The following is a 72089-nucleotide window of genomic DNA, read 5'->3' as shown; positions in this document are numbered from 1 at the left end:
CAGTTTTTTCGATCCTTCTTCTCTATGGATATGAGTTTACTAGAATTGTGACACCGATGTCCAGTTTCTTCATATATAATGGCGGCTACCCCTGCAGTCTATTCACTACGTATAGCCAGCTTCTGTGATCACTCAGTCTACTTTTGTTGCTGCATCTGTACATTCATTGAACGGTTTGCATTGTCTTCAGTCCGTCACATATACACATGCAATCTTCTTTTCTGCACAGGAACGTTCACTCGATTCCTTATTTTGTCATCAGGTTCTATATGGTCCATAGATCTTCTTTTTGGAGTGTCACTCTTACTTCGTGTGACGTCACCAGCTTCTCTTTCACTCGTTTTCATATTCCTTCTGGGACCTTTTCCAATAGATTATTCTTAACCAAAACCTTTTTCTCAAACATTTGTCACGGTATGGTCACAATTACTGGTGTCAAGCATGGTGCAGGTTCATGTTTCCAACATACAGGCTGTAAGGGGCGGGACTTCCTCTAGAGGCATTTGGCTGCTCCTCTACAATGTGCCAGGTATTGCACTCTAATGGGCTTTAAGTCTGGGCAAAGCATCACACTCAAAATGCACCTTAGAATATTCAGGCACATCAGTTCCCTCCCTCAGACTTGGCACAGTATGTAACTCGAAAGCAAAAGAAGGTGGGCCATGCCACTGCAAATAAACATGAAAGGGGGACTTGGTCGCACCAGAAGGAACTAGGGAGAGCAGGTTATCTCTCCAAGATCCTCTCAGAGGGTTAGCATTATGTATTGATGTAACACTTAGATTGTCTGTGAATCCTAGCACTGCTACTTGTGCATAGATGGAATGCAGCATGTTGTTTGTACAGCTAACACATTTTCTCCTTTTGCACATCACACCTTCGCAACCTGGTGGAAGGCAAAAGCTGATTCCAAGCACCATGCAGACACATGTAACACAGACACTATTGCACCACACCTCTGCTATAAGTATGAAGCTACCTTTAATTATCAAAATTCGAACTGTTGCTTCCCACATAACTCTATCTCCTTAAATACAATCCACCCCTTTAGCTCATAGTATACCTCTGCTGCGCCCCTTCACATGACATTCAGGCATGGGTGTCTATCAGGGTCTTGGCTTCCTTCTCATAATGTTAATGGCTGCAAAGCACAGAAGCCTCATAGCACTACCATTTCTTCCAAATTTTGGACACCGGTCCCTCCGAGGGCATTCAACCAACTGCGCGTTAGGACCATAATTATTGTGAAAGGTGCTATACAAATGTCAAAATGAATGAATGAATGAATGAATGAATGAATGGAGGAATAGCCGTGGACCTTCATGCTATCATCATTGACTGCGATTACAGAGGTAGACATCTCCTAAAGTGCTGAAAGGTGGTCCACCCAAGCCTTATTGGGGACATTGGTCATGACCTCTGTAACCTTACACATATGCTTCAGGCCATGATTCACCAGTAACCAAAATAGTCTTGAGTTAGCTTGTGTCGCCACCACAGTACGGTCATCCCAACTCTCTTCTTCTAATGTATTTTTCCTGGCTTGCATAGCTTTTGTATTGTCTAGGCCATCTCGCATTATTCACCTCCTATCACGATCAGCAGAATGTAAAGCTTCCACCAGACGTACCTTGGCTCTATTACAATCTTTGTTGAACCAAGTGGTCTTACCTATTTGTGGTTCCCTGAGAAAGACATAAGTGATATTTAAACATAAATGTCCATACGGGGTGAGTGTCTCACCTGCAGAAGAGCCCAGATTCAAAATAGACATTAAATATTCAAAATAATGGCTAATAATATGTTGTTGGACCTACTGAGTGATCTTCGCACCATATCTAAGAATCTTCCTATTAGCAATTATACCTGTACCATGCACCTGCTGATTATTTTGCCCCTCAAAGGTCTCAGAAGAAATGTCCGATGTTAAGGCAAATGCATGACGGTCTGTCAACATGTCCACAAGGACTTTAAATTCCCTAACACTTTTCCAGCTCATGACCGATATACATATGTGATACATGCTAGTTTTATTCTTGGAATTAATAAAAGTGTGTGTTACCTGGAATGTCATCACCATTCCACCCTTTTAATGGAGTGTAGGCCATATTCCTATAACCAGTTGTAAAAAAATAACTCATTTGAACATGAACACAGGTACAATAAAAGAAGTGATGGTATATCAAGGCACTGTTCCTCCACTTCGTTGAAAATACTTTCCCCACATTTGAAGTAGTCCTATGTATATTGGTGAGCCTTCTTTCTCCATTTGTAAGGATATTAATTGAATGTAAAACTACATAAACTTCCTAATATACTTAAACCAACATTTCTAAACCCCATAGGGGCACCCTCTAGATGTGTTATCTGCTTTACTCAGGAAGGTAACATAGCCACCCAGAGAAAAATCCATAGCCCATGTTTCCTGCTGTCAAATTACACGGAAGTACTGTTATTTGCAAATGTCCTTCATATTTGTTAACCTATCGTGCTGGCTTCCAAAATTCCATGACGAAAACCTAAAGGTACCACCCTTCTTCACCATTGTGGCAGGAACCTCGGTTAGATTGGAGAGGATTGTTTGCATGTAAGATGCTGTAATCAATCTATTTCTTCTGATTAGGTTAATGCCTGATAATGATTTTCTGAAATAAAGACACCCTTATGTTCTAGATTCATGTGAAGGTAATGGGGGTTATTGTGTTGATTCGCATTTCTTGGATCCTTACACTGAGTGATTATGAATTGCAATAAATGAGGCGGGCATGGCTTATACCTATGTGATGCTAAATTATCAATCTTTCTTCCCACAGAATGAAGGGTATCCTTTCTTCTTATAAGGATGGTATTCCTGTAGAAATAGCAAACTGGTACGAGAGTGGTTTTCATATAGGAATCAACCAAATTAGAATTCAGAACCCAGCCAGCCACACTGGGGTCAGAGAAAGTCAAAGAAAGTTATAGCAACACATTTCCCATTTAATGTATTTTATCCTGTTACATACCCAGTTCACAGCGTCTTGCCATTATGATATTAGGCAGTTTTGCCTTTGGGTCAGTGATATTAATGTTAATCCAGTGAGATACTATATTCATTAGGGATTCAGGATCGTCTGCCATCCACTGGGTAGAGGGTCCAGCCCCACCAACACCCCAGTGGGGCTGCTTCGGTGTGGAGATGTAGCACAATAGGATGACGTGGATCATTAGGTCTATTTGGCCTAGGGCTGTCTCCCCTTATAGGATAGTGAATAATATGCAGTTTAACCTCCTGTGCAATCACCAGAGCAGCAACCCTCTTTTAGGTAGTTGGATTAACCATTTTTGCAAGCCTCAAGTTTCCCTGGGTACAAGGGTATCCTGTTAAAAACCTGTGGACTTCAGTGAAAAATACATTATTAAATAGACGCTATGGTTAAGTTGCGCTACTAAAACCCTATCCCCTTTGCTAAAAAAACTATGCTAAAGGAACATTATGGTTAAAGTGCCCTACTAAAAGCCTATGGAATTCACTGACAAAAAACATTGTTAGAGGGGCGTTATAGTTAAGTTGCACTAATAAAACCCTATCCCCTTTACTAAAAAAAACTATGCTAAAGGAACATTATGGTTAAAGTGCCTATGAAATTCACTTACAAAAAACATTGTTAAAGGGATCTTATGGTTAAGTTGCGCTAATAAAAACCTATCCCCTTTACTAAAAAAACTATGGTGAAGGAACATTATGGTTAAAGTGCCCTACTAAAACCTATAAAATCCACTGACAAAAAACGTTGTTAAAGGGATGTTATGGTTCAGTTGCCCTAAGAAAAACCTACCAAATTCAATGCAACAACTATTTCAAAGGGACATTACAGTTACTTTGCGCTGATAACAACCTATCCATATTATGGTTGCAAGTAAAACCAAAGAAAACCCAGAAATTCACCAGTTATGGTAAGCTAAGCAACCATAACTCGCGCCACCACAGTGCAATGCTAAGATTAATACCCAGGACATCAAAGATGACATCACAAATGCCATTGATGACATCACCGATGACATCACAAGATTATAAATAGTGTACTTCTATGGTGCATGCTGCAGTCATTGCCTATGTTTATATATGATTAGGTTTCTGTATTAACGACAACACTCCAATACAATGATATTAGATGAGTACATTCTTTAATAGATGAAGTAGTTCATGATAGGTCTCCCGATCACCCCTGACATCTTGTTACCAACAATATAAACACAACTCCTTGTAGGGACTTTTCATCAAAATTTATTTCACATGTGATGTCATCAGTGATGTCATCAATGACATTTGTGATGTCATCTTTGATGTCCTGGGTGTTAGTCTTAGCAGTGCACGGTGGTGGCGCGAGTTATGGTTGTTTAGCTAACCATATTTGGCAAATTTCTGTTTTTTTTTTATTTTACTTAACCATAAACCATAACGTCCCTTTAACAAAGTTTTTGCTTTGAATTTCATAGGTTTTTATTAGTGCAACTTAACCATAACGTCCCTTTAACAAAGTTTTTCATTGAATTTCATAGGTTTTTATTAGTTCAACTGAACCATAACACCTCTTTAACAAAGTTTTTTCAGTGAATGTCATTGTTTTTTACCAGTGCATGCGATTTTCCTACAACTTACTAATATCATACTTACACAATATAGCAATGTTTGTGTCCAATTTACTAAGTGTCACCATAAAACTCTGCCACTTCCCACCTTCTAGAATAATTTTTAACACTTCCATACACTTTTTGCAACTATTTCAACTAGTTTTTCATCCGTAGACGTCTATGAACATTTGACTTCATAGCAGACCTTCTGGACAGTGCCACATGACCATACACTGGTGCGCGGCCTGATGACTTGTCCGAGAACCCGTCCGCACTTCACAATAAGATCTCTGCTGGCGAATTTCTGTGGGGTTTCGGTTTTACTTGAAACCATAACGTCCCTTTAACAAAGTTTATTCATTGAATTTTATAGGTTTTTATTAGTGCAACTTAACCATAACGTCCCCTTAAGAACGTTTTTTCATTGAATTTCATAGGTTTTTATTAGTGCAACTTAACCATAATGCCCCTTTAACAAAGTTTTTTGAGTGAATTTCAGAGGTTTTTACCAGTGCATGCTATTTTCCTACAACTTACTAATATCATACTTACCCAATATAGCAATATTTGTGTCCCATTTACAAAGTGTCACCTTAAAACTTTGCCAATTCCCACCTTCTGGAATCATTTTTAAAACTTCTATACACTTTTTGCAACTAACTCAACTAGTTTTGCATCCGTAGACGTCTATGAACATTTGACTTCATAGCGGACCTTCCGGACAGTGCCACATGACCATACACTGGTGCGCGGTATGATGACGTGTCCGAGAACCCGTCCACAATTCACAATAAGATCTCTGCTGGCGAATTTCTGGGGGGTTTCGGTTTTACTTGAAACCATAACGTCCCTTTGAAGAAGTTTTTTCATTGAATTTTATAGGTTTTTATTAGTGCAACTTAACCATAACGTCCCTTTAAGAAAGTTTTTTCATTGAATTTCATAGGTTTTTGTTAGTGCACCTTAACCATAATGCCCCTCTAACAAAGATTTTTCAGTGAATTTCATGGGTTTTTACCAGTGCATGCTATTTTCCTACAACTTACTAATATCATACTTACCCAATATAGCATTATTTGTTTCCCATTCACAAAGTGTCACCTTAAAACCCTGTCTTTTCCCACCTTCTGGAATCATTTTTAAAACTTCTATACACTTTTTGCAACTAACTCAACTAGTTTTGCATCCGTAGACGTCTATGAACATTTGACTTCAGAGCGGACTTTCCGGACAGTGCCACATGACCATACGCTGGGGTGCGGCATGATGACGTGTCCGAGAACCCGTCCGCACTTCACAATAAGATCTCTGCTTAGTGGACAGTTCAGAACTGCATTTTCTGCTGATCTAGGAACTTTCAAATTCAAAATTTCCCTTGCACAGCTCCAACACGTATTCCTACTCATTATCCATTAACAATCTAGTACACAGTACATACTTTTAGCAAAACTGCTATTCATCTTAAAATGGCATCAGCTAATTGCATCCCTCCTCCCCAAGAGCCACCACCACTGCTGTAATCAAGGAGCATGAAAAACACTACTCCCTACCTTAGAAATAACACCCCGCAACATTTTTCCTTGCCCACTTACCCCTCCATATTAGTGTTTGGTTCCTCTTCCCTCATTTCCCTCCTCACCTTTAGTTCTCAGCTCTCCTGCCAAAACAAATACATCCAAAAACAACTAAAACATAGGGCCTCATTACACGTTGTGCGGTAGGGATTTAATGTTACCTGTAAGGGAATACCGATATCGTTAAATCCCCATGCCAATTACAACCCGGCTCACTGCTATTTGCGGCACCGCTAAGTACGGTGCCACTAATAGCGGATAGTGCGCGGGTGCGCGACCCTTGATCCCATAAATAACACCATGCCGCTAATAGCACAGCATCACAAGCCAGGCAGATGTGCTAATAGCGGCATGGAAAAGCCCCCAAAACCCCTTACCGGCATGGCGCAAATACCAGCATCGCGAACCACCCGTTATCAGAACCTAGCAGTGTTCCCACCTGCCACAGGTGGACAAAATCAGAACAGGTGTCTGTCTGCTTCCCTGGACGGTGTCTTGATCTTGTCAATACTCCAGGTTGACAGCGGAGCTGGGAAGCAGAGGTGAGAAGCAGTCTGCAGCAGTCCAGCACGAGAGTCTCTCTACTGTCCTAACTGTGTGAGGTGGAGCCTATAACTACCCACACCTACCGCGGAGCGGTGAGCGGAGCTGGGAAGCAGAGGTGAGAAGCAGTCTGCAGCAGTCCAGCACGAGAGTCTCTCTACTGTCCTAACTGTGTGAGGTGGAGCCTATAACTACCCACACCTACCGCGGAGCGGTGAGCGGAGCTGGGAAGCAGAGGCGAGAAGCAGTCTGCAGCAGTCCGCTGCAGACGCGGAGTCAGAGTCGCATGGAACCAGACGTAAGACCACAGAAGTCTGCAAAAACCACATGGTTAATGGCGACCGGATTAAAGGAGAGGAGTAAGTCCGAATCCGCAGTGAGACAGACAGTGAGCCCTGTTGAGGAAGTGGTCTCTGGCCGTCCGGCCCTAAAGTCGGGGGCCAAAACTACAGCCCTGACCTCTGAGGAGATAGGAGCTCCAAAAACCAAGCAAACACCTATGGGGGGGGTCGTCCGAGTTTCTAACACTATCAAGACCCCCAGGGGCAGTAGTGGGGCTGATGTGAGGAAACAAACAAAGAATAACGAGAGTGTTCTTGGAAAACGGATCACGTCAGAAGTGGAAGCACGAGTACCCCGGTGTCTGAGGCCGATCCTACGGCTGGCTTCTCGCAGTCTCCGCTGGAGACGAGTGACGTCTGTGCAAGCGCGGTCGGAGGACGGCGCCCGCCTGACGCCAGGCGGAAGTTCAGGAGCGAAGGGCTAGGCTGGAGCCCTAACGACGAAGAAGGAAGGAGAGAGGAGGACGAAGAGGGGAAAGCGGAGGACGTGGAGGCCGCGGTCGCAGAGGCGGGGGTCTCGTCTCGGAACGAAAGGGCCCCCGTCAACAAAAGCCTCCCAGGAAACAACGATGGGCCCGTGAAGGGACCAGGAGAGTCAGAGGCAGAGGCAGAGGCACTGAGGATCACTCAGTGTCCAGTGCAAAACCAACTAAACAGCCCAGGTGGGAGCTGCGGAAAACCGTGGAGCCAGCAGACCTCTACTCTGGAGTACGAACCCAGGGGATTGGTAGCCCAGAAGACGAGTAAAATAGAAATAAAAGCTATGATACACCAAAGGAGCAGTGAGAAAGAGAGCTGTACTAAAAAAAAGTAAGACTGACTAAAAGAAGATCACATGAAAATAATACCACTAAGGAGGCCATTGCCAGCGAAACTGACTCCGAAGATGAATCGGATGTGGCGAGTCGCATAGACTCGGAAGAGGGGCTGAGTGCAGCAGATTCAGACCTAGAGATCATCGTACCTGATGGCTCAGGTGATATAATAAATGGATCAACGGAATTGGAAGCAAACCAGAAAACCCCGGCTAAGGGGCAAAAAGGGGAGAAAAGGGGGGAAAACCATCAACTATGTTTGAAAATAAGGAAAAAAGGAACAAACCCAGGGACAAAAAAGGTAAGAACTGAAAGGAAAACGGGCAGAAAGGGAGGGATCGAACAGACAAGAACGAAAGAGACGAAAAGAAGAGGTTCCCAAAGGAAAGGTTTACCGGCTCCTATCATATCGCACCCATTAAAGAACTTCTTCATACAACATCATAAAAGAAAGTTACTAATTGATGATGAAGTTTCCAATGCTGAATTGTTGGAAGCGGTCGGGGAAACGCCATCTGCGCCAAAGCAGCGAAGAACCGAAAGTGGTCCGTAAGTGTCCATCAGCCAAGACCAGGCGAAAGAGGCAATCTCGGAAAAGACGCCAACTCAGAGTATAGTCCCTCCTAGGATCAGTGAGATGAGTGGTCAGGAGGCAGGTACGGAAAGAGAACAGCTACGTGTCCTCCCCCCTGGACCGCTAATGAAAACCCCAAAAAATGGGACTAAAGAGACGGAACAGAAAAGAACTGAGCAGGAGGGGGAGAACAACAAGGAGCAGGTTTCTGCAAACCCGCAACTTGGGAACACAACACAAAGAGGGGTACCGCCATCGGACAGAGAACAGTCTACGGCATGGAATAAACCACATCTGATGACAGGCTCCCCCATGAAAGCAGCCATCGAAACAAGGGATGCGTCGAAAGCAATCTGGGACCAAGTACTGTCGATCAAAGGGTCGGGTGGGCCAAATCAAAGAAAGGACAAAGTATATAGTCCTTTGGTGGACATAACACAGTCAGACCCTCACAAGGCGACACGAAGACAAGAGAAAATTCAAGAATCTCCAAAAAAGAGAAGACTAAGTGACATCGCAGCCTCAATGCAGAAAGAGACGCCTAACAACAAACCAGACATGATCGCAATTATGTCAGTTATGTCAATCGTGCTGGCACCATTCTGCAAGCTATACGAGGCAATAAAGGAAGATGTAAAGGATAACACTGCAATTCTGGCAAATATGATAAGTAAACTAAGCCATGTAGAAAGTTATATCATCGTGGGTGAAAATCGGGCAACGCAGGAAGCATGCAAGTGGGAAACCAAAATCAAAACGCTTGAAAAGAAGATCGAAATAATGGAAGCCCTAAATAAGGATCAAATGGAAAAATGGAGCTGTACAAAAGCTAAGATCCAGGAAATGGCAGCGCAGTCGAAGACAAAGGGAAATCCGCCCTCATCTCGCAGAGAGAAGAAAAAAGTACTGACTGGGGAGCAAATCGTTAAAAGAACAACCCAAGTATCACATCACACCCCGGAGGAAAAGAGAGGCGTGACATTATCAGTGAGGCAAACGACTGAGCCGTCAGAAATAATCGACCTTGTGGCAGGGTGCGTAGGAGAGGAGAAAAACAACAAACCAACGGAAAGACGAACGAAGGAACCGGACGCTAGATCACCGAAAACCATAGAGGAGTTTATGGTGACGTCCGACTTAATGAACATCTCAACCCACGAACACAAGGAAGAAACCAAACAACAAAGTAAAGAAACAAGAGAGGGTGAGATAAAAAGAAAAGGTGCAAGCCAAATAACGGACAAGGTGGATGGGAACGGAGTGGCGGAGAACGAGCAGGCGCCTAAAGTAGCCTCCGATCGACAGTTGGCAAATTTAGACGACCCACAACAGAAAAAAGGCCCCCTGGGTATTCTGGAAAATACAAGGGAAAACCCAAACAATAATAGCAGAACAGAAACGCTTTTGAACGAGAAAGAGGAAAGTCATTAAAAGGCCAGGCACAACAAAAAGAAAGAAGAGACAAGAGTGTTTAAACTGGAACAGAGTGTCAAAGACGGAAGATTCTTGATCTTGAATAGACCTACAGTGCTGAATATAATGAAAAAAATGAAAACCCTGAGAAAAATCAGAACAGAAGACCTGAAACTTGTGGAGCCTTATCATAGAGAAAAGAGGGCCAAGGCCTACCTCCATCTCAAGTCCGCAAGAATCAAACATATTGACCAACAAGTCTATGAAGAAATCGAACATTTGGGTTTCCACCTCACGGAGTTAACCAAGAAAAATGATAAAAACACCCTCGTAATGGAAAAGGCAGAAACCCAAAGAGCACAAACGCACTACAAATCAAGGACGGAAGAGCTCTACCATCAAAACCGTTGGAAAGAACCACATAAGAGAGTGGAAGCACGCAGAGAGCATCGTAACATCAGATGGGAAGATGCACGAAAGAGTGAGAGAAACAAGAAAGAGACAGAAATCCAAGCATCAAGCCGGTCCCGCCTGTCTAGGGAGAACCAGGAGAGACCGAAGGAAGTCTCAGAAGATTCCCCGGCAAAGGACAAAGACAGGGATTTACAGAGGGTAAGAGGGGACGAGCAAAGGAGACATGAGGATAAGAATAGAGCAACATCTAAAACAGAGAGGAAAGTGGTGGAGGAACAGAAAGTAGGCCCATGGAAATGGCTAACACAAAGCTGGAACAAAAACTCAAAAAAATAGCAACGACCTGGGTCCCCCGGCGTCCACGAGATAAATCAAAGCAGTGACACGGTGAGGCCCGAAAAAGATAATTTTACTTTAGGGTATTGGAACACAAGAGGCCACGCACATCTGACCACAGCTGGAGAGGTGGAACTGGGCATTTACGATATAATATGCCTTCATGAAACATGGTTGCTCGATAGGCCAGTGCTCGATGGCTACACCGTCGAAATCTCGCCGGCAGTAAAAGGTCTGCTAGGTAGACCTTCATCAGGTCTTCTAATAGCGATCAAAACAGGACAGGGGCTATCGGAACCAAAAAAATGGAAAGAAGCTTATGAACTATTGGTGGTTTTGACGTCATGGATGATGGTAAGAAGCAAAAATCTCAGATAAAGCCACCAGCGATAGTCAACTGCTATTGGAACCCGCAATGGACGTCCACCAAATCGTTCTGTTCAAACATGAGAGACACAATCGATAAGCTATACGAGGAGTTCGAGAGGATCGAAATCGTAGTATGTGGAGACTTCAACGCAAAATGTTCCAAGATAGAGTCGGTAGACTTGGGGGGCAAACAAGCAAGTGGAACATACGACCCAGCTGGAGAAAGAGAGAAAGCGTGCAATGAGGTCATCAGAGTCAGGAACATCCAAAACACAGCCGACCTCTTTCCCTCCCAACAAAACCTTCCAACGTGGGAACGCAATGCATCAAAAGCGACCCTGGACTACATCTTTATCTCAGATGGGTTGACAAGTGTCATGAGGAATTTTGAAGTTATAAAAACCCAACAAAGCGATCACAATCTGCTAATGTGCTCATGGCAAGGACACATACCAAATAAGGAAGTATATGCTTCAGCAGTTGAAGTAAATGCCCAGAGAACCCGTCTAAGAATAACCAAAACCGACATAGCGAAAATAAACATAGCGTGGTCCCAAAAGACAACCAAATCTCAAATGACATCGGATGAGGAGAGACCGAACTACCTACCATTTTTATTGGCATTGCGAAGAAAGTTGAATAAAAACAGCGAAAACCCAATAGCACCAAAACATGCTTTTGATAAAGAGTTGGTAGACAAAAGGAAAATTGTCCGCAGACTGAAAAGAGTGGCAAAAAAGACCAACGCGCTGGAAGACTGGAAGAAATGGAAGCAGGCAAAGAACGAGTATACAAACTGGAGAAAAGAGCACAGAGCTGCCCAAATCCAAAAAGACGCTGAAGAAATCATGTCAAAATTACAATCAAAAAAGGCAAGGGATTTCTGGGGCTTGATAAACGCACCAAATAATACACTCAAGAGCGTGCAGAGCAACGCAGTCCCGGAAGCAAGTTGGATAGTCCACTTTACAACAGAATTCAAGTCCCCGGAACAAGATGAGGGCGCAATGAATAAAAGGAACAACACACCCTGGGTCGACGTATCAGATAAAGCTGACATCGAAAAAACAATCAACAAACTAAAAACATCCCGCACACCAGGTCCGGATGGTCTATCAAATACGGACCTTAAAATGTGCCCGAAGGAATGGTCCAATCTAATCAGCAAGATATTTGAGGAGTGCGGCAGGAAAAAAATGATTCCGAAAACATGGCTAAATGTGGTCATAATACCGATCTACAAGAAAGGAGCACGACATGAGCCTGAAAGCTATAGACCCATCGCCCTATTAGATATAATAGGAAAGATCTTTGCGACTCACCTGCTCACTCACTTTCGAACAAACGGCCCTTCAAGAGACGTCCTGCAAACAGGGTTCCAAAAAAACGGAAGTACGGGGATCAACATCTTTCTACTGAATATTCTGAAGGCAAAAGTAAAGGAGGGGGCCCCAAGGATCTTCCTGGCCTTTGTGGACCTATCAAAAGCGTTCGACAGGATACATCGAAGAATGCTATGGGACAAACTACAATCCTGGAAGTGCCCAGAGGAGGTGATGGACCCCATAAAAGCCCTACATACAAAGACGAAAATCAGAGTGAAATGAAACCTACAAGGCACCCTCTCTGAAGAGATCGAAGTAAACAGAGGTGTAAAACAGGGCTGTCCATTGGCCCCAGCACTATTCATAGCCTTCCTGGGAGATTACCAACACTCTGAAGAGAAAATAAGAGTGTTCCCTCCCAAAATTGGTAAAACAGAAATCCCACGCCTGCTATATGCCGACGATGTAATCTTGATCGATCAAACAAAAATAGGCCTCCAACGGAAACTAACAAATCTGGCAAGATATATCAGCGAAAACAACCTCGAAATAAACAAATCAAAAACGAAGGTCTTGATATTAGAAAAAGGTCAAAACCCATGAAAGAAAAAGCAGACTTTGTTTATCGAGAACATGGAAATAGAAAACATAAAAAGTATCAAATACTTGGGGGTAATGATGGACATCTCCGGAACAGACAGCGCTTGGCAAAGTCAACTATGGGAGAAAACAAAGCGCCTGACAGCACAGGCAAGAGCAGTGGAAAAAAAATACGGAACATTCTCGCTATCTCCAGCTATCATATTCTACAAATCTAAGGTAGTGCCGACCTTAGTGTACGGAGCCGAAACTTCTTTCAATATACCACGCCAGCTGTGGACAAAATTGGAGGGCTATATATGGAAAACGCTGTTAGGGGTCCCAAAATCGACAGCAATGCCGGCAATTAGGAGAGAACTGGGCCTGGTATCCTTGGCAGCCATGGTGGACCAAAGTGCGATGAGTCTATTCAGAAAGATAATCATGTCGGACACGCTACCTACCTATGAGTTCATGAGAGATGACATTGAAGCGGGAAAGTGCAGAGCCCTAAACAATTGGGCGATGGCTAGAAAAGAAGATCTGAAAAAAATTGCCTGCTCTGAAAAAGATCTAATGGAAAATCCTGAGAGAATCAAACGAAAAATGAAAGAGTGGGATTGGATGACCACAGTGGAGAAAGCGGCTGGCAATAAACTTCTAACGCATCTACCACCCACTTTCAATTGTTTGAACAAACCTCAAAATTACTGCCATAAATTCCCCGACAAAAAACTGAGAAACCTTTTTCTAAAAGCCAGATTAAATCTACTACCAACCCGAGAAATCATAGCCATTCGGGATTCGAATAGGATAAAGACATGCCGCCTATGTGACAATCAAACGGAAATAGAACCACTGAAACATCTAGTGTTGAAATGCCCAGAAACTATGGAAATCCGAAAAATGTATCTCCAACCCCTGGCAAAAAATGCATGGCACCTCGAACCCGATGACTGGTGGAACCGATTAATATCAGGTGAAAAAACAAAATGGACGGTTGCAATGGCAAAACTAATAGATATAGTGATGAAAAAGATAAACACACTTTTGAATGGACCACAACCTGCATCAAGACTGGAACCAACATAGGGAAGCGGACAAAGACGCAAAGCCCAGTGGGACAGAGACACCATCTTTGTGAGACGCGGAGAGGAAGGGGACTTGCGCGAAGTGCTTCCCTAATGAAGAGAAAGAAACTGTGAAGAAGTTTTTGATAAAACTCTTTGTTTTACCACTTTGAGTAAATTTCAATAAAAAAAAAAATAAAAAAAAAAAGAACAGGTGGAGGCAATGGAGACTCTGGCAGCACAAAAGGAGCACACCACACCCCTTCACACACCCATTCCCACACCAAGATGGATCCAATACTAGCAGCATTACATGGGCTGGAGGACATGATTGCAGTGCAGCAGCAACAACAACAGGCAGCACAAAGGAGACGCAGGAGGAGAAGGAGGAGGATGGCAAGACAGGCGCAGCAAGCACAACCAGGGCACCTAGTTATACCACAGAGGCAGCTACCAATCCCCATGATCCGAGCCAGTCCATTTAACCTAAACCCTGAGCAGATACACACCCTGTACCATCTGGACCGGGATACCATCACCAGCATCGTGTACATGACACATGACGACATTGTCAGCCTCATAGACATCAGAACTGCCATTCCTCCCCTCTACTGAAGGTGGTGACTGTGCTCCACTTCCTGTCCACAGGCACCTACCAGCATACAGTGAGGAAGATGCATGGCATCTCACAACCATTATCCTCACGCACGCTGAACCAGGTACTCGATGCCCTCCTGAAGCATGCACGGGAACACATATTCCTGCCACGGACTGCCCAGGAGATCGCAAACACCAAAGTTGGTTTCTATTCACTGGCAGGCATCCCAAGTTGCATCATGGCATCTACTCTACCCAAGTGGAATTGGTGGTCCCACATCACAATGAAGTAGTATACCAAAACACAAAAGAATTCCACTCCATCAATGTGCATATGGTATCTGACGCTAAGAAGATAATCACCGATTTCCCGGATCAACCCATGATTCCATGGTCCTGCGTAACTCAAACATGCCACGCTACATGGAGTGACAAGCCGGACAACGTTCCTGGCTACTTGGTGAGTAGAAGGGGAAGCACATGGCAGTGTGATGTGGTGAGGAGAGATACATACTCCTACTGGGTGTTGACTGTCGTCTGTAGGACAAATGGACATACAGATGTAGGCCAATGTCCATCAGGGAAGGCCGCAATGTCCTTGAGGAGAACCCACATGCAATTATGAGCTGCACAACATAGAGTACAATCCAGGTTCCCGAATATTGCACATCCATCCACATCCACATTGCACATCATGCCACACCACATACCACACAAATCAGCAACATGGCTTCAAGATGGTACTACAGAATCAGTGCAGCACAACATCAAGACAGCAATGTGCCCTTGAATGCATGCAAAGGTAACACCCCGAGCCATACCATTGAACCACACACCTATAGCACCACTGAAGTGATGCCACACAGCATGGCAACATCGATGTCAGAATGGCAGTACACTAGCAGTGTGGTACCAGATTTGCCTGGGCCCAGGGACACCTAAGACCTGGCCTCACCCAGGACATGTCATTTGCTGTCAGAGGCATGATTCGGGCATGTCCACTTGCAGGGTCAAGCTCACCTTTGCACATTGCAGTCACGCAGATCGTCTGCATGCATGCTGGTAGTCGTGATTTTGAATCACAATGCAAAGTCGATTTGTGTGACATGTACAGGCCGCACCTGAGGTGAACGGTAACAGGTACCCATTCTTCACCCCATACAGGCGACGCCGGCTATCCCCTGAAGAGGTGGCTCCTAATCCCTGTACGGAACCCACAGAACCGGCAGGAAGAGGACTACAAGCGTGCACATACCCGTACCCGCATCGTGATAGAGCAGGCATTTGGCCTTTTAAAGACACAGCTCTGGTGCCTAAGCGGGCCGGGTGAGGCTCTCCTGCATGGCCATGACAAAGTGCCGAAGATAACCATGGCATGTGTAATGCAGCACAAAATGTGCATCAGACGGAATGTGCCTATGCCACCTGACATTGACATGCAACCACCAGATGAGGTTGATGTTGATGGGGATGAGGATGGGTGAAATGGTCCGCCAGGACATGCAAGAGGCGATGGCCAGGAGGGACACGATGTGCGTCAGCATCTGATGTATCAAATGTTGTGAGATACAAGGGAGAACTATTATGGATGGAGATGGGTATTGTTTCCCTGATGTATGTGGTGAGGCCCACAAAGGACGGTGTCCCCAATAAAGTACACATACACAATGATGAAGACCAAGCCTGTGTTTCAAATTTTCGACAGTGTATTGTGATCAAAATGTGCTCAAAAAGTGCATGGCCCCAACTGTGCAAACACCCTTTCCCCCCTAACCCCACAACACTCCCAAAAACACCCTTTCCCCCTCCCCTCCACAACACTCCCAAAAACACCCTTTCTGCCCTCCCCCCACAACACTCCCAAAAACACCCTTTCTGCCCTCCCCCCACAACACTCCCAGAAACACCCTTTCTGCCCTCCCCCCACAACACTCCCAAAAACACACTTTCCCCCCTCCCCCACAACACTCCCAAAAACACCCTTTTCCCCCTCCCCTCACGACATCCCCATGTGAGGCTTATAGTGTGTAGATGTCCTGCTCCACATGTGCCAGCAAGTTCTTTCTGGCCCTAATTCTCATGGCCTCCTCTGCCATTGGGTGGTTGGGATGGCGTGCGCCTCATGGTGCGCAGAGAGCGGCGCTGGGGGCTTGTTTGACGGGAACTCGCAGAGGAAGAGGTGCCCGGTTGATCCTGTGGTGGGGGGGTATTGTCGCTCCATGGCGTCCGCAATACGTGTGAGGGCTTGCCTAAGTTGGGCCATTTCCTCACAAATCATGTTTGTGCAGGCCTCCATGCACTCCCTTGTCTGGCTTGCATACGACCTAAGGTCATCCCTCAGACCGGTTGCCTCTGCCACATGCTGGCCAACCAGCGCAGTGATTTCAACCTGCCTCTGGCTGATGGTTGCAAGGTCATGTTGACTGGGTCCAGCTGTTGGGGAGGCTGCTGCGCCATGGTCCATGCCTCTGGCATCAGGTGAGGACACCTGAGGGCTCCATTGCCCTTCCACAGTTTTGTTGCCTGATTCTACATGGCTACCTGATCGTGATAATGGCCTTGGGCTTGGCTCAATGGACCGTGGTGGGCTGGGGGTCTGGCTTTGATTCTGAACGTCAATTGCCTCCTCCGCGTCCGAAAGCGGTGCGGAACTGCTGCCTCACCAGTGGAACTGGTGGCAGCAGAGTGCGAGCCCTCCGTGCTGGTTTCCAATGTCATGGGGTACACTGCCGTGGGTGGAACAATTGCAGCAGCCGTGGCCTCAGGCTGTGTAGAACTGGTGCTCTTGCTGCCTTTGCCCCTCTGCTGCTGATCACTCCTCCCGGTTCCCCTTGAGGTGGTGGTGGTGTCCCCTAGCTCATGTGTCCTGGGCTTTTTCTTTGCTGGTGGAGCAGGTGTCACAGTGCCCGGTTCATCAGTGTCTGTCTGTGACCCTGTGGGGGACAAAAATAGGGAATATCATTGTTTTTGGTTCTACGTGCCTTATGCAGAATGTTTACGTCATGCCGCTCTATGCATTGGGGCCTCTTTATTTTGGATTCCGGTAATGGGGATGTCGGGTGGGTCATGCATGAATGGGTCTGTGTTGCACGTGTATGTGGTGATGTGTGCATGTAGGTTTGTGGCTGGATCGATGGCCTGATTATGGACTCATATTTGGGGGGCCCATCAACCTTCACTGTGCATTGTTTGATGTATACACCATACTTGCCAACCCTACAGATTTAGGCAATAGGCTACTGCTTCTTAAGCAGTCCTACTGCCTACAGATTTGTGTGACAGGTCCTATTGCTTTTTACAGTGGCAGGTAATTTATGTGACTCTAAGGCAGGCTGCAGGACAAAGCATGCAACACATTAATTTGTCTGTGCAGTGGGCTAGTAGGTGATTACTTTGATTGAGCTCAGACCAATCCACTGACCTGACAGCTAGGTGACTCTGTCCTGCTCTTTTGCCCGGACAACCCCTAGGTGAACCACCATTGAAGGCAAGTGGCAGAGTTTAACACCATCACACAGCATCTGCCTATCAGACTGAGTGGGTATCGGTCTCCATGTCATTCAGTGTTCAACTAGCATTGCAGGAATACATATGTTTTGTCCAGGCTGCTGCTACAAAGCAGTGGCAAACGTTGCCTACCAGCTCTGTGTGATTACCTTCTGTGTAATTGAATTTGGTGTTAACTTACCGTTCTGAATTATACATTGTTAACATGTGAACAGCTTTCCTTGTTGTGCTGTTTGATGGGTTGTGTGTTTTAGAATGTTTCAATGCTGCCAACAATGCATGCTTTGTATTCCTGTGATGTAATTTTTATGCAAATTATTATTTTTGAAATTTGAAAAAGCCTACATCTTTTTGGTCACAGAATGTTGGCAAGTATGATACACTCACCTCCATCTGATGAAGTGGGCGCACCATGCTCCATGTCTCCGACACCCTCTATCGATTCCACACCAATTGTGGTGACGCAGGTCTCCTCCGACTCCCGGAGTTTTATAGGGGAATCAGCGCCACCTCCTGTGGCCATTGCCAGCTTGCGATTCACAGACAGAATGTTTCGTACATGGACCCGTAGGTCGTCGCACCACTTTCGGCAGTCCTTGATAGTGCGGGTGGTGGTGCCCAACGAACTGACTTTGTGGGCAACCTCTGCCCAGATGGCCTTTTTCTTGACGAGGGTCTCCCGCCGCATGTCATTTGTAAATACTACATTGGCATTTTCCGCAAGTGTCTCAGTAAGCATGATCAGCTCCTCGTCGCTGAATTTTTCTTTTCGCTGGTGATCAGTACCTTTCTTGATGGCCTTGGGCATCTTCACGCTATCCGGGATGATTTTGTGTTGGAGTCTTGTGGAAAGAGGTCCTGGATGCAGAGGATGTCAATGGATTGTGTTTTTAAAGATGGCCAGCGTGCTCCTTCCCGTTCCTGTGCGATGACACTATTTCTGGTTCCGCAATTTAACGGTCACCGCTAATAGCGGTGACTGCTATTTGCATGTAGAGTGAGGGCGGAGGTGCTATCAGCACTTTCGTCGAAGCTGGTAAGGAACGTTTTGGGGTCTTTAGCGGCATGGCGGTAGGGTCATTACCGGCATGGGGCTATGCTCGTGTCCGCGTACTCGTAATGGTACGATATTAGTGCCCTCTTGCCAAGGCGGACACGTTAATAGCGACATGCCGCTAAATGTTGACTTTTACCGCACAACGTGTAATGAGGCCCATATTCCTTTAGGAACCACCTTTCAAAGTTAAAAAATAGAACTAAAAAAAAACATGTATAGACTGCATCTACTTTATATTTCTCAGTAAAGTACATAGACTCAATAAGATTTTCCAACATTTCCATTTGCATTTTGTGTTATGCTAATGGGAATATTGTGGCGTTCATCCTCCTTTCCAGGGACTGGAACGGTGGCTAGCCGCACAACAGCCCAAGTTAGCCCAAGCGAAGCAAGGGTGGATAACAAGGTCTCTGGACCATTATCCCCCCATTCCAGCTCCTGAAATGGGTGATGAAGGCCATTAGCACCCTAGGTTTCCCAAGCGGGAAACCGGGGTGCTAAAAAAGAGTATTTTTCTTCCTACACAGGGATGCCTGCGGCGTCCCTGTGTAGGAAGGAAAATCCTTTTCCAAGATGGCCACCATGGAAAGGGAAGGCGAGGGTTCCATACAGGGCCCCTCTTTGCTTTCCATGGCAGCCTGCAGAAGGCAAAAAGAGAACCATATGACCATATTACCACAAGCAAATTTGTATTCCCTTTCAGATCTATCCGAATCTCGAATAACTTTTCAACAAAGCCAGTCCCAGATGGACATCGACACTTTAATCCTATGTTTTGTCCCTTGTGGTCATGGCCAGTAGCCAGATTGTCGGGATCATTACCTTATTCTATTACCCGGAAAATCTGGCCACTGCCCATGGTCACAGGCTACCCCTCAGTCACTAAAGGTATACCGCTATTTTTTGTAGCTACATTATGACACTTGTCAAATAATAAAACACTGGCACATTTTCCAAAACTATGCTTGTAGGTACTTGCCAGTGCTCCTTACGCAAGTTTTCTGGAAATCCACCCATGTTTTATTTTTTCTAAAGTGTCAAATGTATGCATATACAATCATGATATAACGTAGCCCCCACTTGACAAAATCCTTTCAGACTTTACGAAAACATCTATATCTAGATGTATAATCTTTTTGCAAACCTTTGTGTAGATTTGTCAAATGGCACCAAATTTATAAGCCTTTACAATATTTTGGGATCCCCCCCTTTAATTTAGCTCCCTCTTAACAGAATCCCACCAAACTTTGCAAAAACATGTATATCTTCATCTATTATCAGTTTGCCAAATGAAGTGTAGATTCGTCAAATGGCACCTCATTCATAAGCCTTTACATTATTTTGGGACCCCCCTCGAATTTTGCCCCCTCTTCACAAAATCCCACCAAACTTTGCAAAAACATTCATATCTGAATGTATTTTCAGTTTCCCAAATTAAGTGTAGATTTGTCAAATAGCACCTCATTTATAAGCCTTTACATTATTTTGGGAGCACCCCCTCTAATTTTGCCCCCTTATGAGAGAATCCCACCAAACTTTGCATAATCACTCAGAATCAGGTCAGAAATATACATGCAGTTCCATTAAGTGACACTAAAGTTATAAGCCAACCAAGAACTGCATTTCACCAACCCTGTAATGCTGAGGTGTTCGAGAACTTTTCAGAACTGTTCGCGGACTTCTGCAGCAAAAAACACCCATTTTTTTTGCTTCTTGCAGCCATATTCCATCCCATCCTCATCACCCCTCACCTCTCAGAGATTATTTGATAAGTTTGACAAGTGCAATGCAGTGTTTTTTAATATGTTTTTACCGCGATGTCCGCGGACACTGGCTGCTGTCTGCGAATCCAAGATGGCGGGTGTTTCCAAAAATCGGACGCACTTCACGCTCTTCACCATCCAATCAGCGAACACGTTGCATGTCTGTGGACATGACGCAAGCCGATTAACCAATCTGTGTCCTGTCCGTGGAGCGAACAGGGAAGTGTGTCCGCAGAACGGACATAGATATCACTCATTTGTTGTGACCTACTTTTTGGACAGATTTTCACCAAATTTACAAAAGCACACTTTCGGGACCAAGCCGCTGTTCCTTCCACAAATTTGGTGAAAATCCGTCCAGCCATTTGGGCTGTAGGCCCCCTATAACTTTGCCCCCCCCGGACCAAGCCTCACCAAACTTTGCAAAATAAAATCAGAGTGGGCCATACAGTTATTTTGCAAAGTTTGGTGTGGATTCGTCCAGGGGGAGGGAAGTTATAAGCCGCCCAAAAAGTGCTCTTCCCGTGGGTTTAGCAACTTAACCATAACTACACGGCCACTACTGTGGGCCAAGTAATATATATAAAATATATTACACTGCCACAGAGCAGCGGCTTGGCAGCGGTCACGGAGCAGCGGCTTGGTCTCAAAAGCGTGCTTTTGTAAATTTGGTGAAAATCCATCCAGTAGTTTTCTAAAAAAGGACCAAAAAGTAGGTCACAAAAAATGTGTGATATCTATGTCCGGTCCGCGGACACACTTCCCTGTTTGCTCCTCGGACAGTGTCTTGATTGGCTAATCGGCTTGCGTCATGTCCGCGGACATGCGACGTGTTCGCTGATTGGATGGTGTGGAGCGTGAAGTGCGTCAGATGTTTGGAAACGCCCGCCATCTTGGATTCGCGGACAGCGGCCGATGTCCACGGACATCGCGGTAAAAACATATGAAAAAACACAGCATTCCACTTGTCAAACTTATCAAATAATCTCTGGAGAGGTGAGGGGTGATGAGGATGGGAAGGGATATGGCTGCAAGAAGCAAAAAAAGAGTGTTTTTTGCCACGGAAGTCCGCAAACAGCCCTGATGTTGGCAAACAGTCCTGTGAAAGTTTGCGAACACCTTAGCATTACAGGGTTGGTGAAATGCAGTTTTTGGATAGCTTATAACTTTGGTGTCACTTAATGGAACTGCATTAAATTTAGCATGTATATTCCTGGGCTGATTCGGAGTGAGTATGCAAAGTTTGGTGGGATTCTGTCATGAGGAGGCAAAATTACATGGGGGTCCCAAAATAATGTAAAGCCTTATAAATTAGGTGCCATTTGATGAATCCTCACTTAATTTGGGAAACTGATCAAATATTTAGATATGTATGTTTTTCTGATGTTTGGTGGGATTCTGTCGAGAGGGAGCAAAATTAGAGTAGGGGTCTCAAAATATTGTAAAGGCTTATAAATGTGGTGCCATTTGACAAATCTACACAAAGGTTTGTGTTAGGCAGAAACCTGTGCAGTTTCCTTAGGGACCACTGCAAAAGATTTAGGACTACAGGTGGTTGGCAGTAAACCCAATTGGTAGCAGTCTGTACCACCCAGATTTACCTGGTAGCTGTGACTGAGCAGTCAGACTTCTCTCAAGATGAGTTAGGCAGTATATAGAGTATACACAATAGGTACAGAGGTACAGTAGCACAAGCAAACACTGACCAGAGCTTTGGTGTAAAAGTATATAATTATTTATTTAAAGACACACTTGTAAATACAATAGCACAAAAAGAGGTAAGTAAATTCAACACACAGTCATTATTATATATATACAACCCTAATTACTTATTAGACAAGTCTTAGTGAGAAACACCACTTATTTTCAGACAGAGGTGAGCGCTTAACATAAGATGGCACTCTAATAAGTTATAGAAAAAGGGAGGGAAAAGGCAAAGTTATGGAAGCACACAATTTCAATACCTTTCAAAGAACCACAGTGAGGCAGGTTAGGCAAAGTCTACTGGAGATCAAGGAAGTTCAAATGCCAGGCCCACTCTTAGAGAGAGCAAGCAAAATGTGTCCAGGATCACACAGTGGGGTTATGCCCAAAGAGTCTTTGTAGATAGTTCATAAAAGATTGAGATCAAGTCAGGAAAGGTTTGTTAACAGGCCCCAGGCTAACCCAGGTTAGAAAGTCGAGGATTTACTGTCACCCCGAACGATCTGTCGCAAGGGAAGCCAGGCGGGACACAGTACCTGAAAATGGGAAGAACGCTGCAGCAGGGGCAGTTGTTCCTGGCAGCGGGTGCAAGTTGGTGTTACGTCCCGAGGAAGAGGAGGTCTCGACGTGGAGGAAAGCTGAAGGTCGTTGCACTGCCAGGGAAGAAACCAGCCGCGGAGTTTCCCGGTTACAAGGTACTACCCTTTTCTTTGCGGTAGTGGTAAACCATGGTATTCCGGTTGCCAGGGTGTTTGGCAAGGGCAAGACGGCCACGAGATGGTCCAGGACGGCGAAAAGACAGTTAAACTGGTTATCCCCACCAGTCAAAGGAAGAAGACTCTCCGGCTGGAGATCTCCTCTGTCGTCGGGAAAAGTGGTGAGACGGTTCAGCAGGGCTCCACCGGTGGTATTGTCGTTGCAGGTCAGCTCGGCTTCTCCCTCCTCGGATTCTTTAGGTCCTGTGGCGACGTCTGAAGTTCCAGTCCCCAAAGCCCTGCTTTTATGCAGAAAACCCACATTCATTCAGCCTAGCTGTCACTCAAACATGCTAAGTGGTGAGCCGGGCGGCTCACCACTTGGGCCAATCACACAAGAGTGCGACTTGAGTTGCTGAGGCAACTCAGTCCAGGGTGCCTAAATCCCCTCCCACACCCCCTGTGGTACCCAGACGGAGTGGCACCACTTTTGGAGGCTTCTGTGGAGAAGCCCGCCAAAAAGTGGAACAAAGGGCTCGACTTGGGTTGGAGTCACAGAAGCGAACACAAACGCCATTTTGGAACCAAGTTTCGGCAAAAAATACCAACCGGTGAATTTATATTAATTTAATAAACCAGCGGTATGTTCGAGGCTATTTTAAAAAGTGGTAGCCTCGAACAATGGGAAAATCCCATAGGAATATATTAGCGGTCGAATATAAAAAGTAGTATCCACTGCCACCAGCCAAAACTCGGTCGGGGGGACTGGACAGTTCCCCCTTGAACAACAGACCCTGGGGCAATCGAATTGCCCCGACCAGTACGTCCACAATATGCTGGTTTGTACTGGTTCTGTTCACAATTTGAGACTAGTAAAGCCAATGGTGACTTTACATGCCCTTGGAGACAGTAGTCAGTCCCAGGGTATGGGGTCTATGTTTGGGGGTCGCTACGACACCCCTGGGTTACTGCACGGAGGGTGATGTGTAACCCACATATCAAAAACACATGAAGCCCTATGGGGTAAAGGACCCCATAGCCCATAGAACAGATACAAAGTCAAAGGAACACCTCAAATCATGTCTAAGAGTGGGAGAAAAAGAGTCTCACACTTAGCAGGAGAAAAAATAAACCCCAAAAATCCAGCAAAGCTGCTGGGGGACTCACTAGGTTTGGGAAATTAGCCTTTTCAGAGAATTCTCCCCAACACTTTGCAAAAAGATTATAGATCTAGATTTAGATGTTTTCGTAAAGTCTGAATGGATTTTGTCAAGTGGGGGCTAGGTTATATGACAATTGTATGTGCATACATTTGAAACTTTTGAAAAAATAAAACATGGGTGGATTTCCAGCAAACTTGCGTAGGCAGCATTGGCAAGGACCTACAAGCATGCTTTTGCAAATGTGCCAGTGTTTTATTATTTGACAAGTGTCATAATGTATCTACAAAAAATAGCGGTATACCTTTAGTGACAGGGGTAGCCTGTGGCCATGGGCAGTGGCCAGATTGTCCGGGTCATGGAATAAGGTCACTATCCGGACAATCTAGTTACTGGCCATGACCACAAGGGACAAAACATAGGATTAAAGTGGCCCTGTCCACCTGGGACTGGCTTTGTGGTAAAGTTATTCGAAATTAGGATAGATTTGAAAGGGAAGAAAAATGTGCTCATGGTAATATGGTCATAGGGTTCTCGTTTTGCCTTCTGCAGGCTGCTATGGAAAGCAAAGGGGGCCCTGTATGGAACCCTCACCTTCCCTTTCCATGGTGGCCATCCTGGTAAAGGATTTTACTTCCTACACCGGGATGCCGCAGGCGTCCTGGTGTTGGAAGAAAAAAAACGATTTTTTAGCACCCCGGTTTGTGATGTCATCTTTGATGTCCTGAGTGTTAGTCTTAGCAGTGCACGGTAGTGGTGCGAGTTATGGTTGCTTCCCTTACCATAACTGGCGAATTTCAGGGGGTTTTCGGTTTTACTTGGAACCATAACGTCGTTTAACAAAGTTTTTTTCTTTGAATTTCATAGGTTTTTATTAGTGCAACTTAACCACATCGTCATTTTAACAAAGTTTTTTCATTGAATTTCATAGGTTTTTATTAGTGCAACTTAACCATAACGTCCCTCTAACAAAGTTTTTTCATTGAATATATATTACCTTATAGTCTTAGTAAAACATATTTTCACAAAATCTATCTGACTTTCGACTCATAGGACGTACATGGATGAAATGCAATGCCTGGGCCCCTGCAAACTGGAAACTTTGGTGAACATTCAGTAAAGGTTAAACACGTATGAATATAACATAACCATGCTGTTTTCCGCCTACTCCCACTGAAAGGCAGTAGTGTGAAAACTGCCAGATGGATTTGCACCCAATAAAAAACAAGTTGGGTACAGAAACATTACAGATGAGTCTTTTGTTTGGAGTAAATCCATCCAGTAGTTTCTAAAATATTTGACATACAAGGGGTTCAGAAACAAAATGCTGTCATTTTTTTGCTAAGTTCAAGCGTTTCCCGTGGCAATAGTGAAGTCAAATAAAAAAGGGTCTCAAAATGATATTTTGAGGGGGAAAAGAGTGGATTCATGTCAGGCTACAGGTGAAAGGCAGAGGGTGAAAGAGAACCACTTGGGAAATGGGGGAGTCAGGTGTGTGTTGGGGAGCACGTTTGGGATTGAATGTTTGTATATTATTGAGAGATTCCCAGAGGAATCTTGTGAGATTTCCTTGTTAAAGTCAAATGAAAAATGTGTTATGCGAACCATAGAATGAAAGAGGGTAAAGGAAGAGGGCCAGGGAGTAAATACACATGGGAGGGAAGTGGGTAGAAACCAAGGAAAGAGGAGGGCAACACATGATGAGTGCCAGTTTGGACAGGCAAGACTTTTACATTGTCAAGCATTTTCTTGTTAACCCGGAAATCAGCTAACATAGCGGTACCGCGGGATTCATCATACCGTGCATTATCGCTTGAATGATTATTGGGAATGATTTTCGCTGGCTAGAGGACATCTTTGCGATTGAGCCATGCATTGTTAGTGTAATAAATTATCCCCGGAATCAAAAGAGGGGGGAAAGGAGGGAGGTAACCAATGGCCTGTGGACCAGTGGGGCTTGCCCATAGTCTCTCTAACCTGTACAGATGTTGGATTTGATTTGCTAGGCATGGGAATATGGATCTTTCTTTAAATAATTGATGCAGCACGTACACATGGCTGAAACCCATGGTCAGTGTAACCTGAGGCTTCTGGACATGGTCATGGGCCATGGCTGGTGGAGTCTGTTTAGGTTCTAGGGAGAGGGACATGGGCCTCGGTTGAAAGGCCATTGTTTTTATATCATTGTTGCAGCATGTACAGTGGTCATAGCCAAAGGCTATGGCCTGTGGACCCAGAAGAGAATATAGCATAACAAAACCCTTGAATTTCTGTGAAAATCTTTAGTTAAGAAAGAGTTAAAGTGATCGGATATATCACCAAAAAAAACTTGAAATTCAGAGGGTGTAGGATGTGATGACCAACTTAAAACAGCACCCCCCCATGCAAAGTCCATGAGCACATACATGATATTGCAGAAGTGATTCACAATGAGCATACAATTAAATCATGAGGGTCATCTCTTTGGGGGGCACTTTGTTAAGAAGGTCATCACTTTCCATACCCCCTGCCTTTCGAGGGTTTTGTTGAAATAATATCACCTTAACTCTCCCTCAACTAAAGTTTTTTCAGGGAATATATTATATTTGAGCCTTGTGGAAAATCACATATCCTACCAGGTTACATACAAATGCCCCTGAATTTAAAGTATGTGCCAACCTATTTGAGATATAAAGACACAACATATGCCATAAAGTTGCATGCGATATGACAGAAATGAAACACACCCGTAAGGTCAATGGCAACTTTCGGAGTCGCAATGAATTCCAGAGCACAGGCGAGCTATGTTATGCATTTTACCAGTGAAATCAGAGATAAACTTAACAAGTGTCAGATTCCTTACATGTAGAAAAAACAAACTGCATGTGCACTCCAGAATGTTTTCTTTTAACGCATGTTCCAAAAAACAAACAGGTTTCTTATATGGAAAATGCATGTGTTGTTGGGCGCTGTGAGTTTCTGCCGTCGGCTCCTCGTTGCATGTGTGAAGATGGATCACATCTGGCCAATCAAAAGGAACGATTGGTTTCCCTCCTTCGCAGCATTAGAGGTGTAATACATCGGAGGCCGAAGGGGATTGCAGAGTCTCTTCTTATATAATTTATCGTCGCCCGGATCCAGATTTAGATGGAGATCCCACCGAGGTGGCGTTCTGTGTGCTCTGAGGTCCCGTGCAGGCCGTGTGATGGATTTGGCGCCGTCTCTGGCTTCCAGCTAAGAGCGGGTTTTGTAAAGATTGCACTCACGCGGCCGTGCCCGCGCATAAATACCCCCCCCCCCACCCCCCTACGCATGAAGTTCACCTCCTCTCCTACCGCAGTGCTATGGGTCAGGCTCACAAAGGTGCTGTCCCCTGATTGCAGCAAACACCGCCATGTGTTGTATGTTTGATGAATTAAAAGGATGCTGCCAACTTAATTACACTGTAACCCTTCAATAAAGGAAGGGCAGAGCTGATTAACTAGTGAATAATTGGGGCCTGATTGATGGCTTTCTCGCTCACTGCTAAAGGCTGTATATATAATTATTTTGCCTTGGGGCCTAATTTTGCCACTGTTAGCTCCTACTTTTGTCATCAGTTGTAATTTATGGATGAGGCCCGAAGCTTGGAAAAAAAGGGACTGGAAAATGAAAGAGCCCGGGCTCCCTATAGACGCATCACCTGCAAATGGCCATCGGGCAAGCTCCGGCATCAACATTCGAAGCCATTTAGCAGTATTAACACTTCACTCTTGCTTCCAAAATAATCTTCTCATTTGTCAACCATTACGCTCAAAGTGCTGTCGCCCAGGCATAGCTTGATTCTGTACTGCGGCGCTGAGTTCGACATAGGTGACGCCAATTTCCGACACGTTTCAAGTGTCGGGCGAATGTGGCTGTTGAGAATAGTGTGCATCTAGTGTGTTTTAAACATGGAGCAGAGACAAAAATGACACTTACTTGGTTTGGAATATCAAAGCATGTTTTTGTATTTTACAAATGATACCAGATGACATGATAAGTGACATTTGAGAAGTAAAATGCAAATGTTCCATTCGATTACACAGACATTGAACACACACACATATTTATTGATTATTTATTTACTGATTACTATACAGCAACGTGATGTTTCCAGGCCCCAGGCAGCTAGCACAAATGCACACGCTGTGTACCTCGAAACAGCGCTCTCAACTCCCATGAGCAGGAACTGAACACGGAAATCGAAAACAACATTCTCAGAAATCGGCATTCCAAATAAGGTTGTTAGAAAATCTGCTTATCGAACATTAAAGCAGATGTTAAAAACGAGGCTGCAAAAACGCGCGCATTTGAAATTCGATCTTTTCTTCCTGCAGTTCCTAAAACGAACAGGACGCGGCGGTTTGAAAGGTAATGTTATGCATGACTGAGCGCCGTATGCTTATCATAACCCCTGCGACCAGATTTCGTGAAAAATAATATTTTCCACAGGCAATTCAAAGGCGGTTCAGTGAGCGCGGTGAAAAGCGAGGACTCTGAGCCAGCTACTAGGAGTCCCTGTTTAAACAAGTCCGAGGCAAGGTTTCTAATTTATAAGCCAAGATAAACAAATCCTATCTCTGAATTTTCCTTTGTTGTTTTGTCCTCCCAGAGAACCCCCCCCCCCCCCGCCCCCCTATGAATCAGAGGACGACTCGAAGAACCTTTCAGTCAGAGCTCAGCGGCGTGCCAGTGGGCGCTGCCTAGGAACAAAAGATTGATATGTGCCCTCTCTTCTTATCTGCACTTGATTTATACGTCAGTAAGAGCATGCACGAGGAAAAAAAAGCAGAGGCCTTGATGCCTCCCTGCGGAGAAGAGGCACCATTTGGATGGAAGGCATGAAGGAGGGGAAATTAATGGTAAGCTGTTCATCTGTCTCTGCTGCCAGGCTGTGCAGAGAGGCAGAGGACTAAATGACATGCCCTCCAGTCAAGGGCATGGCTGCCCGCTGTTCTCATGTCGGAAGCACTGCGCTTTCGCTTTCCAGGGGATTGGAATTTAAATGATACTATACTTTGGGTAGATGCATATTTACACTGTGTTTATTGCCTCCTTCCCTTGCAGCATGGGCATGCAGATATATACTACTTGGTGGGCAAGAAGTGACATCAAGGTTTCAGAGAGCTGAACGATTTCCCATGTGAGGGGTTTTACACATGCTGCGAGAGCTGTTTTATTGTTTTTTTTTAATCAAGTTTAACTTCTTCAAAAACATGACAAAACTTCATGGGCATGTGTGTGCGTGTTCTGGATGTAATCGAACAGAGAGACAAACGCAAGTCCTTTTTCACTGCAGGATTTGGGTTATATTGAGCTGTGGAAAACTCTGGATATCAGCAATAATGAGAAGAAACGGCTTCTAATTGACGGACCTCACACTGTTCCCATTAGCTGGGCCAAGGATTTCAAATTCACTGAAGGTTAAAGTAATTGGTTTATCTCATAGGGAAAACTCGCAATTCCCAATAGATAAAAACGTGAGGGAGCCATGATTAGAACCCAGGTATCGGTTTCCGCACACAATATCTGTCACTAGAGCACACCCCTTACTTTTTTTTATAATAGAGAGTTAGTTTCCATTTTGACATGATCTATTCACCTTTCTTTTTCTAATTTGTATAGATGGGAAATGTATTCATGAAACCATTTGGTTTTCCACATGCTGAGCTCATATTTTCAATGGAGACATGGGGCCTCATTACGAGGTGGGCGGTAAGGGATTACCGGTACCGGTAAGAGCACTGGTACCGATAATCCCTTATCGCCCTATTATGAGTTCCCTTTGCAAGTCCTCCCTTAATGCCTGGTTTTACCAGGCGTTAAGGACGGCACCCGCAAAGGGACGTTGGTGCTAATAACGGTGGCATTCCCATTTGAGCCCCAAATGGGAATGGGGAAAGGCCCTGGTGAATGGGGAATTACCGGTCCCTCCGCCCTTGGAATGGACTGGTAATTACTCCATTCACCAGGGCGGAGTCGGAACGATTTTGGAGGCAGCCATGCCGCAAATAGCGGCGTGGTTACCTCCAAAGTCGGAATGAGGCCCATTGACTGCCCATGGCCATGCTAATCGCAATGGGCATTAAGCCCCACTACCTGCCCCTCCCTGCCCAAAACACATCCTGCTGGGATGCCCTTCACCTAGCTTTGTCAAGCAGCAAAATCAATACATATATGTCAAATGCAGATTCCTTTGGTCTTGCGCGGAGGTTGCACGAACACCTGCTTCCCCGTTGGGTCTTGGCACCTGGGAGGCAATTTGTAACTGCAGGCCTCCGCGACCCGCTGGGGAAAGAGTGTTAGGGTCCACGGTTTGGATGGGTAGGGGGAGTTAGGGTAACCGGATAAAGGGTTAGGTCGAGGTTGTGGATGGGAATGGGGATAGGGGGAAGGTATTCCACGCTGGTTCTTGATGAGGCACTGTTTTTCTCCGCCCATACATCTCTGTGCATTCATACACTCGCCCCACTTGCTGTGCTGTACACACTTTCCCTATGGTTTGCACATAGAGCACCAAATGCTGCTTGGGTGCTGCCTACTGTAGTCAACATAGGAACATTGCTTTCATGTTACACATTAGACTTAGTGCTGCCTCGTGCACTAGGTTTTACATCATGTGGTATATTACCCTCTGGTGCTGCCTCATGCACCCAAACAACATTACATCATGTTGCACAAGTTCACTACATGCATTTCACAAAAGTTTTACAAATAGAATGCACTTAGCTTCGAGTTTGTGGTTCGTGCGGCTCTCCACAGAACCTGCGGTCCCCAGGTGTCAATCTGTGTTGAAACGGAGCTCTGCTACAAAGAAAGGACACTGTGAGTTTCGCGTGGCAAAAAACGTTAGCTCAAAGTAAACTAACAATGGCGGAAGTCCGCCTGCACATGCAAACTGTGGCTGTTCCAGGGATACATAGGTTTCATATGTCTCAATATGCCAAACAACGCTGCCGTGTTATCTTGCAGCTGGTATGGCTAACTAATGCTCCGGTCTTCGTTTACTGTCTACGCGGTAACACATTAATCTCTAAGAACGTTGAGACCGCTATGCTCCGAATCTAGTAACACCCCTTCCCGCTGTTAAATAAAGGAGAGAGGACTTATCTGGCAGTGCGAGCGGGGCCTGCAGTGGGTGCGCAGGTGGGGGTACGGCCCCACGGAAAGGTAGCCTGCAGGAGCTCCCGAGTTCCACGTCTGCTTCCTCTGATGCTCCGTAGCACTAGCAGGGGCTGTCGGGCGTGGCACGTGCATGCATGGAACGTCGGGCTTGTTTCTAGGAGTTCCAGAAGGCCCGTGTCCACACGGGCCTTCTGGGTAATGTAGTTTGATGCTCCCTCAGCTGCCTTGAAGTGTATTTCCTTTATACCAGGCTGCCTTCCTGCAAATAACACAAAGGAGGCTTCTAAAATATGCATGTTTTCCCCTCCAGTTCCCTTGGCCAAAACTTCTACACTGAAACACATTGTTCAGAGCAGTAGAGTCCCTTTTGCTGCTACTTGCTGGTTCCTGACAATATACGGTGTGGCAGTGTTAGTTCAAGATGGTCTTCTCCGAGTTAATGGTGTAGTTGCAGCTGCAAAAGTGCTACTGGTGTACGGGAGCGCCAATTATGAGCTTCCCATCGCGGGACCCGGATCGCATGCCTGGTAAAACCAGGCGTGCTTTCCGGGTTCTTTCCGGGTCCCGCGAGGGAAGAGGGAGGATATAACGGGCCATATGTAATCTGCCCATTATTACCTCCCTCCCCATTCCCATTGAGCCCTATGGGGGCTCAATGGGAATGGGGATGGGTTCCTTCAAGGAGGACTTACCGGGTCCTCCTATGTCGGAGTAACCCGTTAAGTCCCTATTGCAGGAACCCGGTAATGAAGCCCGGAACGGAGGCAGCCATGAAGCTAATAGCTCCATGGCTACCTCCATTCTCGTAATGAGTCCCAGAGAGTTTTCAGCCACTTGATTTATAAGTAGTATGGGCCAGATTTACAAAAGTGTTTTACAATGGTGCAATCCCATTGGAAAACGCTTGATAAATCAAGCCCTATGTGTTTGCCTGCATCTGTTCCATTTACTGAAGGTCTGTTAAAAGCAAGGACTGCAAAAGCAAGCAGTTTGGGCTTGCATATCAGTACCAATGAGCCATTTTCCAGACACTGCAATCATATGCTCAGGTACTGACATCATTTTCCAGCTGTTGCCATTTTAGGTACAGATAATACCGCAATGGCAAGTGTTTTTCAATGGGATTATGTCATTGTAAAACGCTTTTGTACATCAGGCCGTCCATTCAAATATGTTCTTGTAGGCTGTTGGACAGTTTGAGTGTGGCTAGCAAAGGCAAGTAATGATATTTATCCTCAGCTCAACAAGCAAAACAATTGGAACCCCCAACATTCAAAGACACAACCTAAGTAGTTTATTTTGGCTATATGATGTAGCAGGTGCATAACTCCAAGAGTGCAAAGCGCTTTAAAAAAGCCCATTACTTTTTGCAGACGCATCTCGAAAAGTGCTGAAATTTGAATAAAATGAGCCCGATTCATCGAATATTTGCACGGTTCAAAGTGACTTTGCACTGCTGAAAAGTGACTCTGCACTGCCGACACAAACCCTGATTCATGGAACTCTGCAAAGTGTATTTTTGTAGTGCAAAATCCAGGCAAAGTCAGTGTATAGTCATTTTTGCAGTTCAAAATGACTTTGCCCGGACTTTGCACAGAAAACTTACACTTTGCAGTGCAAAGTCACTTTTCAGCAGTGCAAATTCACTTTGAACCAGGCAAATATTCCATGAATCGGGCCCTTTGGCTTCTGCTCAAGTTGAGAACAGAGAACAGATTCCAGTTTGTGATAGCATCATGGACTGAGATGGAACAGTACACAATTGATTTTGCCATATTCAAAATTTGAGGCACTCAGCCATTTGCCCAGAATCAGACATATTTTGGGAACAGTGCCAACGCTGGGATAACAAGTTCATTTAGTATTCAAATTAGTAGGAGAGCAAGGTATTTATTTATTTATATTATTTTACCATTTGTATAAGCGCCCAAAGCCTGGGGTCATCTAGGTGCTACTAAACCACCACCGCTACTTAACTACTAAACCACACATTCTCACAGAAACTAACATCTCACCCTGTCCCACCGGAAATGTTTTGCAAACAGAACGTACTATTTCTCTGTAGGTGCCAACTTTCCAAAGCCTCATGCTACCTCCTCTTCCTTTGCAAACACTATGCCACAAACGCATGTTAGCTTAATGTAAGGGTTCTGTTATTACAATCCTTTAAGTCTATATAAGACATCTGTAAAAGAAAATAACCTACACGTTGAACAGTGGACAATTCAGTGACACTAAAAGGTATACCAAAAGGGCAGCGAGGGGTTTTAATTGGGAGCGCACGCCTAGGTGCATGCTAGAGATTACAGAAGAGCCCTGTTGAAATGAGCAACCGTAGATGTAGTGTTACTGCGTGCTTTTCCTGTGTTTTTCAGAGGTTTACGCCACTTGTCCAAGCGTGGCAACGATTCCTGTGTATCACATAGAAGATTTCGAGTCCATGTACAAATTAAAATGGGGACGACAACTTGCTAGGAGCAACTACAGTATAATTTCACATTAAAAAGCCATCGACCCTGTGCAGGGCAATGAACATGGGTAGTTTGCAGTGCATTTGTACAACATGCTGTGGATAAGCAAATCCCAACTACAACAGTGCTTTATATGTAAACAAAAAGAGGTGCAAGTACTCAGCAATCTAGGCTATAAATCAGGCAGGGCTCAGGCACGGTAAGGTCCAAAAATTGATCTCATGTCAGGATCTCCCAACCAATTTCCATTAGACGTGCCCTGGCTTCCCGTCCACTCATGTAGTTCTCTGTCTCACTTGCTATGCGCGACTTGCTCTTTGTGTCTCACTATGAATGTGTATTACTTTGTATTTGTCTCTCTACCCACTTGCCCCAGGTTCAATCATAGTTTCACCCTCTCTTTCCCTCTGTGTAAATCTCTTTCTTTTCTTGTGCCTTGGGGAGTTGGCTCGCTGCAACAGTATAGTCAGGGGTTCCAACCAAAAGCTCAGCAACATAGTTTACTTTTAAGTCATATGCTTGCAATCTGAATCAGGAAAAAAAGAGGATATGGCTGGAAGGTTCAGAATTAATCTTAATCTCTGGCATTGCTCCGGGCAACCCTCCAGACCATCGTTCTTTGCCTGCCAAGCCATTTCAAAAGTAGAAAGACCATACGCAAATCAGACTTGCTCCCACCTTATAAGGGGCAGTCCAGCCCGAACTGCTTGGTCACATCCCTTCTGCACGAGATTTAACGGTTTATTGAGAACCCACCCTCAACACAGAGAGTTCCTTCCCTCCCACTCCAGGTGTCTCGCAACAAATTATTTAACAGATTCCTTTCTTCAGCCCTACTTCAGAGGCATATCATGCCCCTTGGATCCATCCCCTGAGCTAACAATGAGCCAAGAACCAGGCTAGTGTACCGGAAATATATTGGTATTTATTTAAATTAAAAGTAATAGAAATTTGCACGAAAATATCAAACACCACTTTATCCGTGGCACAAGACAATCCACTTCTCTCAGCATAAATAAGTGACAAAAGTGAGTTGAAAAGAACACAATCACAATTCTTTGCTTTCTACCAATTTCACTTCAAGAAATAATTCATTAAAATGTAGTGTGCGATTTTGATTTCCCTGCAGGCCTCAAAGGCTAGCAGTCGTATTTCAAGATTGGTACAAATACATATGGCAGTTAGGTTTTCACCCACACTTTTGGTTTAAAATATACACAGGGTGAATTAGCATTTTGGTTTTCCGACCTCCCTTACTTTTGACTGTTTTGGGGAAGACGGACAGAACAATTTGAATGATTTGGGGAATTTTGGATTTCAGACCCCCGCCGCCACTGAAAGGCCTGCGTTGGGGAAGCTGGATAAAAAGAATGGACTGATATAAGACCAAAGACACCCCTCTTCCTTAAAGAAGTCAGTGTCAGCAGGACAAAAAGGATCACCCAGTTGAATTATAGGCTATAGTTTTCAGCGCACACTGAGAAGTGAGCTTTGTTAATTTTGAATTTTAACAAAATTCACCCTTAGTGTTCTGTTAAATGGGAAATTAATTAAATTAATATTTTTAGTTTAATAGGCTAAGGATCTACACAGTTTTGCCCCCCCCCACCCACTATAAAGGGAAAGGATTCCCCCATATTTGGTTTCGCTGGGCTCAGTTCTACTTATATAGAAAGCCTCTGTTCAAAGGAAAAAGCCAGCTGCATCTCAAGACACTCTGGAAAAATAGGGCAAGGCTCTGGTCACTCCACTCTCAAAGATGGCCTCCCGCTCGCCACCATAGGACAGAGTCAGCTTTGAGGCCTTCCTAGAAATAGACAGCTCCACCCAGATGTACTCTCAGCAATCTCTTCTTGTGTTTCCTTACAGCTGTCAGATTGTGAGTTTCAGAAGCCCTCTCTGTCACTCCTTCAGTCCATCTGTGTGTTCCTTCCTCCTAGTGCAGTCCCCCTTATATAGCAGTGATGACTCTACCAATTCTACAGTCTTGGAGAAGTACCCTCCAATAATTCCCACAACTAGGATTGGTTACCCACCTCTCTCTTCCCAAACCCAGCCTCCAAGTCAGGATTGATTCAGGGGTCTTGAGCAATTTATGACAATTCCCATTTGTAATCGTCATTTGTTCTCTTACCAAATTTTTGGCAAAACTAGGTATGTATCACAACTTCATAAATTTACTAGCAACTGCCATAATATACATATTTTCTGATTCAGCTAATCATGGGGAATTCAATAATTTGACCACCAGGTCTGTACCATGTAGCACGGTCATGTGGCACCTTTCTGCAGTTTCCATAAAAAGCATAACAGTTACGAATATGTAAGTTATTGCCATATCCCTAATTGTATTCTCCACCCGCTCACCAGCTCTCACATTTGGAACATGTTCAGATCAGTCAGAGACCTAGATTAACTGGCCATTACAGTTCCCTGAGTCACAAGCGGAGGAATATTATATCACTACATTCACCTGGAAATTACATTAACAATGGTACACAAATGAAATCAGTATAGTTTACAGTTGCTGAGAAAAATGCCTAAATTATAATAGTCCTTTTAAATTAATGGTGAACCTTCATATGGGAAAAACGGCCATTCTCCTGCCTTCTGGTCATTTGTTTTCACTTGGCCAGCCTGTACCTAAAGATTTCTTTTATCAGTCTCTCTGTGTTGAAGCTTGTTCTTTGAGGTTGTTGCCTCCATTTTCACATATATTAGTCATGCGTCAGCCAAGTGGAACCTCACCTGCAGTCACTGCCTTCAGAGCCAGCAGATCTGGAGAACACAGAATTTCAACACCTTTAGCAGGGCACTTTATTGCAGTTGCTAATTAAATGGGAGATGTAACATCCAGACTAGCAGAGGGAGATTTCCTTGTGAAGTTTCCACAGCCAGCAAAAGGGTTTTTCATGGGCTGACATTTTTCCATGAAAACAAAGTGGCTTTTCAAATGTCGCAGAGTTGGCCAGCGAGTTGGGCAGTCTATGCAGTTGGAGGTCCCAGGAGTATTTTTTCATTGCCTATATAATCAGGAGGAGCCTACCTTTAAAGTCCCACTCATACCGCAGAGTGAAATTGGAGAGCGAGTTAGGCAGGCTGTGCAGTCCGAAGTCAAAGGAGTTTTTTTTTCAGTGCCTATGAAATCAGGAGGAGCCTACCTTTAAAAGCCCTCTCATACCATGGAGCGGAGCGGAGTTGGAGAGCGATTTGGCCCGTCTGTGCCGTCCGTGCGGCAGTATGCCTGTGCATTTGTGTCCATGCATAGTCTTTGCTGCCCGGGCTTTGGTTCTGGATTGGTCTGATCTGCAGTGCGCTCAACCCCGTCATATGCTAGTGCCCCCCATGAGCCTGAGGTGAGCTTATCCTCTGAAGTCAATTCGGGGAAGTAAAAAACAAAAGGGCCTGCTCTGTTCCTTAGCTCGATTTATAAATAATATTTGTGACAATCCAATCGTGTGACCGAAGGGACTCTGGTCTTATGTAACGCTCACCTGACTCCCATGGAGGCGCTGGTCTAGTCTGGGTTGCTGTGGCCTCTTCGAGCGTGATGCACGAACACCGACTGAACAGGACCCTCAAATCTTGCTTGTCTGGCCCATAGGAATATCCTTCTGCAGATGAGAAAGGGGATTAACAGTCTGCAGAATAGTGTGCTTACTCCCCCCTTTCCCCCTTCGTTCCTCTCTAACTTCCTCCGAAATCCCCGGTTGAAGCTCACCTTATGGTTTGAAAGGATGAACTCTCCATCCTGCTTCTGGTGCAGGGGCGTGTGTTTGTCCAGTTACTTCACTGGTTTTCAGAATGGCGCTGGCAAAATCCACTTGACTTTTCCGAGCGGAACGCCGTAAGTATGAAGATTACAAAAGTTCAAGTGTAGAGCCTCCTTTTCTGTTGCCTTCCTAACCTGTGATCTGTCCTTTATTTCAGGTGCAGAATGAAGGCGATGCGTTGAGGGATTGAATTGCCGATGGTAAACTCAGGTGAGTTAGCGATGGGGGCGATCCCTCTTAATGTCTTTATATTCCTCCAGTAATGTCTTTTGTCCTTTCCCCATAGGGGCCAGGTTGCGGTACCTGCCAACGAAGCGGCGCCGACCCGAAATGAGGAATGGTCCACCAACAGAAGACCGGTAAGTGTTATGGCGGAAAATTAGGCGTCCTCATATGTTCCTTCTGCTCACCTTTTGTCTCTTCTTCTCTCCCCTAGGCGCAGAGATGTGGCGACCGGTGCAGACAGTCGCGGTGGAGCCAGAAGAACTCCCGAGGACAGGTGAGTGAAGCGTGGCGCTGCAGCGAGCAACGCAGTGCTTTTAAATGAAAGTCTTTTCTCAGGAACGCTGGCGTGAAGGTTCCGGATGCAGGTAAGAAGTTTGATAAAATTCTTGGTTTTCACCTTTCTCTTCTCTTCTTTCCTTACAGGTGTTCCAGGATCGAGGCGGGCATGGCTGGAGACCAGATGCAGGAGCAGACACGGTGAGCGTTCAGCTGCTTGGATGCAGAACAACGCGAAGCGTGAGCTACTGTCTGGGCGTGGCTTAAATAGCCCCCAAAGTAGTTCCAGGTAAGTATCCTTCCCTGGCCACGCCCGAGTGGCAAAATAGTCCCAATGAAAAAATAGTCCCTTTCAGGTCTCAGGGAGGCCTGAATCTTGCAGCATGGTCTGCATCAGGTAAGTGCACAAAACACCTTCCTTTATGAGCCTGGCGCTTATGGCGCCAGGATTGATGTCCAACATGAGCCTGGCACCAACGGCGCCAGGACAGAGTCCAAAGAGCCCCTATAAGGGGCCGCTGGGCTTTTACCTGGGGGCATGATGCCTGCTCCCGGGGGTGCTGGGCCTGGCCTGTTGCTCCGGGGGTAAGCATCATGACATCTCACTTGTTTGTGAAGGTCACCTTATACCTCCCCACCAGCATTTGTCTGTGTGTTGCTATCATGGATAAAGGTGAGGGGGGACTGTTTGATTTGGCGACTCGGTTCACCTTTGGTTATGTTTTCCGCCAAGCGACTGCCGCCAAGTGCCGTCAAGTGCTGTTCTTTTGTGTGTGGCGGCAAGGTGAGGGAGAACGGGGACTGGAGGTATTATTACAGAGGCATAATACCTTTGAGCCGTCCCTCAATATGGTAGATTCTCAATGCAGAGCCACTGAGGCAAAAAAGAGCCTTGTTTGACAAATATTATTGGCAATTGAAACTGTGTGGAAACTACCTTGTAACTGCTTTGGAACTGGCACAAACTTGAGGCGGGATGATACCTGAACTCCTAACCCTGCGCCAAACCCAGGAGCAAAGTGACGTATGTTTTTAAGCAACTGTGCCGACGTTGTTTCATAGCGTGGCCGGTGACTGTGGACTCATGTCTTTGAGCCGTGTGCCATGTTCCTGTCTGAGCACTCTTTCTGGGAGTTTTCGTTGGTTTTATGAATATTTCCTAGTAACATTTACCTATACGGTCACTTATGAATTGTTCAGCTACTCCCATCTTGATCCTAAATGAGGTCAAATTTTACATGTTCTTGTACTGATGTATTGGTGTACTTCTCAACAGTTTTGTTCAGTGTTTAATGCCTACTTAGATATACAAATCTGATCTCTCGTACTAATATTATCTTTGTGTATACTGTGGCGGGGGGTCTTGATTATTTACTAATTCATTTTTTAGTACATAGTGAAAGCCAGATAGACATATAAAAGCTTTTGACTGTAGGGCAATACCTGCTTTAGCATCACTGTTGGGAGTCTTTCATGGAAGGTCTGAGTCACAGTGAGTATTAACTTTTATTGGCTGTGGCGTAGGACCTCGATCAGCAACCAAAATATTCTGTAGACAGAAAGATTGATAATTAAAGGCCGGTGGCTGTTGGGGCCGGGTTTGGTGTCTGACCCGTGGCCTTAGTCCTTCCTCCTAAGAATTCTGTTTAGTCGGGTTGGTTGATATGGCATCTGGCCTGAGAAGTAAACTCACCCGGGAGGAGCCGGTGGTGGTAAATTAGTCAAAAAGGCTAGTAGCCTGGAGCTACCATTGCTGGGGGGAAAAGCCTCTGTAACAACGATGGCGCAAGTTCATGCTCCTAAAATGCTGATTTGCTCACAACCATCATCAAAGGAAGCTTTCTTTGATTCAATGAGGAAAGCCGGTCTTCTTCGATCAGGCATTGGGGACGAACTTCGTCACTCGCCATGTGCCTCTACCCCGATTCCTCTTAGGGTGACGTGTGAGTGTTTTAGCAATGCTTCACCCTATGGCAAGGATCAGGGGGTTGCGGGCATAGGGCAGATGGATCTGGTTCTGGGTATTGTGGGGGAGCAGGTAGGACTACCCATGGGGATGATAAATTAAGAGGGCCAATCCTGCCCCAGGAATAAATTACAGACCTAGAGTTGCTAGCCTGAAGGGAATTATCTTTTTCAGGCTGCCTGGCTGAGAAAGGGCCAGTTTCGGCTCTACCCTGATGGGTGGACCAGGGGTTCCCAGCCATTTGGATCCAAAATATACCTTAACATACCCTTGGGGGTGCACATGTCAAGAGACACACCCGGGTTAGAACAATCAGGTAACACGCGAGGGAGAAGAGCGGACGTTAAGCTCCATTATACACTCCCCGTCTCCAAGAGGTGCAACACCAAGGGGAGCCACAAAAAAGGTAGACGGGGTAGTGAAAACAAGGCAGAGTTTTTGGGAGCAGATAAGCATACTGACCTTGTACAGGGCCTTGGGGGTCAGGAGGGCATTTGCGAACAGTTACCCCCCTTGGAGGAGGTTCAGTTGTGGGGTTCTCCCCCTTACCCTTTGGAGGTAATGTAGGGGGTGGGAGCTTTGCATTCCCTAAACGGTTATCAGTGACAGAGCAGGTTCCCAAATTAACTAGACCTATGGGGATGAGTGTAAAGACTGGAGGGGGTGTCTGTACTCCTGCTCTCTATATGGTAGACGAGAGGCACAGAGGACCCCAGCCAAGATTCCCTATTCTGGTAGCAATGGATGAGCAATCAATGCCTAGCTTCTCAGGTGGTGATTCAGGATAGTTCTTAAGTACAGTGTAGTCCCTAAGCCCCCACAAAGGAATATCCACACACTGTATTAGTTAAAACACAGTCTTTATATAATTAATATTCAAGGTTATGTACACTATCACAATAACTCACTTTGTGCTCAGATAATCTACCATGGCAAATATATACAGTTCTAAAGTGGTACCACAATTATTATCAGATCTCATTAAAGTGCATCAACTATACTCTGGTCAAATGCCACATAGATCTAGGAATAAAAGTAACCAACAATAGATATGATATGATATGATATGGCATTTGTAACGCGCCTATACACAAGTGTTTCAAGGCGCGACGAGGCGGGGGGGGAACAAGGGGAGACAGACAACGATCCTACTAGGCCAGGTGTCATTCAGATCACGCAAGTGCAAGGGTAGAGGGGAAGGGAAAGTGCAAGGGGGAAGTGGAGAGGGGAGAGTGCAATACATGGTTAATAGCATACAGGATAAATAACAAGGGCCAGCTAGTGGCAAGTGCGAGATAAGTGCAGACAAGTGCTGGGAAGGGGGGCTGTAGGGATACAGACACAGTCCCGCAGTGCAGGGAGTAGCCAGGGAGACAGTGCAGGGGAGAGTGGCTGGGCCAAGGACCGAGAACGGCGAGTGGCCCAGTTGCAGATTCAGTGCAGTTTCAAAAGTTTAGCAGGGGAGAGGGGGAGAGAAAACAGAGGCAAAGAGGAAGGTTTTGAGGTGCTTCCGGAACCGGAGATGGTTCTCCTCAAGTTTCAGGGAGGCAGGAAGGCTGTTCCAGAGGGAGGCCCCTGCAGCGGAGAGAGATCTGCCCCCAACTCGTTGTTTGGAGAAGCGGCTGACCCTGAGGGAGTTGGAGGCGGATGAGTGAAGAGCTCGAGAAGGAAGATATTTAGGAAGAGAGAGTTGAAGTTATTTTGGCCCAAGGCCCCAGAAGGCCTTGTGGACAATGCAGAGGGTTTTGAACTTGATCCTCGCATCACTATAGGAGGAAAGCAGTTGGTTAGAACAATTGGCAGAATATTGACCCCTACCAACTAGGCACAATTCTGTGTGGAGATCCCCCCGCCTGGGCATCCTGTAAATAAAGATATATCATACAAGCCCAGTCCATATATTGTTCAAAAGAGTCTTATTTCCTTCTAAAATATTTCTACAACCCCAGTGTACCTGGAATAGCAGAGATCGTTGTCGGGTCGTCGACAGATCCTTCTTGAGCGGCTCCCTTTAAGGCAGGAGCCATGGATCTTCGAGATCCTACAAGGAAAAAGGGGTGAATGATGACGGCGAGGTGGCAACTTCATTCCTAGCGGTGCTCAGCAATGACAGAGCGTTGGCGTCCTGCAAGGAAGAGGCGTGCGGGGCACCTCGATGACGATAGTTCAGGACCGCAAAGAGATTGTGGAGAACTGTGGCCCAGCAAGGGCGTCGAGTCGTCCGACGTCTCTTCGGTCGTCAGGTAGCTGGATACCCACCGACGGATGCTCCTCGATGCGTCGGCGGCCTCGACTTTCGTCGGCGGGACAAAGAGGTCGACATTGCAGGCGAGAGCGTCCTTGGATCAAATTTTACTTAGGCAAACGGAGCACGGCGGGTCCGGTTGGCGACAGTGGTCGGCGACGATGATGGACAACAGTGTCCGGGCACTTCACCTTGTGATTCCGCGGCGGTCCCTGTCTCCGGTCGGCAGCTCATCATAGGTCTGTCTACCAGGGAGCTTTGACAAAGATCAGCGGGTTCACGATGATCCCTCATAGCTCAGGAAGAGGGTGTCTTACCAGGTCCTCTCTGTGTCAGTCCTTGGAGACACAGCAGCTTTCAGATTGATGAAGTAGAGCAGCATCAGGATTTCTCTTCCAGCAGGGCTTCAAGTTTAAGCTTCAGTTTCAACTCCAGTTTCTCTTCAGCTTCTGAACACGAATTCTAGAAGTGAGAGGCCCCCAGATATACTAGTTGATCTCACATTCATTCTGCTGGGTCACACTCAGGCAACCAATCGGTCAGAAGGGCATTCATGCAGGCAGGCATCCAATCAGGTGCATAGTGCATTCAGGCCATTCACTTCTCTCCAGACACTCACAACAATGTATGTGTATTGGGACAACTACCCTGCCATTCAACACTCCACACTGCATTCATACCAGTTTCGGGCAGGGCTGTCTCAGCCATTGTGTCAAACACCAGATACTAGACATCCACAACACAGAATGCGTATTCGTCACACACTCCAGTCACCCAGGTCCCACCCACAGGGTGTACCCACAACATACAGTCACTGGGAAGGCTCCAGCCAGTCTGGCCTGGACTTCACAACAACACCATATATGCAACTTCCACCCAACAGCCAGTCAGGGGGAAGGGACAGAGTCAGGGTTTCCCAGGACTTTGGGAAAACAAGGTAACAGGCAACAGAAAGCAAGAGGCCACAGGGGCCATCTTGTTTCCTATCACGAATCAACTGATTCCAATGGCAGGGCCTGGGTATCCCAAAATGGAGGATACTCAGAGCACCTATCAAATTCAGCATGGAGCTGCCACCAGCCCATACCCTGCGCTGTGGGCCACACACAGGTGCCCAAAAACACACTAGGGGCACAGGGTTGTACCCCCACCCATGGATGCCATAAGGGTATCTCATGGGTCTGTACACCAAACCAAAATAGAGAGCTGCACCGCCAGGAGTCCCACATGAACTCCTGCATGGAAAACACGACAGAACACGCGATAAAAGGCAGTAAAGGACAAGGATACAGAGGCCCTGTCCCTCCGATGCATTTCCAGCCTCACAATGGACACTCACAAAGTGAGATGGCAATTTTTAGCCAGACCTCCGCTGTCTGTTAACCAAAAGGAATGCAAATACCCACCCAGCCACCTCGCGACACACCATTGGCATGTATAAAACCTAGTAACTTGCCCTTGAACAAAATTGATTCTGATAATTAGTGGCTTCATCTTAAAGCCCGGTATTAAACCAATGGGTGATCTAAAGATTAACCAACAGCAAACCGAATAGTTTGGTCTGACAGGAATATCTGTAACGCTGGAAGAGCTACATCCTATTTGTCTACTTCACACCTCAAAATGTTTGAGGAAATGTCCTTAGAAGAAATCGAGCGGTGTATAACTTCTTTTTCTAGCTCCCATGCCACATCAAAGATACATTTGGCTATAAAAGAACATTAGACAGGAAATGCTTTTGACAGAACGATCAGGGATGCTAAACGCAAATTGAGGGGTGACATTCAGAAAGCCAAGAAGGTTGTATGAACGGCTATGACTTTCTCCCAAGTTTCCAGGAAAATAAAAAAGAAGTATCATCTGTGGCTCAAACAATGGATATGCTCCTGCAGAGATACATTATGGCATCAAACAGTGACAACATTTTGCAGTAGGAACACCCATAGCATCTGGTCACTTCCGGGTGAAGCTAAAGGAAGTAGGCAGTATTCCCTTATCAACCCCGATTAATGCGCATACCTGGATTACATTCCTCACTAAACGTAATTCCCCTGACTGTATGCTAAAACTGAGGGTGATTGAGCATAAACCTGAGTGCTTTGCCTTTATTGTAAAGGTCGATGATTTAGCACTTAAAATCAAGAACCTTAAATCTTCTAGGGCACCGGGACCGAACGGGCTAGCAAATGTGGTTCTTAAGAACAATCCCGATTTCTGGTCCCATCTACTTTAAAAACTCTTCGATAAAGTGCAGAGGGGATGATTCCTAGTACATGGCAAACAGCAATACTGATCCGGTACTTAAAAGTGGAATTAAATATGAGCTGGGTAATAATCAGCTACTTTCTATGCTGGATTGCACAGGGAAACTTTTTGCGTCACTCTTACTCTAGGATTTGCAGGCTTGCGTTGATAAAGAGGGAATATTGGATAGATTCCAGAGTGGGTTTAGGCGTGATTACTCGACTCCCCATAATTTATTGGTATTGGACAAACTGAGTACCAGAGCAACTTTGTCCTAATAATCCTCCACTTTACACTTTATTCATTGATTTCAAAGCTTCCTTCAATACGGTGTGTAGGGAGTATCTCTGGCACAAACTCTATTTGATGGGCTGTCCCCCGGGAATATTCTATTACCTTAAACGTTTGCATATGAACACCACTGTGCGTCTTAAATTGGATGCACTGGGAACGATGTCGGAATCCATCAGTCAAAATTGTGGGGTAAAACAGGGGTGCATAACAGACCACTGTTATACAACCTATTTGTCTCTGACCTCTCTGTGTCCTTCGGAACAGTTCAGAATTGTTCTCCTAAAATTGGTACTACTCACTGTAAAGTGCTGGGTTATGCTGACGACTTAGTTATTTTAGACCACACGTTTGGTGGCATACAGCGATCAGCGGCAACACTGTAGACATATGCTGATATCAATGGCCTGAATATCAATCGGGATAAAACCCTTTTGATGCTATTTGCTGGCAAAACGATCGCCAGATTACATCTATATGTTCGGGCCATTGAAGTCACTTACAACCCCATATATAAATATCTTGGTGTCAAATTTGATGCTGATGGAGGTTGTAACATCTGCATTCAGATGTGTATGAGAAAGGTGGCACAACTAACTGCATTAATATGCCAATTCACGAAACAAAAGAAGTGGGTATTCTCTGTGGGGAGCTTGCCAACTCTACATTCAATTCCTGGTCCCAACTGTGTTCATGGGTTGGAAGCCCTAATCATGATTGATCTGAAATGGTTACAGCTAATTGAGGGAAGGTTCTGGAGGAAGCTTCTGGGGCTTCTGACCTGCGTGCCTATGGCAATAATCAGGTTGGAGCTGTGTATGCTTTCATTAAGATTGTTGGTGTTAAAAAAAAGAGCACAATTATATGTCAAGATGCTCAATGTTCCAACTAACCCGCTTCTGACTAGCATGGGCGACAAGGAACGCACAAATCGAGTGAATTTGTGTTTTGGGAAGAGTATGGATGCCCTCTTCCATGATGTAGGGTGGGCCTCGAAGTGGGGAGAGGTTTACCTCGGTATGAAGTTCTCCTTGAGGAAATTAATGGACCTTTGGGATGTGCACGAAAATGTCATGCATTTGAGCCGATTGAAAATATATGCATTTACTTCAAGTGAATTATATACATTCAAGAAACCCCAAAGGTCTTTGAACCTTTGCCCTTCCCCTAGCCTCAGGAGATTTATTCTCCTGTTAAGAAGGAACCATCTACCAGTCTTATCCGTACTTGGTGTTGAGCGTGGTATTCCGGAAATTGAGCGCTTTTGTCGGATATGCCGTAATAGGGAACAGAGTGAAACAGCAAAACACATTCTGACACAATGGGCCTCATTACAACCCAGGCGTTAAAGGTTTAACGGCGCCGTCAGCGCCGTTAACCCTTAACGCCTGATTACCATTTTAACGCCTGCTTTTAGCAGCCCTTAAAATGCAAGGCGCTAACCCACCTTGGTGCTTTGACCATGGTGGTAAAGTAGGGAACTTACCGCCTGGGTTGTAATGAGGCCCAATGTCCCTATGTAGGAGTAACCTATATAAACCAACTTGGCAGATTTGTCCATCAGTTGGAGACAATTAAAGATCTCTCATTTCGGAGTCAATGTATTAACACTAGCAATCAAAGCCTGCACATGTCCCTAACCCGAAATAACCGACCTCACCAAAATACCTAAAACACAAACCATAAAAAGTTCTAACTACCAAAAGTTCGAAATTTTCGTGGTATGTGTTTAGGTCTATTGGTGGGGTTGATCTGAAAAAAAAGGCCGGGGGTTGTGGGGGTGTGCCCCGCAACACCCTGCTCACTACACTGTACAGTATAGTGAGTCGGTGTTGCAGGGGACAACCCTGCAGCACACACGATAGAAAAAAAAACCAGGGGCTGTAGGGGTGTCTTCCGCAAAAACCCACTCACTATACAACACAGAATAGTGAGCGGGGTTTGCGGGGGAAACCCCTACAGCTGCCCAAAAAAAACGGACCCTGCGGCGCCGGTTCCCGATCACGGAAGTGAAAGGGAACCAGGGACAAAGCCCCAAGGAAAGGTAAGTAGGGTGGTCGGGGTATGTTGGGGTGTGGGTGGGGGTGTGTTGTGAGTGTGTTGTGGGTGTGGATGGGGATGTATGTTTGTATGGTTTTGTAATGGATGTTCGCATGGGAAATGTACAAACATTTTGTAGTGCGTACATTTCCCATGCAAACATTTCCATTGTGGGTTATTCCGCTGCAGAAAAATCACGTAGATATGTTTAGGATATGGAATATAGTGGGAAAGCACTGAAATATAATTGTTTGAACTGACGAGATGAACCAGTAAATACTGTTGGAGTGATTTCTGGAACTCGTGGGGGATTTGTTTGGTTTTCTACCTTTAAGACTATGCATATACCTACTTCCTACATGAATTGTTGCCCGATGCGCTAATACTAAACTATTGGGAGTATGGTTAAGAGCTCCTCTGTGGAATCCACTGTGTGTATTATTGTATCAATGGGTTATACATTTGGTCCTTGTATTTTGAATCAATTGAATGTAAATTGAACTGAATGTAATGTAATGTTAATGCTCTTATGTGGGTATACATATTTCCACTTTTTTTCTTATGTTCTATTTTTTTTCTTATTTGCTTTATTACATTTAATGTATCTGTGTTTGCAGTATATATTATGTTTTTTCTTTTAGTATTATCTTTTATTTTATGATGTGTAAAGTTTTTTTTTTAAATATCAAAAAGGATTTCACATTAAATAAAATCAATAAAGTGTACAATATGACTTGCACTTGCCGGCCCCGGGGCAGAGTGAGATAATGCTGACCCTAGGCTTGGTGGCTAGGGCCTTAGAACTTGCCCTGTCTGTAATGAACAACTCACAGAGGGATCTATTACATGCGGTAGCGAACCAAGAAAGCATGCTTGCATCCATGACGACGAAAATAATGGCTATTGAAGGGTACATAATGTCTGTGGAACACAAAACGCCCTTACCTCAGGGGCTAGTGGAATCACACCGAAAACCAATGGCAGGTGTCAATATCTTCTTCAGTGGTGGAGGAATCGGCCAACTCGTATACAGCCCAGGAGGAAGGTGTGTCAATTATAGAACACATGGAGGGTGTGCCAACTAGTGAAAGCGGGGAGGGGCGTTTTCCCCTGGCTACACTCCAGGTAGCCAAAGATCTGACAAATGAGATCAAGCCTGATGGGCCCAGTGTGGAAGAGGTGACCCTCGTGCCGGACAAATTTGAGATATTTATCCGGGGTAAAGGGAAGAAAAGTATTGTTAAATCATAATATAAAGGGGACCTAAATAAAAGAACAACAAGGGTTTGAGGAGAAAGGGTCAGAAGGGTGTGACCAGTTCATTCAGAGGCCATCTACGCCCCCTGCACCTAAACAGAGGAGGAGGGTTGTGGCTAGTAGACCCTTAACGGGGGTACCCAAAGATTTTTCCCCGTTAGAACGGAGGGAGGCTATCCATCCTGAGGAGTCTATGGTTGCCCCAGTCGATGTGCACATCCAAATTGTTAATTCCTTGTGCAATTTGTGAAAAATTCATCAGGGAGCCTAGTGGTTCAAGATACAAGGAAAGATCAAATAGAACAAGAGAACCTGATTACAGCCAGGGCCAGGGACTTAAACCCATGGATGGCCCCCTTTATGACCTTTCAGGAACATTGATTAGCGGTAAGGGGGGAACTAGAAAATCAAATGGCTAGGAGCGAGACTACAAACAAATTAGTCCTCCATAAATGACCTCTAGATCAGGAGCAGGTTGTCCTAAATCGCTCCAAGGTGTTAGCTATATTAAATCACATGCCTTGGCTGATTTCTATTCCAGGGATATTACCCGGGTGACATTTTAGAAACAGATTAAGGTAAGGTGATTCTTCATTTCGCTTCCAGGATGTTGCTTAACCAAGTGCTGGTGGAAGCGAGTGCAATAAGAGCTTGGGGTTACAACCTTTCCAAACTACCAATTAAGGGTAGTTACCCACTGGTGGCACCCAGAGCCCATAGTGTTGTTCAAATAAACATGGCCCCCACTGGGGAAAATGTGAACTTAATGATAAAAGCATCAGGGATTGGAGCCAATATTAGAGAATTTTTAATACAGGCAGACGGTTTAAATCGCCAAGTAAGGCAAGAAGATTGGTCTTGGGTGGCAGACTCTTTGAATGCGAGGCAAGGTTGCTCAGCATGAAGGGGGTCACAAGCATAATGGGTGTTTGCAGTTGGGCCTGATATCTTGGAATTGTAGAGGTTTCTCTCATCTGCTCCAGCTGGGCCGTGTGGAACTGACCTGTTTGCCCTTCAAGAGTGTTGGTTGTCAGAAGCACCCGTTATTGATGGGTATTCGGTTGTCTTAAACCCAGTCATTAAAGGAGATAGGGGCATCCAGTGGCGGGGCTGTGTGATAGGTGCTTCAAAGAAGGTGTGAGCAGAGGTATAGACATTGCCTTGTCCAAACCCGTACATGCAGGGAACTAAACTCACCTGGAATAAGGATATGTTTCCGGGCCGAACAGATACTCTGCTGATAAACATATACTGGAATACTTTAAAAATCAGTCAACAGGACATGTGGGAGGCAGTTGAAGAGATCATGTTTAGAGAAGTTGCTAGAGATTCAAACTCTACTATAATATGTGGAAACTGCTTGGACTGGTCAGCGGGAAAAGATAAATCTCCGGCTCAATAGGTGTAGCAGGGCCAGGGGCAGGGCCTGGGGGACCTCATGGAGTATTGGGGATTAACAATCCCTAATGGGAACATCAAGGGTCAAGAAGCACCACATAACACATGGAAGAGGGGCATACAAACTAATGTCATAGTCTATGTCTACATTTCGGTGGACATCTATCTAGAGCTTAAATCTTTAGCCATGATGGAAACTTTGGCGAACGATCACCATCTTTGGCCCGGGGCGAGACCGACTGGCTATATGCATTCTAAAAAATAGCCCAGACACGTGGGTAGGTGTCCTAGATAGGATGTTTAAAACCATACTTAAGGAACAAGTGGACCCAGTGTCTTGGCAAACAGCTATTGCCATCCCAATTTTCAAAAAGGGGTCTTGTTTAAGCACTTCAAACTATAGACCAATTTCCCTTCTGGATTGCCCTGCAAAGATCCTCACAGGTTAGTATTAACAGACCTGCAAAAATGGGCAAACGAGAAGGGAAACATGGATATCTTCCAAACAGGGTTCTGCCAGGGAGTGGGAACCTAGATGAATGGTTTTATGTTGGAACTATTGAAAAAGGGTGTGACAAAAAATAATAAACCGCTCTATGACACCTTCATAGTCTTTTCAATGGCATTTGACACTGTGCCGAGAAATATGTTATGGGCTAAATTAGATCAATGGGGCTGTCCTCCTGCTTTACTGGTGATTATGATTGCGCTACACATGGATACCACTCCGTGCGTCCGTTTGGACAGAGACAATAGCATATCTGTGCCAATCACATCAGCAAGAGGTTTGAAGCAAGGCTGCTTATTGGCCCCAGTCCTATTCCTCTTTTTTATATCTGATTTGGGCGAAGCCTTTTCTGACACTAGCAGGACATTTAAAGTGGTTTTTTGGAGTGATAGCCATTGAGAAAGTGGAGCACTTTGTGTATCTGGGTTTTGTAATTTTCCCAAAGGAAGCTAGAGCCAGGTGGATGGGAGGAAAACAATCTAAGATCAAGGCTCTGCCCGCCCAGGGAATTCGCATAAATAAGACATGTGGGCACTAATAACGTATGGGGCTGAGACGTTATTTTTTGCACTTAAAGGGCAGTGGTTCAAGCTCGAGGGAGCTTTCTGGAGGAAAGTCTTGGGGTTGTGAGTTAGTGTGCCTGCTCCTGTTTCAAGGTACGAATTGGCCCTAGTGCCACTGGAAGCGTTGGTTAAATGGAAACATCTAAAGTTCCTATGAAAGATTTACCTGGCGAAAGAGGGATCGACTTGGGGGTTGTTAAAGTGCGGGTTAGAGTCCAACTCCCCGGCCCGTCTCATAGAATGGGCCCACCAGTGTCTTCAAATATTAACAGCTGTTGACTCCTCAGTGGAGTACCTTGTAATGTATCCCCTGAAGGTCAAAAAGAGATTATGGGAGGCCGACTGGATTGACACAGTTGATTGTGTCAGGATTTATCACCTATTCACGGGCTTATTACCCTGCCACATTACTGTCGTAGTTTTATCTTTTTCTGTAACAAGTCTTGCTATACGATTCTGTCCAACTGTCAAAGTATCAAAAGTATGTTTAATTCTGTTTGCAGATTTATTTTCTTGTATGTGTTACTTAGTTGTTTTTGGGAAAAGTTCCTACTGAACTATAACATAATAAAAATAAATAAATAATGCAACTGGTGTTTTTCATGTGAAACATAATATACATTACTTTTTGTCAACCCGCACATCCTGCCTTTTTCCTGACATTTTTCTTTCAGCAATGATACATTATCACATTTAAACCGCTTTGACTTGCAAACACCTATGCAAGCCGTTTTTGTGTCCCTGTTTTAAAAATCTTGTATTCCATGTGATGGGGTGGGCCGGGGGGAACGCACAAGCGTTTCCCCAAGGGGGTGATTTTAGGTGCTGGCCTGCGCATAGAGCACCGCGGCGGGGGGATAAAAAGGGGCAGGAAAGGTTCGGGAACAGGTGACAGTTGGGACGAGCGTTTGTCCAGGTCACTGCTCCCGAGCCTTCCATGCTTTGGGCCTTGTTCGTAGGACAGTTGAAGTAGGGTTCAGGGTGTCAGAAGAGTAGAGGTGTTTATTTTATACGGCGGGTATATTAAAAAATTTAATTAAATTAAAAATAATAACGGGTACATCCATAAAGACATATAGTGGGAAGTGTTATACATAAAGCACTTTCAAGGCTTGTTTAAGAATTGGTGACAAGGCAGGCGCTCTGTTGCCAGTCAAGTTTTCCTGCATTAGCTTCTCCTCCAAACGCACGTTTTCATGACTCCATCAATCTTCAGGGAGGCTGGGTTTCTTTGCTTTTTCAGGCGTGTCTTCATTTCTTTTTCAGGTGTGGCAAGTTAATTGACTCTAAGGATTCTGGTACTTGTATTTTTCGCACTTAATTTTTCTTGCAGGTGGCTGGAAACAACTCCCACTTCCAAGGCTTACCTGTTGGCGAGCTGCCTGTGGGAGCACTGTGTGCCTGGTCCACGTCTCCCAGTGTTCTTTTTAAAAAAGGGTTGTTTCTCGGGACAGATCCGATTCCTCGGGCATAGGTTCCCCCAGCGTGATGGTGTGCCAAGAGGGGGGGGCAGAGGTTTCTACAGTGGGCCGTGGGGGGGTTGTTAAAAAGGGCAAATGGGGGCAGTATATTGGGGAGTTTTTTAGTGCGTGCCTGTCCCCAGGTGTTCCTCAACTACGTCCAGGCATTGTGGTGTGGTGCCTGTGATCAGCCACCAGGGGGCAGTGCAGAACCCTTAAAGGGACAGCACAGATTATACAGTGAAGGAACCTTTTGCCTTTCCTCACATATTGCAGAATAGCCCTGGATGCGCACGTTACAGGGTGTGGAAGGAATGAAAAAACATTTTTGAGCAGGAAGCTGTTAAGTTATCTTACTGGGGACACATTTCCCAGCCAGGTGCCTGATGACCAGGAGCATTGTCTTGCTTTAAAAGGGGGCAGTGTCTGCCTTCCAGTGGCGATATTTGAATAAAAGAAGGGAATTATTGGTTATAGGTAGGAAGCCTGGTATTGCTTACAGCATATATATATTTCAGGTCAGGCCCAACAGGGAGATATTGCTCAGGTTCGAGAGCCAGTTTATTTTGTGGGTGCACAGGGTGCAGAGTCATTAAATTGATTTAATTTTGATTGTAGCAGGCTGGCAGGACAGGGCGCGGGAATGAGGAGTTTGGTGGATGCCCAGGCAATGTGGAAGGCCCTGAGTATAATTAGCAGGGCATCTAAAGCTCAGCTGGAAGAGGCAGTGCGCGAAGTTATGGGGGAAAAGAGGGCTGGTGAGGGTAGGCCACAGCGCAGAGTGGCATCGACGGGGCCCTTGCAGCAGTGGTGGTGTGCAGCCCTTCAGTGGGAAGGGGGGGGAATGGGACAATGGGGGTCAGAAGAGTAGGAGGGAGGTACCTGGGAGAGCGACCAGGAGTGAGGGAGCGGAAGGTAAAGGGTTGCGTAGTGGGACAGGAGCTAAAGGGTCAGGGAAGCAACTAGCAGAGCAGGAACAGGGACAGAGGGGGGGCACAGGTCAGGTTAGGGGCAAGGTTAGGGGCTGCTCGGACCCAAGAGGGGGCTGTGTGGAGGGGCAGAGGAGGGACATACCTGCAAAAGAGTGCATGGGGAAGAGGAGGGCTCAGTCCCCGTCGGTTAGTGAGGAAAGGGGAAGGTGCGGAACAACCTCCCAGCCTAGGAGGGCGTTAGTCTGAGGGCTTGGTACGGCCCCCGTGATTCCTGAGGAGGTGGTAGGAGAGGGGCTGAGGACAGCCCCTCTGGAAGACTGCAGAGAACAGACTAGAGGGTGCAGCACAGCTCCTAGCACGGCCCCACCGAGAAGACGTTGTCAATGAAGCGGCGGAGCAGACGCCCCAAGCTCATCCAAAGAGGAGGTGCACGGCCCGAGCATGCGCTTTTAATAACAATGGTATTTCACTGGGGATGATGAATGGGAAGAGGAGAATGTTGCACAGTGGGAGGGTGAGGGACAAAATGGTTTATGGGGGACAGAAAGGGTGAGAAGAGGCTTAAGGTTTGAAGGGGAATGTTAAGTTGGGGGGGCAGAAGTGCAAGAGGATGGCAGGGAAATTGGTTAGGGGAGTCTGCTGATGTTTTTTGTTCCCGCAGCAGGAGCACGGTGAGAAAAGAGAGGAGGAGTGTTGGAGTGGTGGTCAGGATGCCGCGGCTAGGTGACTGTGGGAAAGAAAGAGTTGAGCAGGAACGGGAGTGGTCAGCGGCATGGCACATGTTGGACACAAGGTGAGGAACATTAAGGGAGGGAGCTGGGGCACAGGGGACAGGTGGTGAAATTGAGTCTTTGACTACAGACGCATTGGTGAGGGAGAGGGGGGAAAGTGTATCCTCAGCGGAAGTACTAACTGACAAGGTGGCAGAGCCAGTGGCTCAAGGGGTGATTGAGGTTCCTAAGGAGAGGACTGCGGAAGGTACTGGGAAGGACAAAAGGATGCCTTACATGGGCATTACAAAGCCGCTGGGCACGCATTTGATGGGGGTGACAAAAGAAAAGATATGGGCAGGGGAGTTTGTGGATGTTTTTAAACTCCTGCACAGGGATGTGAGAGCGAAAGAAGGGTCTAAGAGGGAGTTGGCCACAAGATCAAAGGTGCCGGTCACGATTGAAAATTGGACATCAGATTTTATTATATATGCAAGTGTTTACTGTGAGAAGTTTCCAGAGAAGTGTGTAGCGTTATTGAAATACATGGATGCAATAAGGAAGGCATTTACAAGTTTTGGGGGTTTTGCATAGGTGAGATACGATGAAGAGTTTAGGGCGAGGATGGCAGAGTAAAGCCAGGCAGTGTGGGGATAGATTGACATGGATCTCTGGCTACAATGGATGGCACCTACGCAGCCAGCACCAACATTGCGAACGGTTTACCTGTGCCTTACTGGCCCTTTCATGGTCGCCCCTCCTCGGAGGGGGTGGGGGGAGGAGGCAGGGGTCAGCCTTCAGCAGCATGTTGGGCTTTTAATAAAGAAAGCTGCACGAGGACGGTGTGCAAATTTTATCATGAGTGCAGCAGGTGCGCGGGATGGCATCCAGTTACACAATGTTTCTAATCAGGAGACAGAGGGAGAGGGTGAGGTGCAGGACGGGGAGTTGTGGGGAAAGGCCTATACTCCAGTTAGAGTTACGGTTTTGGAGAGGTGGCTCAGCTTTTACCCTGACAAGGAAGGGGCCTCGATTTTGGGGGAAGGTTTTCGGGAGGGCTTTAGGTTGGGTTATCAGGGTCCAAGGTTGCGACAGTGGTCAGAAAATTTGAAGCCGGCACTGGAAAATGTTGAAGTGGTGAGGGCAAAACTGCACAAGGAGGTGGCAGCGGGGAGAGTCGTAGGGCCATTTACAGATCTGATGGGAGACTTAATGGTGTCCACCTTTGGGGGTCGTGCCTAAGATGGTTGCAGGGGAATTTAGACTATTGCACCATTTATCATGGCCGGAGGGTATGTCAGTGATTGATTTTATTTCACCAGAAGATATGCTAGTGTGGACCAGGTGGTGGTTTTGGTGAGGAAGGAAGGTTGTGGGGTGCTCATGCCAAGTGCGACATCAAGGCAGCGTTCCGATTGTTACCGGTACATCCAGAAGATTTCTGGCTGCTGGGGATGCAGTTTGAAGGACACATTTATATAGACAATGCTTTGCCTATGGGCTGCAAAATTTTGTGTGCATTGTTTGAGCATTTTAGTTCCTTTCTGCAGTGGGCTTTTACATACAGTTGAGGATCTGGAGGAGTGTTACATTATTTGGACGATTTTCTGTTTATCCGTGGGGTGGGCAAAGAACAAGATTGTCGCAGGGTGCTGGGGACGTTTCAGACACTGATGCAGGATTTGGGAGTGCAATTGGCAGAGGACAAAACTGAGGGGCTCGCGGTGGTGTTGACTTTTCTAGGGATAGAGTTGGATTCGGTGGCCATAACTTCACGCTTGCTGCACGACAAAGTGATCAGGCTGGTAGGTTTGCTGGAAAGGACAATAGCAGCGCGCAAAATGCCATTGGTGGACATGCAGAGGTTAGTGGGGCATCTCAATTTCGCATGTAGGTTAGTGGCGTCGGGGCGCACTTTCTGTAGAAACATGGCACGGTCTATGGCGGGGGCTATGTGCCCACATCAATGGGTGAGGCTGTCTGGAGCAGTTAGGGAAGACTGCAGGATTTGGCTACGATTTTTGGCAGAGTTCAATGGGATGTCCATGTGGCTACAGAGTGATCAAGATTTGTGGGAAGTGCATGTTTTTTCAGACACGGCAGGCTGAGGAGGTTTTGGCGTGTTCTGTGGGGGTAAGTGGTGTGCAGAAAGGTGGCTGGAGCAGTGGCAGAGAGGAGGTGGAAGCATAGCCTTTTTGGAATGTTTCCCTTTGTTGGTGGCAATGGAGTTGTGCTGCGGCTAGTTGAGGAACAAGAAAGTCATTTTCAATATTGATAACGAAGCAGTGGTTAACGTGGTTAACAGGCAATTGGCAAAATACTAGAGGGTGGCTAGAGTAATGAGAGAATTTGTACTGCATTGTATGAAGGGGAAAGTGGTGTTTGGAGCAATGCACATGCCAGGGAAAGATAATGGCATTGCTGATGCATTATCTTGTTTTCAGTGGTAGAGATTCTGTTGAATCGCACCAGAAGCGGACTCGAGCAGGCATTGGATCCCGGAGGAGCAGTGGCAGCCAGGAAAATGAGAGCACTGTCCTTAGTGGAGGATTCGCTAGCCCCGGCATCTAGGACGGCATACAAGAGGGCATGATCAGAATGCATAATGGTGGGAGTACGCAGCTGGAAGGGTAGGGAGGACACGGAGGAGAGAAGAAGGGATGATGTGGTTAACTTTATACTGGAGTCTATGGACAAGGGGTGGAAGCGGCAGAGAAATGGCACCTAGGATGATGGAGAGTTGGGCAAGAGAGAACAGGAGAGAAAAGGATAATAGGTGACTGATCTCAGTGGCCCTGTTGGTGAGGTTATGTAAGGTGTTGAAGGGGGTGTACTGGTCAGCATGGGAGAGGGATATGTTTTCAACATGTTTCACTTGGGTTTCTTTGGGGCATTTAGGGTGTCCGAGCTGGTGGCAGGGAGAATAGAGGAAGGAGGTCTAAGGTGGGGAGATGTTCATTTCTTGGAGTTAGGTGTGTATATTAAGACCAGTAGATCAAAGACCGACCAGAAATTAAAGGAACTTTGGGTGCTGCTGGATAAGAGTAGTAAGGATTTGTGCCCAGTGGGGATGGGATTATCTTGGAGGGAGACATGTGGGAGAAGAGAAGGGTTGGTCTTTCAGCACAAGGATGAGTGGGCAGTGTCGGCAGCACAAGTTTTGGGAGTAATGAGGTGGGCTTTGGTGGCCTTGGGGGAGAGAGCAGAGGTTTTTGGAACTCATTCTTTCAGGATAAGGGCAGCACTGGAGGGTAGCAGGATGGAGCTATCAGAGAAGAAGGTTAAACATCTGGGGTGTTGGAGGTCAGGAAAGTACGAGGACTTCCCCACTCGACTTCCCCCTCCACAAGGGCAGGAGCCCCAGACCAGCGCTGCCGGAGCAGCTGATCGAGCCGTGTCTGATGCTGCAGGAGCAGCTAGACCTACGATCCCTCAACTCGGCTGCTGGGATCAACATCGCTGCAGGAGCAGCATTCTAAGTAAGCATCCGCGCTTACATGCCCTGTAAAACCCTTCTGCCTATACCCACGGCTTCCACGGCCTCCCCCAGACCAACGTGGAGTGCCCATACGAGGTACGAGCCTCGCCGCAAATCCAAGATGGCCACCGCAATCTGATCCATTGTACGGATCGTTGTTGATACGTTGCTTAGCAACTATCCCCGTGTGCCTTCTTAACCAACCAGGCATCACCGGAGGCGGAAGCTGGCCTCCACCAACAAAGGCCCCATAACTAAGGCTACCCCCTGTCTGTGCCTGTCTTGGCATGTCGTGCACGAGTGCTCCGGAGTACTACATTTGTAACGTGAAATAACGCAGAGGCCAAGGACGGTCCCCCTGGTGAAATCTTCCTGATTCTTGGGTAAGAACTCAGCTATATTACTCCGCTTCTGATGTATGCCCTCTCCTAGTCTAGTCTTTCTTTCCTTAGTCTAATGTTAAGACTATAAAAACGTTGCCCACCGCTTAAGACCACTTCTCCCAGAACAGATCACAGACGCCACTGGGGACAATCATCTTGTTACTTCTACTGTAATGACCACTGTAACTATAATCAGAACGATACCTAAGCTGAACTGACGTGTACTCTTGCAAAAATACCTGCCATGTTCACCTATGAGTACTGCATCTTCTTTACCCTATCACTCAGAATGAATCCTAGGACTTATGCCTGCCTCAATTGCCCTATGATTATCAACTGCTACCTTACTGCATTTTAGTCGCCTGTCATTGTCGGAACAAGTCGCAATAGGAATACCAATTCTTGATGTCTCACCATAATATACCTGTACCTTACTTGTGAATAGGAATGCCAAATTTAGGTGACTTGTGGTCTGCCTCACGGTCGCTAATAGACCACACTTGATTTGTGTTGTGCCCTATGGTCGCTAACAGACCACACTTGATTTGTGTTGTGCCGCTGGTCGCTACTAGACCACATTGATTGTATTATGACCTCTGGTCGCTAACAGACCACTCTCACTGTGTTGTGCCCTTGTCACTATTAGACCACATTGATTGCATTGTGCACCCTGGTCGCTAACAGACCACTCTCACTGTGTTGTGCCTTTGGTCGCTACTAGACCATATTGATTATGATGTGCCTCTTGGTCGCTAACAGACCACACTAACTGTGCTGTGCCTTTGGTCGCTAATAGACCACATTGATTGTGTTGTGCCCTCTGGTCGCTAACAGACCACTCTCACTGTGTTGTGCCTTTGGTCGCTACTAGACAACATTGATTGTATTGTGCCCTCTGGTCGCTAACAGACCACTCTCACTGTGTTGTGCCCTTGGTCGCTACTAGACCACATTGATTGTATTGTGCCCCCTGGTTGCTAATAGACCACTCTCACTGTGTTGTGCCCTTGGTCGCTACTAGACCACATTGATTGTATTGTGCCCTCTGGTTGCTAACAGACCACTCTCACTGTGTAGTGCCCTTGGTCGCTACTAGACCACATTGATTGCATTGTGCCCCCTGGTCGGTAACAGACCACTCTCACTGTGTTGTGCCTTTGGTCGCTACTAGACCATATTGATTATGATGTGCCTCTTGGTCGCTAACAAACCACACTCACTGTGCTGTGCCTTTGGTCGCTACTAGACCACATTGATTGTATTGTGCCCTCTGGTCGCTAACAGATCACTCTCACTGTGTTGTGCCTTTGGTCGCTACTAGACCATATTGATTATGATGTGCCTCTTGGTCGCTAACAAACCACACTCACTGTGCTGTGCCTTTGGTCGCTACTAGACGACATTGATTGTATTGTGCCCTCTGGTCGCTAACAGACCACTCTCACTGTGTTGTGCCATTGGTCGCTACTAGACCACATTGATTGTATTGTGCCCTCTGGTCGCTAACAGACCACTCTCACTGTGTTGTGCCCTTGGTCGCTACTAAACCACATTGATTGTATTGTGCCCCCTGGTCGCTAACAGACCACTCTCACTGTGTTGTGCCTTTGGTCGCTACTAGACGGTATTGATTATGATGTGCCTCTTGGTCGCTAACAGACCACACTAACTGTGCTGTGCCTTTGGTCGCTAATAGACCACATTGATTGTGTTGTGCCCTCTGGTTGCTAGCCAGATACTACCCAAATCCATATTCAAACTATGCCATCCTGGCTAATACTCATCATGTTCCCCTTCTCCATTATGCCCGACTGCACACCATGTAGCAGAAATAGCTGTATCCCACTCAGTAATGGACTCGCTAAGCTTGGCTGTCCTAGACATCACCCCATTCCCTGCCCAACACCCTTCCTTCCTTCGCCACCTCCTTTCTCCCACAGCGCATCCACAGACCATAGTACTAAAATGAGCATTACTTTAGGTAACACCCCACTCAGCCTCATTACAGGTGACCACTCTGACAACATCCAGAACCTGCGCAGCTCGATTGAACATTACCCTGCAGCCCACCCCAACCTCATGACCCGTAACGATAGACTAGGTTGTAGACTCCCTACCCTACTTAGCAAAATGACCATGAATCATATTACTAAAATCACCAATAAAAACACCATTGCAAACTCTGTGCCAGTTAAAGGAGCCTTACTCAATGTTAGATCCCTTGTGGCCCACCCCACGGAAATTGCGGACATCATCTGCTCAGCAGACCTGGATTTCCTCGCCACCACAGAAACTTGGCTCCATACTGCAGCAGGCCCCTCTCTGTCTCTCGCAGTTCCAGACAACTACTCCATCCTCAGGGCCGACAGACCGGAATCCCGTGGAGGAGGTGTAGCACTCATTTTCAAATCCTCGCTTGACATTAGATCTGTGACCGCCCCTCCTTTAAAGTCCTGCGAATATCTATCCATACAAATTCAAACCTCCCCCAAGAATTCCATTACCTTGGATCTATTATACAGACCCCCTGGGCCCATAGGTTCATTCGAGGAAGATATAACCACCCTCATAGCCGAAAAATCCAAACCTCTATCACAGAATATTATTCTAGGTGACTTCAACCTGGGCTACAATGACCCCCATGACACTCCAGCATCCTCCCTCGCCCATGTACTTGGTGAACACAACTACACTCAACTTAACACCTTAGCGACACATCATAAAGGCAGAACCCTAGACTGGCTTGCTGCCCACAACTGCAACATCATCTGCAGGGACCCACAACCACTGATATGGACCGACCACTTCCTACTCTCATTTGATATCAGTACTAATAACCCCCTCCACAGACAACACCCGCCAGCATCAGCATAACTGACGAGAAACAAACGGAACATCACCGCTGAAGCCCTCATCCCACTGGTTCTACCCACCCTTAACATGATCCCCAACACATCAGACCCTAACCTACTAGTAGACACCTACAATAACGCCATGACCAGCGCTATTGACCGTGTTGCCCCACTAAAATTACGTAAAAGTAAATCTAAAGCACACCTCAATTCCTGGTATACTCCAGAACTCAAAATACTAAGAAAAAATAAGTCCAAAATGGAAACCCTTTGGAAAAAGAATCCATCAGCGTAACATAAAGTCAATCTCACAAATGCATCTTCCCTTTATAAAAAATAAATTTTTCGCACAAAAAAGGAAGCCTACAACACAAGAATAAGTAATGCTTGCTCCAGTACCAAAGAACTATTCACTATCCTGAAGGAGTTAGAAAACCCCAATCCACCTATGGATTCGTCTGTGAAGGACCAATCTTGGTGCACAAGTATCCAAGATGCCCTGCAAACAAAATTACTGGCCTACAAACTAAAATCGAAAACAAAAGACTTCAACTCTCTAATAGTAGCCCCACCCGTAGCCCCCTCATGCCCAGCCCACCTACCACCCCTAAAACCAACCAGGGCTTCACCTTCAAAAACGTAACCGCACTAGAAGTGCAAAAAATTATAACATCCCTCAAACCATCAAACTGTAAAGGGGACAGCTGCCCTGCACAGATCATAAAGGATGCAGCAAGAGACCTCGCCCCCTTCATATCCAAGCTCATAAACGCATCTTTCTCCACTAATTCGGTACCCAACAATCAGCAACAATCATGGGTCCTCCCGCTACTAAAAAAACAGACTCTGGACCCCTCCATCCCCACAAATTACAGGCCCATCACAACTGTTCCCTTCCTGCTGAATATTCTCGATAGACTTGCTTACCTGCAAATTCAGCATTACCTAGAGTCTAACCAATTACTCGGATTGCGTCAGTCTGGCTTCCGGCCTCAGCATGGAACAGAAACTGCCCTTGTTGACCTTAAAAGTCAGATTGACGAAATTAAAGATAAGGGCAAGGCTGCCATCCTACTCCTCTTAGATCTCTCAGCGGCCTTCGACCTGGTTGACCACAAAATACTCTGTAACCACCTCTCCTCTGCCGCCCACTTCTCCCCCTCTGCTGTCATGTGTATACAGTCCTTCCTAGCCAGCAGAACCATGAGGGTCTTCTCTCTGGAGGCAGCAGCAGACCCTATCCCTATTTCCTGTGGTGTCCCACAAGGATCATGTGTTTCACCTACCCTTTACAATATCTTTACAAAGCCCCTCTTTGATAAACAGGACCGCCTGGGTGTCACCTATACAAACTACGCAGATGACACCCAGATACTCCTCACTATCTCGGGCAACTACGATATTGATGTAGCCAGGATCAATGAAATCTTCTCCGTCATTCAGGCATGGATGGCCACACATGGCCTCTGCCTCAATGACGAGAAGACCGAACTGCTCATTGTTGGCTTGCCCAACAACCTACAAAAATTAAGCCCCAACTACTCTAACATCATAATCGATGGCAACACCATCCCGGTCGCCAAAAATGTGAAAACACTTGGCTTCTATCTTGATGCCAACGTTAACCTCACTAAACAAATTAACGCAACTGCCTCCGCCACTGCATATACCAGAAAACTCGTTAGAGCCTGTAGACCATTTCTCTCCCCTAACAGTTGCCTCATGCTAGCCAGAGCCCTTATACAATCGAAACTAGATTATTGCAATAGTCTCTACTTAGGTGCCAACCAAGCGATAATTAACAAGCTCCAAGTCCTTCAAAATAATGCGCTAGGGCAGCGCTAAATATCCCCAGACGTGAGCAGATCTCGACCACCAGAACAACATGCAGATGGCTCCCCATCCAACATAAAATTGACCTAAAAACACTTTGCCTGACGTACAAAGCTCCCAACAATCTAGCACCCCATACCTAACCAATAAACTCACCATGAAACCCTCCGCTAGAACCACGAGATCCTCCAACACCTTATGCCTAACAGTACCTAGATTTAACTCTAAAAGAGCCGGAGGCTCGAGCTTTACTGTCCTCGCCCCCCATCTCTGGAACTCCGTGCCACTGAGCATCAAATCCTCCGATTCCTTCCAGTCATTCAGGAAACTTGTCATTGGGTGGCTTCTGACAAATAGTCAACTTTGAAGTCAGACCTTGCTATATAATGTATTGACTGTTCATGCCTCATTTGTGTCACGATTGGGTGCTATCACCCCCACTGCCTGTATATAACTGCTATTTAAATTGCTCTAGCATCACTGTTTATTACCATGTACTGTGCCTTGTAACCTTGTACTAAGCGCCCCTATACTCCTGGGTCCGGAGCGCTATAGAAATAAAATAAACAAATAAACAAACAAACAAACAAACAAGGGGTACATCAGAGAGTTTGGAAACGGGGCTGGTTAGGAATGGGTACAAGAACAGGGGGTTGCGGGTGTGGAGGGGTTTGGAAGTGGCAGAGTGAAACTCACAATATGTTTTCTTTTGCAGATGTAGCACGGAGCAGTGGTGAGTTGCCGCAGACATGGATTTGTGGATATTCAATTGTAAAATGGGCAGGGAAGGAAGTGGTTTTTGGGACACAAATAGGTTGCAGCTACAACAGTGCCTCATTCAGAGGGTCGGAGGTCTTAGGTGGGACGTATTTCTGCCCATGTTAGAGGGTTTGAGGGAGCACCATGGGGTTCCGGAGGGAATAATTGAACATACTGAAAAGCGACCTTAGCTTGTTAAGGAAAATATGGCACAGGGTAAGGCTGGTTTGGACAAAGTTATTGCTGAGGAGAGTATGGAGGGGTGTGGGGAATGAAGGGACAGTGGAAAGGACAAGCAAGAAGATTAACAGGGAGATGGGGATGTTTTGTAGTGCTTTGCAGATGCAATGGCTGGAGCATCGGGAAATAATTTATGAGGAGTTTTCAGTTTTCCGGGAGGACGGAGTGCCTTTCTCAGTATACGGAACAGTTATTACCTAGTGGACGTTAGGCTGGCGGTGGAAGACATGATAAAGAGTTGGAAATAGAGGAAAATCTAGGGTAGGTGGGGGTGGGGCAGAAAGAACACCTTAAGGGATGTTTTTTCTGGTGGCAGCGACATGGCCCTTTGGAGCAGGAGTGGGGGGAGCACAATGGGGTACTAGTGCGGTAAAGGAAGGGGGTGGTGCTGTTTGCATGAACTGGCCATCCCAGGGGTTCAAAGAGGGGGGAGAGGTATTGAAGAAGAGAAGGAGGCGCGTGGGCTGAGGGAGAAGATGAGATAAAGCAACCTTTTCCATTTAAAAGCGAGTAAGGCTATTTTTGTGCAGTAAGCCCAAAAGGGATCTTTGATTCCTCCTTCTTTTGTGAATTAAAATGATGCTTTTGCTTTGGTAATGACAGGTAGAGCCCTTTACCACATGGCGCTTCAATTTTACCCGAAAAGAAACAAAGGCCAAGCCGTTTTGTTTCAGTCTTTAAAATCCTGCTGTTCATGTAAAAGGGACTTCTGTTTGGGGCGTTTGAATGCACCCCACAAAGACCACAAGCATCCACAAACATGTGAAATTGCAGTCATATCTCAAAGACGTCATAAATCACAGACTGATTTTGCCCTGTTTTGGCACCAATATTGTGATGTATAAAAGTTGGCAGGGTTTGAAGGAAAGGCTGGTCTGAAAGGCAACTAATAGTAAAGAAATCACTAAACTTCACTTTATGGATAAACATAACATAACATAACATAACATAACATAACATAACATAACATAAACTAGGGTGATTAAATAGAAAAGTCACAGATAAACTCTCAAAATCTCCATTGAAATCAGGGCACACTGTGGCTGCATAAATGAAACATTTAGAAGGAAGGTGTATAACTTTACATCAAACCTAATCATCCCAATGAGCTTCTGTGCCGACTTTTAGGTGTGTAACCCATCTAGTGTGGCAAACGAGGTTTAAACATTCTGAATACATCTTTTAATCATAGATTTAACTCTTATTTTACAACTCAGAGATTGGAAAATGCGCCCCTAAATCTGACCCATTGCTAGGTAGGATTTTTTCTCAGTACTCCCAATTTTTGCAGATAAGGCCCATTGAGTTTAAATGATGCGCCCAGGATCAGACACTTTCTTAATTCCAATCAGCAGTGTACGTTCGTGGCCACTTATCTATACTTGAAATAATGTTTTTTTAAGCTTTGTGTTGGAAAATATTAAATATCAGATTCATAGCAATGGAATTAGAGTACACACATTACATAAAACACTAACCTGGCGTTATATTAATCGGTTTAGAAAAATGTTGAGCAAAAATAGCATTATAGTTTTATCTTACTCATCTTGACTACTTCATAGAAAAAGCCTGCAAGCGTGCGTGTTTTCAAACAAAATTCACAGTGAAAGAAAATGTGGTTATAAAACTGCATTCACAGTGAAAGAAAATGCAACGCAATGTAATGTCATCTGCTCGAGTCTTGTTTCACATACCATGCAATGTCATGCTCCCCTCCCATTTACTATCACCCCCATTCTTAATGTTCTGGACGACGATAGCCATTCACCAGGCACCCCTGTGCCGGCCATCAACCTCTAATCGCCTTTATTGCAATGCTTTGTTAAGCAGACCTTCAGAGGAAGCAGCTCTGTATCCCTGTGCTTTGACGTTTCACAAAACAAAAGTGTGAACGAAGAGCTGAGAAGGATTTGGACTGCCCACTCAAGTTGAGGCAAAGTATAATGCTAGAGATTACACAAGAGTTTCTGCTTTTCAAGGCTTACATTCTGGTATGCCAAACACAGTGGGCCTCATTCCGAGTATGGCGGTAAGGGATAGCGGCCACCGGTAACGAGACCGGTGGCGGTATTCCCTTACCGCCATACTCCGAGTTCCCTTTGCACCCTCGCCCTTAACGCCTGCTTTGAGCAGGTGTTAAAGTCGAGGGCGCAAAGGGGCCTCCAAGCCAATAACGGTGACCGTAATGAACGGTCACCGTTATTTGCATCTTCCCCATTCCCATTGAGCCCTATGGGGGCTCATTTGGGAATGGGGAAGAGCCTTGGTGAATGGGGAATTACCGCCCCGCCAACCTTGGAATGGGGCGGTAATTCCGCCATCCACCAAGGCGCTGCCGGTCCGGGTACGGCGTCAACCAAGGCGTTAATAGCGCCATTGGTTAGCGCCGTACTCGGAATGTGGCCCAGTGTTCATTAGACTTGAATGGACAACTTATTTAAACTCGTGAGCTTGTTTGGCCTTGGGGTTGGTTGGGAGGGGGTTGTTTACATTTGTGACAGTGGTATACGTTTGGGTGTGTGGTGTTAGGGAGAATTCTCAAAATGTGCTAATTTCCCTTACCTTTTGAGAGCCCAGCAACTTTGCTGGATTTCGAGGATTTGATTTTTCTACCTGGGAAGAGTGTGAGCCTTTTTTTCCCACTCTTCCATGTATTTTGATGTGTGTTTTACTTTTGTGTTGTTTGGTTATGGAGTTTTAAAACAACTCCATAGGCATCATCTTTTTTCTGTGTGTCACACAGCACCTTCAGTGCAGTGGCACAGGGATGTCTTTCAGACTTCCCAAGGTTTAAATACCTTCTCTGGGACTGTCTACTATCTCCCAGAGCATGTAAAGTTAAATTGACTTTACTAGTCTCTTTAAATGTACTGACCCAGCACACACTATCTTACTATAGAGTGCTGGAGGGGTTGCCTGGCTTCCCCTTAGTCAAAACACTCATGTAACAGTCAGATGTCACCTTTTCCTACTTTAAATGGCTGGTGGTAGTGGTTTAGATCAACTACCGTGAGGTTTCCCGACCGCTAACAACGGTAGCTAATAATCGGGTCAGCCATGTTTTCCAATATGGCGTCCCAGACCTGTCTGTAAAAACAGACTCCGGTCATCTTTTTTTGCCATTTCTTTTAGGAAAAGTCCTTCTTGTGTTTGTCTCTGCGCGCCAATCCAGGTTTGGCCCCTTTGTTCATTGGCCTTTGGTGGGCTTCAGTGCTGAAGCCCTACTCTGGCACCTGAGTGTCTGGGGTGGACACAATGTGAGGGAGGTGTCCAGAACTCCCTGTGCTTAGTCTCCTGGGAGACCTGAATGCACTCTGGTGTGATTGACTGGCTGGCTGTCCGGCAAGGACAGCCACCCTGCTGTGTGAGTGACAGCCAGGCTGGAATGAATGGGGAAAAACTGTTTAAAAGCAGGTCTCTGGGACTTGGAAGCAGAGTCGACCACTGAAACGAAAGAACCGAAGATGAACTGAAGGAAGAGGACTGCTGCAACTCCTGGACGACCTGTGAAGCCCTGCTGCAGGTCCGAATTGCCTGAAACTCCATTGACAGAGAAGCCCTTCAAGGTTAACTTCTTCCCTTGAGTTTGGTGGGAACAACCAACTCACAAGCCACCTAGACACTGTCCCCATCTGGTCGAATTTTCATCAGAGTGCTGTTGAAAACCAGATAGCCAGAGGGAAGGAAACCAGTTTGTGGACTTTAAGGCACTCACACCTTAAACCGATGTCTTGCTAAAGCTTTTGGCCTCATCCCTGGGTAGTGCAGGAACCTCCCAATGTCCTCCTTCTTGTCCCCGCGACTGAAGCTAAGGAACAGCAAGATCTGCTCAAACTGCCAGGAACAACTGACTCAGCTACAGCTCTTCTTCATTAACAAGGTTCTGTGCTAACGCGGTCCGGAAATACTTTCGGTAATCACAAGAGTTCATGGAACTCTCCTCAACTTCGAAGGCTTGTCCTTCCCCAAACTTTTCGCCTAGCCAAATTCTTCTAAGCTCTGTGGCAAAGACTTAACCGTTATCTACCAGAATTGTGCTATCCTATACAAAGACTCTGAACCATTGACTTTGGCCCAGGCCTAAGAGAATAATTGCTAGTTGTAGGTAACTGAAGCCCTTTGCCCTGCCTATGCATGTATTTGGGCTGTCTATTCTCATAACCTTGTCTTTGTACCCCTTTTATAAGTATCTGCAGTGCCATTTTGCTCCCACTTCAGGAGAGCTAAACTTGTTCATTTACTTATCGGTTGTATTTTTGTGATTTATTAGTGTGTGATATTGAGCTGCTTATGCTAGTGTAATGTTTTCTAACTGACTGAGTAAATAAATGTATATTCTTTTACCAGGAAACCTTGAGTAAGTGTTTGTTTGAATCACTGTATTAGTTGGTCCTTTGTGCAACTTGTTCTACTGCTCACTTAAACTCTTGAGATACGTCTGGCTGCTCAGCCATCGCTACCACTTTAATGCGTAGTACAGGCTTGTACCAAAGGTGAAATTGTGCTTACACTTGCAGTCCTAATTGCCTGTAGTGATCCCAAAGGGTACTGCAGGTGATTCTGCCTAACATGTGGTAATGTTGGTTTGTTCATCATTTATCCATATATACCTTGCTGCACACGTACACACGTCATTTAAGAGCGTGGCGATAGTAAAGGGTGCACTGATAGATGATTAGAAAACAACCCAAAAGCAGAGGTCAGTTTTGTGATGAGGTTTACTTTCCATCGCTATAGGAGTCTCTTGGATAGAAGAAGGATAAAGCCTCCGAAACAGACAAATACGGCTCTGTTGGGTCAACTTTACTTTCCCACTTGAAAGTACCCACAAGTTTTCTATCGTTTACAGGGGCATTACACATTTGCCCTTTTCAATTCAGAGCTATGCTTTGATCTTCAACACTGACTTTACACGCATGACAACTATTGCACACCAAATAACAAGCCCTCATTCTTTTTCTTCCTTGGACAAAACTTTCATGTGCGTTTAAACTGTACCACCTTTCCACATTTCTGCTTGATTTTCACACTCTTGAAGACCAGGTCCTACCACTGGTGAGGGCGTGTCTCTCTCAGGACAATCCTCAGTGCTGTTAGACCAGGAGTGGTGCTGTAGGTGAAACTCTTAACGCATAAAACATCTTTGATTTTGAATCCGTTTTGTGTCCTTATTCATGCTCTCCTTCACCTTCTGTTTTATAATAAAGCCTCAAGCCTTACTACACAAGTAACAAACACAACAGCATTTCACACCATCTCCGGCATCTGTGCATACATCCCCACTGGTCCTCCCTCTTCTTTCCCATTCCCCACAGCATTTTGAGCTGACTGGCCACAGGACAATTAGTGTTAGATACCACCCCCCTAGCTGTGCAAGATACAAATATCACCTTGAAATGAAAAGGTTAGCCTCAGATCCTTTATTGGAAGCAAATTAACATTTGTAGTTTGCTGAGGGGGCAAGAGGGAGAGCGTTTAAACCTCTGTCTGCTTTCCCCGTTCCAACAAATCCACATACATCTATGTGCTCCTCCTGCTTGCAGAAGGACATCCCTTAGAGAAAAATTGTATTTAGAAATCATTTGAATGATCTCAAATACTTCTCGTGCACATTTACTTTTATTTCCAAGGGTTTCAATGCCTTCCCACCTATGTTTTTAAAGGTTTGTGAACGATTACCAAGCCCATCTAATGCTGAAATATGTATTCCTCTTGCTGTTGGGAAAGTGCCTAGCTTGGAAGGCCATTTTTGGAGCAAATTCCTTTGTGTTTTGACAGATTTTACATCAGCTCAGCCTCTGTACTGAAAGTGCTTTTGGGTGTATCAGCTGCCAGATCAGCACTTTTCTTGCCTTTGAGTGCATTTTAGAGAACATGAATGTGTTTTTTAACCATATTTTCTTCACTTTCAGCCTCATGTTTGTCCTACTTATCACCCATGTCCTTCCTATTTGGAAATCCCATTACACACTGACCAGTCAATTCTCAATGATTGCATAGAATATACCAACACAGCAGCCTACTTCTTGATGAGGACCAAAAAAGTTTGGCACGCAAAGTGTGTGACTCCTCCCTGTATTTTTCCTTCCTTCTTCCTCTCTCGCACTTCTACAATCATGTTGGTCCAGTTTAGTGCTGTACAGACAAAAGAAGGCTGTCAAGTACACCGAGCGCTTTTTGGCTTATTGCACAAAACACCCAGGCTCGCTTATGGTGGAAAAGGTCGCTTTAATGTGACAGGCCAAAGCTAACAAATAACCGCTTACCTGGCTCCCCTGGCCTTACAGACTAACAAAATATTTAAGCAACCAATTATTAACTCAACACTTACATTTTCTTCAACAAATAAATAATTAAATAGTTCCCCTTCCTCTCTAACTATCCATTGTTCCCTACCGTCTCCTTCAACTTCACAAGGTGTCCCGCTTTCTCCGCGGGGCCATGCCCCTCCAGGTTCAATATCTGTTCCCCGGGGTAACCCGTTTGTGCAAACAGCACCACCCCTATCCTTTCCCGCGCCATTCCCCCACTGTGCTTCCCTCCCCCCACATCTAAAGGGGCCATGCCCCCAGCAACTAAGCAACTACAAACCCTTAAACTCCCTTCTACCCAAACTCCCCTCCCTATGACCAGCAGCCATTCTGACCTGCCACCTCAGCAACAGAACCTTTACATCACAAATTCCACAACTAATGCCCTAACCTGTCACAGAAAAACTGCCCAAAACCAATAAGAACATAACAGATACTAAACCCATACATGAGAAAAAACGGGAAACCAGCCCAGCTAAATGAAAAGGAACCCCCCCTAAATAAAAATTCAAACCGGAATCCTGACATACCATAACAAAGGGGTGGGAGGGCGGCTTTTCAGACACCCGTCCCAACCGTCGCCTGCTCCAGAACCTTCCCCCGACCCTTAAATACCCCAGAGCGAGGGCGCTCTATGTGAAGGCCAGCTCGCTGGCCTGTGCTGCGCCAAAATAACCCCGGAGGGAAACGCTTCGTGTTCCCCCTTCCCCCCTTTTTGGCTTATTGCACAAAGCACCCAGACTCGCTTATGGTGGAAAAGGTCGCTTTAATGTGACAGGCCAAAGCTTACAAATAACTGCTTACCTGGCTCCCTTGGCCTTACAGACAAGCAAAATATTTAAGCAACCAATTATTAACTCAACACTTTCATTTTCTTCAACAAATAAATAATTAAATAGTTCCCCTTCCTCCCTAACTATCCCTTGTTCCCTACCGTCTCCTTAAACTTCACAAGGCGTCCCGCTTTCTCCCCGGGGCCATGCCCCTCCAGGTTCAATACCTGTTCCCCGGGGTAGCCCGTTTGTGCAAACAGCACCACCCCCATCCTTTCCCGCGCCATTCCCCCATTGTGCTTCCCTCCCCCCACATCTAAAGGGGCCATGCCCCCGGCAACAGAAAAACCCTCCACCGAGGTGTTCTTTCTGCCCCACCCCTACCATCTCTCACTACTTCCAACTCCTTACGATATCTCCCACCAGCAAGGTCAAATCCGCAAGATAATAACTATTCCCGAAAACTGACAAGTGGACCATCCTCTCTCAATATCCTGAATCCTTCATAAACTATCTCTTTGATCCAAAAACCTTTACCGCCTCCGAGGCACTACATTTTACCATCTCTCTGCTAATCCCCTTCCTTGCCCGTTCTATCGCTCCCTCACTTTTCGCTCCCCTCCAAACTCTCTGCGGCAACAACTTAGTCCAAACTACACATGATTGAGGCCACAATTCTCGGACCCATACCAAATCCCTTTTCATTTTTCTAGGAAGAGCCACACATGTATTTCTCAACAGGTAATTTTTTCCTGCATGAATGATCACCCCTCTGTAGACCTATAGAGTTCCCTCAACCCCAACAACATAGGCAACAGATGATCCCAACGAAGCCCCCTAACCTGGACCATCTTACCAATGCCTCTTTATAGCTTCAACACAATTGCCTGCCAAAAACCCCTTTCTCTGCTTCCTTCCCCGCCCATTTAACAATAGCATAGCCCACGAGTAAATCTCCGGCATCTCCCCCGACCTCCGCGCAGCATCTGAAAAAGAAATTACAATGTCACTTTTCCGTCACCACCACCCTACCACATTCCACCCTCCCCTAAACCCCTGACCATATTTCAAACAGCCCCTTTACCCCAGCCCTAATATACCCTTTGTACTTCCCAGACCTCCACCATCCTAAAGTCTTCACCTTATCAACCGATAAGCCCAACCAGCTACCTTCACATGCCTTATCCACCCTACCTCAATGAGTTCCAAACTCCTCCACCTTTCCCCCACCGCAACTAACACCTTCCTAAGGCAACCCATCCTCACCTGGCTATCTCCTTATTCCCTCTACGTAAACACCCCCAGTCCTCTCCTACCTGTCCCGCTGTACTTCGCACCTTTAACCCCCTCCTTTAAACAATGCACCTACTCTCACTAAGACCCCCTTTCTCCTCTATCCTATTACCCTCCTGCTCACCCTTGCCCCACCCTCCCTCATCTTCCTACAATGGCCCTGTGTTTCCAGCCCTGCACCGGGGGCCCACTTGCACCCCTGTCCATGCAGGCCCCTTTTCCTCATTACTCCT

This window comes from Ambystoma mexicanum, chromosome 5p (assembly GCF_040938575.1).
Source record: "Ambystoma mexicanum isolate Mex_15411 chromosome 5p, UKY_AmexF1_1, whole genome shotgun sequence".
Taxonomy (NCBI): Eukaryota; Metazoa; Chordata; class Amphibia; order Caudata; family Ambystomatidae; genus Ambystoma; species Ambystoma mexicanum.
The sequence above is the reverse complement of the archived record's forward strand: the minus strand, read 5'-3'. Positions refer to the sequence as shown.